At 39.5% G+C, this 50,520-nt stretch overlaps 1 protein-coding gene across 3 annotated transcripts; it reads right to left on the bottom strand.

The window, feature by feature from the left end:
• Positions 1-233: 233 nt before the first annotated feature.
• Positions 234-48,337, bottom strand: WNK4 (WNK lysine deficient protein kinase 4). 3 transcript variants are annotated; one of them, XM_058183172.1, is made up of 21 exons: positions 47,728-48,337; positions 29,512-29,684; positions 28,084-28,304; positions 26,900-27,057; positions 26,093-26,181; positions 24,508-24,727; positions 23,554-23,887; positions 23,106-23,215; positions 22,920-22,978; positions 21,468-21,597; positions 20,288-20,326; positions 15,961-16,077; positions 15,679-15,855; positions 15,214-15,271; positions 14,311-14,460; positions 12,923-13,425; positions 12,319-12,415; positions 10,839-11,157; positions 10,549-10,751; positions 3,662-3,759; positions 235-1,088 (listed from the first exon to the last, which is right to left on the bottom strand). In XM_058183172.1, the coding sequence occupies exons 1-21, from the start codon at positions 48,262-48,264 to the stop codon at positions 1,086-1,088; spliced, it is 3,795 nt and encodes a 1,264-aa protein (XP_058039155.1). In that variant the 5' UTR covers positions 48,265-48,337; the 3' UTR covers positions 235-1,085. The 3 variants fall into 3 exon arrangements, with proteins under 3 accessions (XP_058039157.1, XP_058039155.1, XP_058039156.1); XM_058183174.1 differs by lacking the exon at positions 14,311-14,460 and having other exon boundaries at positions 234-1,088; XM_058183173.1 differs by lacking the exon at positions 20,288-20,326 and having other exon boundaries at positions 236-1,088.
• Positions 48,338-50,520: the final 2,183 nt, after the last annotated feature.

Here is a 50,520-nt window from a genome sequence, read left to right as displayed (position 1 = left end):
CATAAATACTTGGGGGGGGGGAGGTAGGAGTCAATGCCATTATTTCCTACTTGCAATACTTGCTTTTCACTACCCGCTTATTTTTTTAATCTAAAAAGATTATGGAAGAAAAAAAATAGCTTTCCCAAAAGTTCTTGGTCTGAACACAACCTCAATGGGGAGCTCAGATTATAGTAGCAAGTATTGTACAGGGAAGACAGGGAAAAAAGGGTAAAAGAATCTAGACTGTTTTTGCTGAATTATGTTTATTTATTTTCATTGTTCACATTTTTTTATTTCTGCCAGGTTGGTGCTGCCTTATGCAATATCAACTTTCCTTTCAAAGCCCGTCTTTATATATTATGGTAGTTGTACAAAACCTCATGTACAAGGCTTTCACTCCAAAGTGCAGATATCCTTGTAAAAAAACTGGAACCTTAATCAAGGCAAAAATTTCCAAAAGTGCAGAAGAGATCAAGTAGACTGCCACTGCTTTTAGGGCTAAACTTGCAGCGGAATTAATGAGGAGAGGACCTAATTCCTTTAATACTAAGGCATACTCCTCTCCCATAAGACAGCTGCTTAAATATTTAGAGAAGCCTCAGGTGGCTTTGGTAATTAAGGAGAGCAAGTAAGATCTACTCTAGGTCTTGATCTCCCTCTTATCAAGGCACATAGATCAATAAATCTTGAAACATAAGGATTCCACTCTAGAGCATGAAAGATCTCATACAGCATACTTTGCTTCTATTTTAGCTGCATTCTTTTATAAGAGAAGCAGCAGAAAAGCATGCACGTCCTGGCATTTTTATGAGAAATCCTCCCAAATTGCAGGGGCTTAGCATCCCTTTGCATATCCAAAGCTTATACAGAAAAACTCAGTAGCACTGAAGTATTGTCATCGTTATTTGTTTGGTTCAGATAGAATTCTCAGGAGCATCAATTCTTCCCCTTTTATCAAAATATCTTTGCCATACTGAATAATAGTGACAGCCCTTATAAACAGAGCAAAAGGCATATGTTGCAGAAGGCCCTTTCATTCAATCCTTTTGAGGGTGGGCACCAGGTTGAGGTAGAATCCACAAAAGTATCCGCCAATGGTCTGGTTACTGAAGAAACAAAAATAATTGGTGAGAACAATGAATTTTAAATAGAAGGCACTTGATGTCTACTCTGATTGATGAAATGGACTTATTTAATGTGCTAAGCCATAAAAATGCATCATTTTGCAGGGGTTGATAATTTTTATTATTCAGATGTTACTATACTTCAACTCATAACATCCCTTGCTATTGGTATTGCTGGCTAGGGCTGAGCTAATTGAAGTTTTAATTCTGGAGCGTCACAAGTGGTGCACTCCTGGATTCACATGATATTTGAATCTTATTATTATGGTTTCCTATATTTGATTTATGGTTAGCACAGCATATGTGTGGTTTCTTTAATTTCTTTATCAAATTTATACACTTGCCCATCTCACTGATGTGACTCTGGGCTCTGTCTAGTAAAACTAACAAAACAATTTTTAAATAATTAAAAACAACTAACCTAATAACAACTTTTAAATAATTATTAAAACAATGAACTTAAAATGCATCAAATCCCACATACATTACTTCATAGGCTCCCTGTTATTGTAGGATCCCCAAGCCTGCTGGAAAAACCATTTTTAAAGAGATTTCTGGAATCCAATAGGGTTGAGGCTATATTCCAAAGAGTGGATGATATGGCAGAAAAGGCTTGTCTTCTGGGTGCCATCTTTAGCAGATGGGACCCGTAACATGCTTTTCCTGTCAGACCTAGACGGATGGCTAGCTGTAACCCAGAAGAGGTGTTACATATTATTAACATGTATCTAAGAAACCATGCTTAGTATATTCAGCCCAGACAGTCTAAGGAACATTTATATAATGACACAATTTCTTTAGCCAGAATTTGATATCTGAGAATTTCAGCTTCTATTCAGCTCCTATTCTATGCTATGCATAACTAGAAATTTGGAGAAAAGATTTCAAGTGTTATTAATGGACATAATTAGTCTAATCTCTCTTTTGAAATATTAAACATGGACTTGGTTGTCATATTTTGACAATTATAGCACGTTAATAAAGATGTATATTTACACCTGTGTTTTTATTTCTGAAACCTTTGAAAACTAGTGTGCTGTATTCAAGTTCTATTATTTGACTCTTATAGGATTCTTATCTATATTACATATTATGGTTCTGCATAGTAAGTTAGTTGTTTTAGACTGGATTTGGCATTTTTGTCCATCTATCAAGTCCTTCCCAAGGATCTACAATAGGCAGATATTGATTGATGGTATGAAAAGCATCATTGTAAAATACAATCTGTTTCAGGTAAAACTGACTTTTGCTATTGACTGATCACAAAATAGAAAAAATAATAAAAAATAAAGCAGTACTCTGGGATTATAGAATTCAAATAGACAAAACAGGCTTAACAATTATTGATAAGAGAAACAAGGAAGTCTGAATAGTGGATATGGCAGTACTTGGAGACAGCAGACTAGAAAAGAAAGAACTGGAGAAAAACAGAAACTAGAAAAATTATGGCAAAAGAAAGCAAAGATGTACCAATAGTAATAGGCTTGGGTGCAAAACTACTGCAGCACCACTTGAATATGGTTGACAAAATCATCACCAGTCAATAGCAAAAGGCAGCTTATTATTATATTTTTTATCTCACCTTTTATATATCTTAAGGCAGCAAACATACTTGTTCATGAGTAAGATCAGGTTTTGCCATGGCAGGCTTTTGATATGAACATTGCTGTCCAGAAGTTTGTTGTTTTCTGCTCTCTTTAAACAATCTAAAGATTTTTAAAACTTATTTTCCTAATTGCAATTTTTCCAAGTATTTTTATTGGCATTTTATGCACCCTCCTGTATCATTCCTCCTGCTCTCCTCGGAAGCCTGACAATGTTTATAATTGAGTTATAAAGTATTCTACAGTGGCTGCTGGCAAGTCTATACAGTATGAGCCATAATATATTATTGAAAGGATAATTTTACAAACCAGTAAATGTATTCTTAGATGTGGTTTAGATTTACTAGAGAGGTACAACAGATTATTCCCTTCTAATGACCAGCTTGTCCAGGCATTATTTGCCAAATGCTAATCAAATATTCTACCTCGTCCTTTTTGGTACCATATTTAACATTTTCTCTCTCTTTCAATTTTGTATCAAATTAGTCAGCTTAGCAAAAAAATTCTGGTTTGGCTAATTCATTCCTGGAATAATCGCATTTAGGAAGAATGATAGTGGATTTTGCAGTGGGAGAGAGGGGTCAAATTGCTCAGCCTGAAGAAAACAAGGTTCTGCTGTGTTGTAGTACAAGTCTGCATATATGCACTATCTGCATATATGATATTATCAGCATGTCCCAAAGGATCAGAGCTTGTGGCCCAAGGCTGTGGTGCAACTTTTATCATGTAGATGAAAATATCTGGATACCATGCATGGAGAAAGATTGATCTAATTTCTTCAAACAAGAAAAAGGCAAGCTGAGTTGCACAAGACCTGCCTGCCCAACAGAGGCTACTTAATCTCTGGCCCAGAGCAAACATTCTAGTGTTTCTCAAACTTAGCAATTTTAAGATGTGAGGATTTTAACTCCCAGAACTCCCAGTCAGCTGCTTGCCTAGTCCATTCCTTACCAGACATCCAATATCACTAGCAAACTTCACCCCTTTACTTTGTCGCTGTTCCTGGGAGGCAAGGTTGCTGCCACCCACAGAATTTCTCCTCATGATCCCTGGAGAGGTAATAATCACATTAATGCAAAGACAACTGTTAACAAAAATCAATATATAAGTGTAATATGGGAAGCTAACATCATTATACAATAGCACACACAATTACAATATGTATGTTATTTGCATTGGGATGGGGGGAGGTGTTAAAAAAAATCTCTCCCACCCATCCATCCTACCAAAATTTTAATCAAGATCGTTAGTTTCTTCTAATATTAGAAACAAGGAAACAGTTATTTTAACTACTGCTATGGGATGAGTGGGGGTGGTTAAAATCTCCTCACCTTTCAGGGATTTTATGTACCGTATCTGGAAACAGGTAAGTAAATGAATAGCTATACAATTCGTACATGAATGAGGCTAAAAGGATTTATCCCTAAAAAGTTGTCTTTGGTCACTATTAAAGTGTTTTCATAGAGATGAGGCCTATAGCCTTCTTATTTCATTGAAACAATTTTCCATAGATAGGTAGGCATTTATTTAAAATATGAAAGGTTCTCGGTTTACAGATATCCAGGAAATGCCTAGAGATTGTTAACAAAACAGCAGTGCTGAATTGTTTCCCACAAAACATTGAGCTGGTATACACAGAACCAGGGTGGGGCATACTGTGTAAGTTCTGTATCTCAGCCAACAAATCCTCTGTCTTGCACATTTGCAAAAAAAATCAAAACATAAAATACAAATTAGATGGACACGACCTTGTAAATGACCCTCACTCTGTCAAGGACTCATTGGAGTACTCATTTCTAAAGATCTAAGTGCCAGAGCCCACTGTAACAACATTGCCAGAAAGGCAATAAGAGCTTTTTTTTTATTTTGTCACAACAGTATACATAAGCATCAACATAAAAAAACAACACATCATATAAGCATATATGTAAACAAAAGTATGCAATAACTATATTAATTTGATATAATGAAAGGAAACAATAGGACAGGAACGGTAGGCACTTTTGTGCTCTTATGCACGCCCCTTATAGTCCTCTTAGGAATGGGGTGAGATTTTATTTTTTATTTATTTATTGATCACATTTGTATACCGCCCTATCTCCCGAGGGACTCAGGGCGGTTAACAGGCATATAAAAAGGACATATAAATACAGATTAAAACACAAATAAAAAACTTATTCTAACCAGCCTGATTACCAAAACCAATTAAAATCAATATAAAATTTAAAATTTCAAAAATTTAAAAATCTAAAAAAACCTAGTCCAGTCCTGCGCACCTAAATAAGTGTGTTTTAAGCTCACGACGGAAGGTTCTAAGGTCCGAGAGTTGGCGAAGTCCTGGGGGGAGCTCGTTCCAGAGGGCGGGAGCCCCCACAGAGAAGGCCCTTCCCCTGGGCGTCGCCAGGCAACACTGCCTAGCTGACGGCACCCTGAGGAGTCCCTCTCTGTGAGGCGCGCAGGTCGGTGAGAGGTATTCGGTAGCAGAAGGCGGTCCCGTAAATAGCCCGGCCCTATGCCATGGAGCGCTTTAAAGGTGGTCACCAACACCTTGAAGCGCACCCGGAAGGCCACAGGTAGCCAGTGCAGTCTGCGCAGGATAGGTGTCACCGGGGAGCCACGAGGGCTCCTTCTATCACCAGCGCAGCCGCATTCTGGACTAACTGCAGTCTCCGGATGCCCTTCAAGGGAGCCCCATGTAGAGAGCATTGCAGTAATCCAGGCGAGGCGTCACGAGGCGTGGTGACCGTGCATAGGGCATCCCGGTCCAGAAAGGCGCAACTGGCGTACCAGGCGAACCTGGTAAAAGCTCTCCTGGAGACGGCCGCCAAATGATCTTCAAAGGACAGCCGTTCATCCAGGAGGCGCCGTTACGCACCCTCTCCGTCGGGGCCAATGACTGCGCCCCAACAGTCAGCTGCGGTTGCAGCTGACTGTACCGGATACCGGCATCCACAGCCACTCTGTCTTGGAGGATTGAGCTTGAGCCTGTTTCTCCCCATCCAGACCCGTCGGCTTCCAGACACCGGGACAGCACTTCAATAGCTTCATTGGGGTGGCCGGTGTGGAAAAGTACAGCTGGGTGTCATCAGCGTACAGCTGGTACCTCACACGAAGCCACTGATGATCTCACCCAGTGGCTTCATATAGATGTTGAACAAAGGCGAGAGAATCGACCCTGCGGCACCACAAGTGAGGCGCCTCGGAGCCGACCTCTGCCCCCCCGTCAACACCGTCTGCGACCAATCGGAGAGATAGGAGGAGAACCACCGATAAACGGTGCCTCCCACTCCCAATCCCTCCAACCGGCGCAGCAGGATACCATGGTCGATGGTATCAAAAGCCGCTGAGAGGTCTAATAGGACCAGGGCAGAGGAACACCCCCTATCCCTGGCCCTCCAGAGATCATCCACCAACGCGACCAAAGCCGTCTCCGTGCTGTAACCGGGCCGGAAACCGGACTGGAACGGGTCTAGATAGACAGTTTCATCCAGGTGTAAGGGAAACTGATATGCCACCATACTCTCTACAACCTTCGCCGCAAAGCGAAGGTTGGAGACCGGACGATAATTACCGTCAATAGTAGACAGTTTTTGGTTGAAGTTTTTCGGATTTTGAGAAGAGACCACAGAGTCAGTCTGTTCCAAGCATTAACAACTGTTACAAAAGTCATATTTTCTGCAATCAAGATTGACTGATTGATGTTAACCTCATCTTGCGTAGCTTCTTCTCTGGTAATATTGTACTACTAACTAGAGCATACAAAACATTTGCTAGACCAATTCACAAATGCAGCTCATCTGTCTGGAACCTGCACTGCATATGATGCACATGATACCTAAGATGGCGCCGACGAAGGCTGCCTCGGTGAAATGCTCTCTAATTGTTTCTTTATTTCTAATTGTTCTCTGTGACTCACTACGGATTTCCTACTCACGAGACCATCTGCTAAAAATTAAGGAACATTTCTTTAAGGAGCAGCTTTCTTTAATCTCACCCCCACCTGTCTTTACAAACGCGGAGGAGATTCTAACACAGGAGGAGGCAATTCCCACGGAGCCATGGATTACTAAAAAAACCAAACGACAGAAACGAAGGAAACGAGGTAAACGATCTGGGATCTTAATCAAGCTAAGAACTCGCACTAAAACTCCTCTGCCTTCAATTTTCCTAACAAATATACGCTCACTTGCAAATAAGATGGATGAAATACTCCTCTTAAACAAATACTATTCTGATTTTCGCAATTCAGCAGTCCTATGCTTCTCTGAAACCTGGTTAAATGAATCAATTGAAAATAGCAGCCTGAACATTCCAGGATTTCAAATTGAACGATCAGACAGGATTCCAGAAACATCTGGTAAAAGAAAGGAGGAGGCTTATGCCTATATATTAATTCAACCTGGTGTCAAGATTTTAACATAATTTACAAATTCTGTGACAACAATTTAGAGACTCTAATTATCAACTGCAAACCTTACTATTCGCCTCGTGAATTTTCCTCATTTCTTCTAATTGCTGTTTATGTCCCACCACAAGCCTGTGTAAACGAGGCATTACGAACTCTAGCTGACCAAATCATGGAGGCTGAAGCCAAACACCCTGATTCACTGGCCATTGTTTTGGGAGATCTAAACAAGGCAAACTTAAGGAAAGAACTACCAAAATACTTTCAGCATGTCAATTGTCCCACCAGAGGCAAGAATACTCTAGACCACTGCTACACAACACTAAAAGATGCCTATCGGTCTTTACCACGTGCAGCTGTAGGACACTCTGATCATTGCATGATTCACCTTGTACCTGCTTACAGGCAAAGACTTAAAGCCATAAAACCAATAATTAAATCAGTGAAAACCTGGACGGAGGAATCAGAATTAAAGCTACAGGCATGTTTTGACTGCACTGATTGGAATATTTTTAAAGATACCTCTGCAGACCTGGATGAACTCACAGATACTGTAACATCATATGTCAGCTTCTGTGAAGACCTATGTGTACCTACAAGGAACTTGCGAATACACAGTAATAACAAACCTTGGTTTACACCTAAACTTAAGCAGCTACGACATTCCAAAGAGGAAGCCTACAGAAAAGGTGATAAAATGCTGTACAATCAGGCCAGAAATGCACTAACAAGGGAGATAAGAGCAGCAAAAAGAAGCTACTCTGAAAAGCTAAAGAATCAATTTTCAGCAAATGAACCAGCAAACATGTGGAAAACAAAAATATCACCGGCTATGGCAAACCTCCTTCCCAGGCTGAAGGTAATCAACAACTGGCAGATGACCTGAATGAGTTTTACTGCAGGTTTGAAAGGAAACTACAGCCACCTATCTCCACAACCCCCATCTCAGACACACCAACAACAGCCAAGCCTCCTACAACTGACCCCATTTCATTGGGTTCACAACCCCTAGTGATCACAGAAAAGGAAGTGCAGGACCTATTTCACAGACAAAAGCCAGGAAAAGCTCCAGGCCCAGACAAGATAACTCCTTCTTGCTTAAAAGTCTGTGCTGACCAATTGGCCCCCATCTACACCCATATTTTCAATAAATCACTAGAGATGTGCTATGTTCCTTCTTGCTTCAAACGCTCTACCATCATCCCAGTGCCGAAGAAGCCCACCATCAAGGAACTGAATGACTACAGACCAGTTGCTCTAACATCTGTAGTCATGAAAACCTTTGAAAGGCTAGTGCTTTCCTACCTGAAAACCATCACGAATCCGCTCTTCGACCCTTGCAATTTGCATACCGAGCAAATAGATCAACAGATGATGCTGTTAATATGGCTCTGCACTACATCCTACAACATCTTGAGTCTCCAAAGACCTATGCAAGGGTCCTTTTGTAGACTTTAGTTCAGCATTCAATACCATCATTCCAGACATTCTTCTAACTAAGCTAAACCAGCTACAGGTACCGGAACAGACTTGTAAGTGGATCACAAGCTTCCTAACAAACAGGAAGCAGCAGGTGAAGCTAAGCAAGATCACATCAAATACCTGTACAATTAGCACAGGGGGCCCCCAAGGCTGTGTGCTCTTCCCACTTCTCTTCTCTCTGTATACCAATGACTGCATCTCCAATGATCCATTTGTTAAGCTACTGAAGTTCGCAGATGACACAACAGTGATTGGTCTCATTCGAGACAATGACGAATCCGCATATAGACGAGAGGTCGAACGACTAGCCTTGTGGTGCAACCAAAACAATCTGGAACTGAACACACTCAAAACCGTAGAAATGGTGGTAGACTTTAGGAAAAACCCTTCCATACTTCCACCTCTCACAATACTTGACAACACAGTATCAACAGTAGAAACCTTCAAATTTCTGGGTTCTATCATATCGCAAGATCTCAAATGGACAGCTAACATCAAAAACATCATTAAAAAAGGACAACAAAGAATGTTCTTTCTGCGCCAACTCAGTAAGCTCAAACTGCCCAAGGAGCTGCTGATCCAATTCTACAGAGGAATTATTGAGTCTGTCATTTGCACCTCTATAACTGTCTGGTTCGGTTCTGCAACCCAACAAGAAAAACACAGACTTCAGAGGATAATTAGAACTGCAGAAAAAATAATTGCTACCAACTTGCCTTCCATTGAGGACCTGTATACTGCACGAATCAAGAAGAGGGCCGTGAAAATATTTGCAGATCCCTCGCATCCTGGACATAAACTGTTTCAACTCCTACCCTCAAAACGACGCTATAGAGCACTGCACACCAGAACAACTAGACACAAGAACAGTTTTTTCCCGAAGGCCATCACTCTGCTAAACAAATAATTCCCTCAACACTGTCAGACTATTTACTGAATCTGCACTACTATTAATCGTTTCATAGTTCCCATCACCAATCTCTTTCCACTTATGACTGTATGACTATAACTTGTTGCTGGCAATCCTTATGATTTATATTGATATATTGATCATCAATTGTGTTGTAAATGTTGTACCTTGATGAACGTATCTTTTCTTTTATGTACACTGAGAGCATATGCACCAAGACAAATTCCTTGTGTGTCCAATCACACTTGGCCAATAAAATTCTATTCTATTCTATTCTATTCTATTCTATTCTATTCTATTCTATTCTATTCTATTCTATTCTATTCTATATTGGACATTAATACAATTGAGAGAGTCCAGAGATATTTCACGAGAAGAGTCCTCTATTCCTCTAGCCACAATAAAATACCTTATGTCACCAGACTTGAAATTTTGGGCTTAGACAATTTAGAACTACGCTGACTTCGGTCAGACCTAAGCGTAGTACATAAAATTATCTGTCACAATGTCCTACGTGTCAATGACTTCTTCAGCTTCATCCGCAACAATACATGAGGACACAAAAGATATAAACTTAAGGTAAATCACTCCAAACTCGATTGCAGAAAATATGACTTCAGTAACAGAGTGGTTGATGCCTGGAATGCACTACCTGACTCCGTGGTTTCTTTTCCAAACCCCCAAAACTTAGACTGTCTACTATTGACCTCACCCTATTCCTAAGAGGTCTGTAAAGGGTGTGCATAAGTGCACCAGCGTGCCTACTGTCCCTGTCCTAATGTTCCTTTTTACTCTTACTCTTTTCATGTATTCAGATTACGTTTATACTTTTACTTCTTATCTTATAAATGCTTGACAAATAAAATAAATAATAAAAATAAATGTATTCCTTTATCCACCAAGAACATTTTCCAAAGTGCCACAAGACACTTCCTCATTTAAATAGGCTTATTGAAATTTGCCTTACAACTACTGTAGATTAGTCAATTAAGTCTGTAGCATGCTTGCATGCACATAGCATGGAGGCAAGAAAGCATTTACCTTGAGGCTGTGTTGTGTCTGAGCGCTGTAGGCTGCTGCGCCTCAGGGGATTGGAGCTGCCCTTAGAGAGGCGGCGTTGGCGACTAGACAGAACGGTTGCAGGTGATACAATTCCAGCAGGGGGCACTTTGCCAAGGCGGGTATAAAGGTCCACAATTTCCTGTTTTTGCTGGGCCTGCAGCTGTTCTACTTCAGAAAGATGCCTGAGAGAAGAACAGAAAAAAAGGGATTATTACTGAATGGAGTAGGGGGGAAATTATTTACTGCCACGTAGTACCAAGACTACTCACTTCTGACGCAAGGCTTGTACTTCGACACAGACATCATCATCTTCTGTGCTGTCTGAATCATCACTGCTGGGGTAGGAAGGGCTGTGCATATAATTCATCCAAACAGTGCTGCTATGAGGGGATTCTCCTTCGCCCTCTCCTTCTGCTACAGGAGTGGTGCCCTCCTCGCCTTCCTGCACAGGCGTTTCACCAGGAGATCCAGTATCAGATTCGGAGGTACTTGAGGTGTCAGGTCCATTGCCTTTGGGGGAGGATTCTGATGGGATATTCCGTGTGGGTGTCACCTGGAAACGGCCCAGGATTTGTGGCTTGGGCTCTCCTGGTGAAGAAAAACAAAATATGAGGAGGGCAAATCTTCCTGTAGAGCAATATTTTTCAAACTTGGCAACTTTAAGATGTGTGGACACATACCCCTAGAATTCCGCTCTAAATGTTACAGTTACCAGCCACTGCTTACTGGATATCATGAAGCCCAAGCAATGCTACTTAAAGTCACTGGACAACCTATGTATGCTTTTCTCCCATGTGGGATGCGGAGAGGCTCACGCTATGTCTCCTTGTATGAAGTATCAAAAGGAACAAGTTAACCATGGTAAGACTTTGTTATGGTCATAGAACTATAGTTCCATGAAATCTATGGCCCCAAACAAATAACAGAGAGCCAAGCAAAGGAAATACAACTGGTACTTTTGCCTCCCATTTCATTTGGTTGATGCCCTGGCTGTGGCTCATTTTGAAAGCTGGTGAAAGGCTACGGCTTATACGGTGCTTATATACATGCTTCCATAAGCGCGGTAAGCCAAAGTTTCAAGGAGATGGATACATTTGGATCTCAGTTTGTCAGTGTCAAAGAAAATCAAAATAAAAGCAAAAGGGCTAGCTCAGATCCCCCTCTCCCTCCTTTACCGTGCCTGGGAGAGTAATAAAGCAGGAAGGTATGGTTTTAGAACTTTTCCACCATTCCACAAGTCTACTGAGTACAGCAGCAGCCTTGTGCCACCTGCAGCAACAAAAAAACTAACTACTGAGTCAACTGATACTGGAAGAGAAAGGCATCAGAGAAGACTTCTCAGGGACTGGAAGGGACATTCTTGCAGCCTGCCATAGCCAATATTACCAGTCAGACTACCCATTAAGGTTACTTAACCACATCAACAAAATGGATGCAGTCAAGCATGTGGAGTGAATTTGCACACTTTGCAACTGTTGGATGGTACTCTCTTAGGAAGGGAACACAGTTTTATATCAGTATAGCTAAGAACAATTTAAGCCTAATGCATATTATTTGTAGAAGGGAGCGCAATGTAGCATTGTGATGCAAAACTTGCCCCTTTTGAACAATGTATGTATCACCACATCTGGCATTGTGCTGATTTTAAGCTATCCACGATGGATGCTGCTCTGAGTCATGAATTTGCACCATAGCTACTTGTAGAGGGCTTCAAATTTCCTGCTCCAATTCTACTGAAACACATCTTACCTTCACTGAGGGTTGTATGTTCAGCAGAGGAACCATTGGAGGTAGACTGATCTGATACAGTTAATTGTGTTCCAGACGAGGAAGAAGCAGGAGCTACCTGTGGAGAAAAAGAAATAAATCAATAGAGAATTTCCTACTTTTGGTTCATTCACCATACAGTGGAATTCCAGTTTATTTCTTCAAGAGATGTCTGTGTTATCCATTGATAATTCATTAAATCAGAAGATTAACCTGCAATTCAGGCAGTGCTAAAATAATGTACATCTCACCCTAATATGGAGAAACTGCTACAATCAGGAATTCTCAGTCAATATTTAACTGAGGTTCCTATGGAGCTGAGGTAAAGCTTCCAAGAAATGTTCCTCTGGTATAATAAAAAGAATCCCTATGCCCATTGTTAAAATTGCTAGCTTTTGATGACTAAATATAATACAAGCATTCACTATTCCCTAAAATGAACAAACTTCCATTTAGCAATGTCCCCATTTGTGTTCATAATTAATACATTTCAACAATATCTTAGAAATGAGGCATAAGGATACAAGAGAGCCTCTTGTTTTCCCCCATTGATAGTTACACAAGATATTTGATTCAAAAGACTTACTGGATGGTTGTCAGAATTCCCAGCAACTGAGGTGACTGGAATTGCCTTAGAGCCTGGAGACACCACTGGGCCCAACATCCCATTGGCTAAGTGGACTGGTTTCGGGGAACACACCAGCTCAGGATAGATAAAGCGTACGGTACTTGGGCTTGGTGGACACAGAACTGATGGCTGTGGGACTGGCGAGGTATAGAGAGGCCCTGTCTGGGCAGTCCCTCCAGATACAACTGGGAGAAGTGAATGGGCCATACTCATCATAGCCAGAGAGAAGACATTGGCAAAGGAGAACAAAGGGGAAGTAGAAGTAGACCACATGGGGATAGCTGGTGCATGCACAGCAGGGCCAATGGATGCGGCAGTGGAAGAGGTAAGGGGTAATGTGGGGAGAACAGAACTTGGCGTAGAAATTGGTTGCGGAATGGGGACAAGGTAAGATGGTGTGGTAGGAGTCCCTGGATACATATGGTAGGTTGGCCAGGTCTGTCCAGGTGTACTGGTGACGCCTGTAAGGAAAAAGGCAAGTTGGCAGGTCAGTTGGTCCTAGAAGCAAAGGAAGGGAAATCAGCTGTATCTCACTCCTTATGTAATAGCATTGCAGAAATCTTTCCCCATATTTGCAGAGCAGATGGACCCAGTTCATTTTGTTCTCTCCAATCACCAATCAGCTTTATTTTTTAATTAATATTAAGTAAATTGTTTGCCCTGCTTTTTCCCTCAATGTCCATATTTTGCATCTTGGGAAACTAAAATATGTGATGAATTTGGCATGGCTGCTTATATATTGATTGATTCTGGATAACACCTTTTATTTCAAAAGGTTTAAAATATTTTAAAAAGAAATAGGGGAATGGGAGACTAGTATAAGATAGAGTGGGAGACATAATGTATTGTGTTATATAATTCACTTATTTTCCCCACATTATTGGGATTACAAAAAATCTTGCCCCTGCCCAGATCATAAATAAGTAAACCATTTACAAGTTTTTCCAAATTCAGTTTCTCTCTTTCTGTTTTCTTTAAAGCATGCTTCATGCAGATATTAGACTCCTCCAGATTATCCCTTTATTGTTGAATTATCTTATATCATTATCACCAGCACTACTATGATCCAGTAACTTTTTCTCAGCCCAATCCACCCACAGGGTTGTTGATGGGAAAGTAGGAAGTGGTGATATTATATATACCACCTTGTGTGGTACAACATAAAGGCAGGAAATAATAGTTGTCATCATCACTATCATCTTAGATATCTAGCCAGTGTCCAGCATTTTATATTGCTGAATAAAGATCCTTCACAATAGCAAGCCTGGTTAGCTTCCCTGAATGCTGTCTACTCAAATAGTATTTTACAACTACCGGTAGAAGTAACCACAACCAATCAGTTTTACCTGCAGATGTAGTTGAGAACACTGGTTGCCCAAAGTTTTGGGATGTTGGGGGGACGGTGAGGCTAAAAGGATCATTCTCAGAATTTGCTTCCACCATTGAAGTATGGCTAGGTGATGACACAGGCTGTCCTGAGCTAAGGCAACCAAAATCTGTAAAAAGTTGAATTCTTAGGATACATATTTAGATCTTTTACTACAGATTAGCATTCCTTAATGAATATCCTATAAGGGTGAGTCTTCCATCTTTTCTAATTTTCAGGTTTGCTAACATTACTCATATTATTTTTGACAAAGTATAGTATTCAATCATGATACCTTCTTTTCTCGTCTTTTGACACCCATTTGTAAACAGCAGAAAGCAGATAAACTCTGTTTTAATTTTTATTAAAACCTTGAGAATTGGCAATTGCAGCCTAACGTAAAAGTTTACACTTAGTATTAAATAATTCTGAATTTACAAATATATTTTGGGTACCCAAAATGAATGGCATTTATAGTGCTTCTGCATAAAAAAATACTATTACCGTACTTATTCCAAGTATTCTTTGTTTCAGCAATATAATCAAGAAAAATTGACAGCATATGAAAACATATCATTCTTTTGTTAATTCCCTAAGAATCTACACTTTTTTGAAAATAATAGAATCCTAGGGAGAACCATAATTCTCTGAATATATCAATAGCTGACTATTAAATTTTGGAAAGACTTATCCTTTCATTCTTATAAATAATGAAGACTAGTAGGAATATTATTATTTTGGCTTAAGTTCTCACAGGACTTCAGTCCTATTTCCTTTCTGATTGCCTGTTTCAGTATCTCAGAGATCAGACCCAGTAAATGAAATAACTTTTCAAGTAGGAAGTGAAAAGTAATATGAGTTAAGCAAAGGTTGGATTACATACCACTAAGTGATGAGGATGAGGAGATGGAACAAGAGAGGTCTTGCAGTGGCAGCTCAGCCTAAAAGAAAACATGAAAAAGGTAAAAGAAATGAATAATCATATAATAGATAATGAAGAGAGATCTTTCTGACCATGTAAAGAATGCTCTATCCTTTTTACCCATTATGTATTTGGGATTAATGGAAGAAAATCTTATTCGGGGTCCAGCTGACAAATCTGAATTCTTCTCATAACAAAGTACCTTAGTGAAAGTGGCCTCAGCATTTTAAGATATTGTAGGATGCATGAAGGAAAAGCCAAAGGAAAGATGGCTTATCTCTGAAGATCTGTAAGTGTGCTCAGCTGACCAAATAGAGGAGGAGATGCACCCACTACTCATTTGAAAGGTAACAAAAATGAGCATTTCTGGATGCTAAATAAATATTTTCTATCCTAATTCTCAACCAGCAAAGATCTGAAACTCACTGAGGGAGCGTTAGTAGTTGAAATAGGAGATACACATTGCACATCAGGCTTGCCCAGAGCCCCCTGTTCTTTGTTCAACTTATCCTTCTGGAGTAGTGCTTCTACACGCAGGATAATATCATGAATTCCCTGGATGAAATGTTCTTGTTCAGATTTCAGGATAAATTCCTTGGCAACCTAGAAAGCCAGAGGCACAGTCAAAACCAAAATTAGGGAGGTCACATCCTGCCCACAGTTCCTACTGGTATAGATAATGTGAATACAAAAAATCAACATCCATACCATGACAGCTGCGATTTCCTCGGGATTGTCGCCATCCAGGTCAAATTTGAAGGTGACCATCTTGTTATTATATGTCTGTAGTTGACACTCAACTACTTGATCATTCTGATTTGGCATCTACAGAAATTGGGGGATTAATGTTAGGGTTTCTGCTAGCATGTGCAAGCAACACACATAGACACAGACACAGGCACACACACCCAGTAGGGAATCCAGCCTTCTTGATGGGCTTCAAACTTTGCAAAATAGAAAGAGGTTTACACCTTTTCCTTATCTATCCCTTCCACTACTTGTTAAAACATGGATGATTTGGAGCGGAATTATTCCTGCCAGCATGTTAATCATATAAAAGGGTTTTTTTTCTGCATACATTTATATGTATTTCTGCTGAGATATTTTAGAATTTTACAACAAAGTAGATTGGCAGAAGTCTAATGCATACCATCCAATTTACATAATTTTGTTTCTTATAAACAAAAATAGACTATGAAAAGATACTACAGTAAAACTCTGAATAATTAAGTTATATTTGTATGACTGGTAAGTTTAAACATACATATAAAAGATTTCTAAATTATCGAAATGCCATTGCATATAAAAATACTAAATTCCTCTGAATAGATTGTGTCTTTATGCTACTTACAAAAAGTAACTTTCCCCCAAGATTAATATAAAGCACTTTCTGAAAATCTGAAGGTCAGATAAAAATGGGTAGTTTTAAACAGAGGTGGGTTTCAGCAGGTTCTGACCAGTTCTGGAGAACTGGTAGTGGAAATTTTGAGTAGTTTGGAGAATCTGTAGTAAAAATTCTGACTGGCCCGGCCCACATCTATTCTCTGCCTCCCAAGTCCCAGCTGATCGGAGATTTTGCAGTAACTTTCCTCTGGATTGGGGAGGGAATGGAGATGTTACAGTACCCTTCACCTGGAATGGGGTGGGAATGGAGATTTAATAGTATCCTTCCCCTGCCATGCCCACCAAGCCATGCCACACCCATCAAGCCATGCCACCCCCTCCAAGCCATGCCCACAGAACCGGTAGTAAAAAAATTTGAAACCCACCACTGGTTTTAAAGTAGTTTGTACTGATCCCTCAGGCTAATTTGCTGAATTAATAAATGGGGAAATCCAACGCTATTTACCTAACTAAAGTTATAACGAGAATATCTGGAGGGCATTCAAATAGATAAGTAGGAGTTAGTAGGTGTAATGGATAGTAACTATGTTGTAGTCCCATTTTAGGACTAGGTCAGCGGTCACCAACTGGTGGTCCACAGACCACTGGTGGTCCACGAGAAAATTTTAGTGGTCCACAGAAACATTATTTTTATTTTTTATATTGCACTAAATCAGGGGTCCTCAAACTACGGCCCTTGGGACAGATACGTGCAATGAACATTTGTGTTGCTGCAGAGAGTCTCCCCCTTTGGGATCTTTTTGTGAGAGGCAGAGGGGGGCAGAAATTCCGACGGGGTCTACTTTGGCTTCCTGGTGCAGGGCTTTGGGTGAAGACTGAAGGGAAGTACCACTGGTGGCGAAGAGCCGGAGGGCCTTGTTCTAGTGGGACTGCCTCATGGCCTGGAACTGATGGAACATCTCAGCCTGCTGAGCCTCCAGGTGCCAGTACCTGGCCTTGCACTCCCGCAGGTCTTCCCTCTGCTTGGAAATCCTATGCTCATAGTCCTCAGTGAGGTGCTTCTGCTGAGCCTCCTTCTCGGTCAGATCCAATTTGAACTGAGCTATTTTGCCATGTCTTTCTCATGGTGTCTGCTTAGCTTTTTTGTTTGTTTGTTTACATTTATACCCCGCCCTTCTCCGAAGACTCAGGGCGGCTTACAGTGTATAAGGCAATAGTCTCATTCTATTTGTATATTTTTACAAAGTCAACTTATTGCCCCCCCAACAATCTGGGTCCTCATTTTACCTACCTTATAAAGGATGGAAGGCTGAGTCAACCTTGGGCCGAGCTTGAACCTGCAGTAATTGCAGGCTACTGTGTTCTTAATAACAGGCTGTACCAGCCTGAGCTATCCGGCCCAAGCTTCAGCAACTGCTTCTTGTTGGGGCCCTAAGGAGCCTGATGGGGAAGCAAGGAGTGGCTGGGAGGGGAAAGTAGAGGCCGGCGAGGCACCCCTCGATGTGAGTGATCGAGTTGACTAAGTCCACCCAGTCACATGACCACTTAGCCATGCCCATCCAGCAAGTCATTAGGCAGATCATATTAGTGGTCTGTGGGATTTAAAATTATGAATTTAATGGTCCCTGAGGTCTGAAAGGTTGGTGACCCCTGGGCTAGGTGAGGTTCAGCCAGTCACTCTTTCTCAGTTCAACCCACCTCATAAAGTTATTGTTGTAGGGAAACTAGAGGAAGGAATATTAGGTATGTTCACCACCTTGAGTTACTTATAAAGTAATAAAGGCAGGATAAAAATCTAATAAATAAATAAAAAATTTACTAGGTGATCAAATCTTATAATAGCAATTCTAAAAGGAGATACTTAGATGTTCATTTCAAATAAAATAATTGTTTTTTCTGTTATTTACTCATTTCAGTTCCTTGTATTGCAAAATAGTTCTTATATGTATATATTGGAAGAGAGAGGGAGATTCTAACCAGGACAGCAGGGAAAATAAGTACATAATGGATTAAGTATTTCCTCTATCAATAGTAGGCACTGCACTTCAATTCAACTCATTTCTCCAAATTACTGTCTTTTTTTTTTTTAAATCAGTCTATAGGGCTAAGGTAGTTTGACCCTAAATGCAGACTTTGGGGTATTTATTAAACAAATAATTATCTATTATATGAAAAAGAAGTTGAGAAGTAAAAGGGAATAATAAGAAAAAATATATGTAAGTTACTAAAAATATTAGATGGCGATTGCTCTTAATATTTTATACATTCCCATATTTGATGGAAAAATAAATATTAAGTATAGCTTTATATCTGACCTTAATCGGTATTTAATTTTCTTGCTGCCCAATTATAAATATCATTTGATCAAATTATGTTTTTCTCTCACACTTGAAAGAGATATAGTCACGTAACCAAGAAATCCAGGCAAATGTCTACCAAAGTCTATATGTGTAAACATACAATACCAGGAATATAATACATCTGCTTATCTATTCATTTCTGAAATCTAATTTTTATTACACTGTACTTGATGAGGGTACAGGCAAAAGGAAGATAAGGCTGTTATGATGCTTTACCACTCATTGCCTTGGAGGGAATGGCAAGAATCAGCAAGAAGACACAAATGTCACATTGGTTAATTATCTGGCTCTAGAATTGCTGGGGAGCAAGTCTAAATAGTAGTGGGGAAAGGTCACAAACAATTTATGCAACTTAATAGTGGGTCCTCATCATGATTTATTTAAGAAAATGTACCCTGGTTCTAGATCTGATAGACATAAATTAAATTTTATGCCAAACTGCATGGTTCCAATTTCTCATAAAGAGCCAGCTTGGAGTAATGGTTTAGGGACTAAGGTAGAAACCAGGAAATGGTGAGTTGTATCCCTGCCTTAGGCCCAAAGCCAACTGGGTGACCTTGGGATAGTCACTCTCTCTCTCTCAGTCCTAGGAAGCAGGCAGTGTCAAACAGCTGCTGAAATCTTGCCAAGGAAAATGTCAGGGACTAGTGCAGGCAGTCACCAGGAGCAGGGGTGAAATCCAAAATTTTTCCCTACCGGTTCTGTGGGCGTGACTTGGTGGGGGTGGCAGGGGAAGGATATTACAAAATCTCCATTCCCACCCCACTCCAGGGGAAGGATACTGCCAAATCTCCATTCCCTCCCCTCCTGGGGGAAGGATTTTGCAAAATTTCCATTCCCACCACACTCTGGGGCCAGTCAGACATAGTATTTGCCGGTTCTCTGAACTACTCAAAATTTCTGCTACTGGTTCTCCAGAGCCTGTTAGAGCCGGCTGGATTTCACCCCTGGTCAGGAGTCAATATGACAGATACCATACTTTTTGGAGTATAAGATGCATTCCCCCCCACCCCCCAAGAAAAAGAGGGTGGAAATGTTTGTGCATCTTATACACAGAATACAGCCATTTTTGGCCTCCCAAAGTCCTGCCCCATGAATCCCATTTTTGCAAAGAACAGACCTGTTTTTCACAAAAACAGGGCGCGCATAGGCTTTGGGAGGCCTGTAGTGTGCACCTGTAGGCTGAGGAGGGCAAAAATGCCCCCATTTTTGCAAAAAACGAGTGAAAAACGGGCTCGCTTTTTGCAAAAACTGGGCGCACTGAGGATTTGGGAGGCCTGCAGAGTGTTCCTGAGGGCTGAGGAGGGCCTAAACTTTTTTTTCTTGCTTACCTCGTCAAAATCTTGGTGCGTCTTATACACTGGTCCATCCTATAGTCCAAAAAATATGGTAGGCACTAAATAGATTTCTCATGAACAAATAATGAGAAAGCTTTTGTTCTAGCATGCAAGACTGTCACAGCTATGTAGGTAGTCCTCAACTTATTTCCACAAATGAGCCCAAAATTTCTGTTGCTAAGTGAGTAATTTGTTAAATGAGTTTTGCTCCACTTTACAACTTTTCTTGCCACATTTGCTAAGTGAATCACTGCAATTGTTAAGTTAGTAACATGGTTGTTAAATGAATCTGACGTCCCCATTGATTTTGCTTGTCAGAAGGTTGCAAAAGGGGATCATACAACCATGCGACACTGCAACCATCATAAATATGAATACCTAGCATCCAAATGTAAATCACATGACCATGGGAATGCTGCAAAGGCCATAAGTGTGAAAAATTGTCTTAAGTCACTTTTTTTAGAGCTGTTGTAACTTTTGAGTGGTCACTAAATGAATTGTTGCAAGTCAAGGGCTATCTGTACTTGGGCTTGATTATGAACCTCACTGTACTTGTCTCACTTCAAGACATTGTAATTACAATTACATTTAAGAAGCTGGGGAAGGCTCCTGCCTCTGACCATTGTCCAGATGAATCGATTACCTATGAATGTTTTTCTGTGTCTTTAAACAGCTTAATATGTGTATGTGTGATGTATGTGTGACATACATGTAAGTAACATTACAATATTTCTTAATCCTGGCAAATATGTTCTAGTTATAGATCTATTTTCTTTATTAAGTTGATTTTCACAGCTATAGATTGTCCCATAAATTATTGAATATTGGACTTTTTGCGCATGAGGGATAGCCAAGAGGGTTCTCCAACACAGAAAGAATGAATCAGCTGATTTGTAGAACTATGTATTGTTTATCAAAGTTTGAATTAGTCATTTTTTTTCTTGTTGTTCTGACAAATGCGTAAAAAAGGCAACTTCTGATCAACCTTTCTGGAGTTGCTTTGCTTATGATTATAATTTTCCAGGCCTATTTTTTACTTTTTCCACTTTTAATATTATCTCACAATCTTAGTAAAGCTGTATCTACGTAAATCCTTTTTTCTATTATTATCTGTTAATTACAACAATAACAACAGCAATAATAAAACCTAAGTGTTGCAACTGATAGCACTCACATTAGTAATGCGCAGCCGAGATCGAGCACGACGGCGAACCAGCTTTCCAGAGGCTCGGTTTGACTTGTCCTCACTTGCAGAGAGACCCTCGTAGCCATCACTCAAGCCAGATGCCACATCGGATGCGTAACTATTCCCAGATGATGATGAGGAAACAAATTAGAAATGTGATCAGTTTGGATGCATCATAAAAATCATCTCACCTCCTGCCCTTTCTAAATTTCTTGTTTTAGGCAAAGTTGAGCCTTTCAAGAAATGGCCTTAATTCTTGCTCAGAGAGAATATGAACCTTCTTGTCCATTCCATCCTTTCCAAGCTGACTGTATGCAGAGAGAGGAAAAAGAAGTCTGGGATATTACCACAAGATTCAAATGCAATCCTACCAATGGTAATTTCACCACATCTCTTCTGCTATACATATTCAATCTACACTTGCAATTCTTTGCTACCCTTAACAAATTGTCTTTACCAAGCTTTTTTTTTTTTTTGGCCAAAATGAAATTCCAATGAAGTTGTTTTATGATGTGAGCATTTTCTTCCTCTTAGGAGAAACTGCCTGTCATGTTCCTTGGTCCTCTCTCTCTTTCACTCAAATAACAGTTTGTGGAAAGCCCTTGAGAATAGCTTTCCTGTTTGTTGTGTATTTTGAATTTAGACTGATGTCCTTGCCAAAAAAAGCACTATGGTAAACTGAATGCCTTTTTGCTTTTCTTTTTGTTTCAGACAGCACTGATCGCTTGGATTGGAGAAATAAAATCAGTAACTGATAAACTTCAAATAGAGAAAGAAAGCTTAGATAAGCTAGATCAGAGTTCTATTGTTGGTTAGTTGGGCTCAGTAATTGTTATCAGAAGGTGGTCCCTACAGCCCCATACATCTTCGGCATCCCCAGATACCAAAGATAAAGTTGTTGAATCATGGTGCCTTGAAAGTTATTTAATCTATTTATTTAAGAACATTTATATGCCTGCCCAATTCACTCTCAGTTACTCTGGGCGGTTTACAAAGATAAAAAACAACAACATAAAAACAATAAAAAAGCAATAATCTCCCTACTCCCGGCAACAACAACCAATCAATCAATAAGCCACTTGTTGGGCTCCATTCCACTCTGGGTGCCCCGCCCCATGTTCACCGGTTCTTCAGGGCCTTGCAAAAGGCTGTCAAAGTGGGGCCAATGTTATCTCTGCGGGGATGATGATCTAAGTTATTTAGAAATTAACAGATGGTAGCATGAAGTAGGGCTCTTCTGAAGGCAAGCACTACACAAGTTTTAAAAGGACATCTTCCTGAGTAATCCCTGTAGGGATTATCTTTATTCTAGGGAATTCAGCTTTATTTATCTCTGTACGGTATATTTTAGGGTTTAGAAGGAACAGCAAGCAGCAAGATATTGCTCACTCTACATCCTGAGTCATAGCCCATAGCAGCTAACCTCTGAAAGTCTCCTACCTGTCAAAAGGAGAAGAGATGTCACTGGTGGAGACTGGTTCCAGGCTCACAGCAATGGTCTGTGGGTATAAAAAGGGAAAGGAGAGTTGCAATGCCAAGCCAATTCACCTTCTCTCCATGTCTAAGCCATATGCATCAACCTCACCCAATGCAGCTGCGCATGCCAGGGACAGAATTTCCACTCACCGAAGCAAAACAATGACCCGAAACTTTTACTGGGCTAGAATGACTCTGCAGTTTTTCGGGCGACTCCACAAATCCAGAAGAACTTAAATACCCATCAGTTTCACAATCAGCTGTGGAGGGACAAGGGGAGATGTAAAGTAAGATTTGACTGCATCTAATCTGGTGGCCTCTTAAACTTCCCAGATGACTGCTAATTTTGCCCAGCTTCAGTGTAAATGTCAGATTCCTCCAGTACAAAAGGAGAACGAAGAATCTCAGCAAAACCTGACAGAAATATTTAAAAGATGGAAGCCGGAGGTTTTTAGGATGCTTGCGTGGCTGAGTTAAATTTCAAATGCCTCTCTGTCTGAGAATTATAGAAACTGTGGTACATTATGCTGGAGGTCATATGCAGTGATATAGTCAGTCATTGGTTGAAGATCGAGACAAAGCTAATGGGTGTGCTTACATGTGGTAGAGGAATAGTTCGGATGAAACTGGAATGGCTGATGTTGGTCAACTTCCGGCTCTTCTGGCTCTGGGGGAAACGTTGATCCAAGGGCAGAGTCGGCAGACCCCGGTGTGGTGGGGATTGAGGTCTGGACAGGACTGAGAGGCGAGGGGGAGTCCAGGTCCAGCAAATGTAGGATATCGGAAGCCATTGCTAGAGATTGCTCCTGATGCTTCTGCTGTTCCTGAGCTTGTTTGGTCTTCTCACGCTGACGTTTGATAGCAAGAACTCGCTCTCGCACTGCTTTTGCCACTGGCTTGTAGTCTGCTTCACATACAAAGCCTAGAACCACCTGGATGATGGGTCAGTGAGATGGAGTAGGAAGGAGAGCAGAGCAGGAAGATAGAAAACAGAAGGACAGTCAGACAAGGCCATATATCTTATCTGCTGTCTGCAGTACTCTCCTCAGAGCAGGCTCTATTGAAGATATGTAATTAAATTGTGAGTTTTGGATGCGAGTATGAGGTAGGTTTGTGATTAGATTTATTTGCACACACAAATCTTTGGTGGTGTGAGCAATTCCTGAGCTACCAACAGACAGGATTTGCAGAAAAAAATTGCATCCAACGTGACATTGTAAGGGAACAGATAAAGAGTAAATCTCAACTATGATAATTCTCATGACACAGAATGCAATGTGACAGAAAAAATAGTGTGAAACAACTGTGATTTTAAAATACAGATTTGAATAAATAATGATTATTCCTATGTTAGGATACGATACTAACATTGTAAGAATTAATGTAGCAACTTCCCTCAGAAGACGTGCCATTCTTAGGACAGACTGGTACAAAATGCAGTTAGAAAAATAAAAGAAAGAGGTGGCTCTACCCTAAATCCCTTATTTATAAAACATTCTAATCTGGAAAGATTTGAAGAAATAATAGAGAAATGAATGATAGTAAGGTGTACCATTTCTTGGGCAACTTCCTCAGCCACATCCTTATACAGCTCAAAGTAAAACTCCAAGGCATTGTTGTCCTTGTACTTCCCATGCAGTTTTTTAGTGTCATCCATCCGTAGCCAAAGCTTTAAAGTGGTCTTAATGCCATCATCCTCTTCGGCTAATTCAACATGGACCCCTGTATCCTCATGGAAGAAAGAGTGATCCAGAAGATCCTGGATGGTATATCTGCAGGGAAGATAGGGAACAAATTGAATTTAAACTATTCTGCAAAATGAAGGTAACAGACTAAGTTTGAATTCACAGATTGTTATTTCAATATGACTTAAAGAGGTACCTAGGCCAGGATCTTCATAAGTATATGAACGCCAATCTATTCCATGCCCTTAACTATACAAACTTACTTCTTTAAATACTCCAGATATAAGCAGTGTAGAAAAACAGCAAGATGTAAAGTTCAGAGGATAAAGTTCAGTATCAGATTTAACTTGAGGGATGGAAAAGAGTGGCAGCTTTGACCCATACAACCCCGCCCCCCCCTTTTTTTTTGGTTAGATAGCCTCCTCAATATTCAGCCAGTTGTGAGTGTCTGAAACTGTTGCTTGGGGCCCAAGAAAGCAGAATTTGGGTTTTGCTGTCAAACCAACCCATCCTACCATCTAATAGTTTCCACGAGACAGCTGTCTCCTTCAGTTAATAGTGACAGTCTCAGAATTAGCATTAAGAATCTGAGGGTCTTGAATTCCAAGGGAATTTGAGATTTAGGCTGACAGTATCTTAACTGGTGATTCAGTGTTTTATGTCCACCCTGACAATAGGCATATCTCAAATTACAATGCATTTGAAGTACATGCTATTTTGAAACTTTGCATTGAGTTGTCTACCTTGGAGAATTTTTTTTTTAAAAAATCTCAATTTGGCTGTCAGGTTCTATTTAAGATTCTAAGTGATTTCTAAAACAAGAATACATATAGTTCTTGACTTACAATCACAACTGAGCCCAAAGCAAGACAAGTGTTAAATGAATTTTGCCCCATTTTACAACCTTTCTTGCCACAGATATTAAGTGAATCACTGCCATTGTTAAATTAATAACATGATTGTTAAGTAAACCTGGCTTCCCCATTGACTTTGTTTGTCAGAAGGTTGCAAAAGGGATCATGTGACCCTGGGACAATGTAACATCATAATTATATGCCAGTTGCCAAGTGTTCAAATTTTGATCACGTGACCATGGGGATGCTGCAACAATTCTAAATGTGAAAATTGGTCATGTCACTTTTTTCAGTGCTGTTGTAACTTTGAATGGTCACTAAATGAATGGTTGTAAGTTGAGGACTACTGTATTTTAAAGGGGTGCAAATGAATTCTTTGAGTCAATTCTTTATACCCATTCCTTACCTAGGTCTATCCATAATTTCTACCCATTCCTACTCATATTACTTTTTGTGTTTACCAAATATTATAGAATTTTTAAAAGGGGTGCTACATGCACTTTTATACCCACAGGCAGATATGCATGCAGAAACCACAAAATATCACTGATATTTATTGATTTAGCATAATCACGTAAGCAGCTATGCTGTTCTCTACCTTTCATTTTTGTTCATTCGGATACAACCCTCAATTATCTCCTTTAGTTCAGGCACTTTCACCTTGTAGAAGCTGTTTGGTTTCATACCCTGTTTTAAGAAATAAGAGAGAGAGAACCAAAAGGGGTCGGGGTAGAAAGGAGAACGATATAAATATTCAATCTCTTTTTCTCTTATGACAATGAATCTTGCTTGCCTTTCCTGCTATAGAGAAAAAAGGCAGTTGCTTAGCCCTTTTCTGTAAAACCTAATTACCTGGGCTAACACACTAAGCAGATCTGGATGCCTGGAACCTATTTCAGTTTTCATCAATTTTTCATTACAGTAAAAATAATTCCAAAATGGGATACAATAAAATAGATTAAATGAACTCTGACCAATGGAACAAGACTTCTACCTAAAATAAAAGTGTTTCCAAATAGGCTGGATTCAGATTTATCACTCCCTTTTTACAATTTAAATCCCCCTCCCCATCTCATAGTGGAAGCTTCCCAAATGCATTTTGAGCATGAAAATGATTGGTCTGTGGCAGGTTAGATACACTGTTTAAATTTTTATGTTGCAAGAAAAGCATTTGGCCAGAATTAGGAGTAGAAGGTTGCACTCTTATGAAGTTCAACCCAATTGTATTGCCATAGCTGCTTTTCACTGGTTGTAATTAACAAAATTTTGTTCTAAATCCAAAATTGCACTAAAAACTCAAAAATTAGAAAGTAATCATGGAAAGTTCCTTTCGCCCCACTTTCCACTGCAACAGAGAGAGCCAGGAATGTACAGAAATGAGAAAAGGTAGAGGTTGTACTCTTACTGATGTAACCTTGCGATAAATTTGAGCTGCATTCTGACATTCTGAATAGGGGTATTCTGAGGTTGCCATTTCTAACATACACATTCCAAAGGCATAAACATCAACTGCTTCATCATATTTTTCTTCGTACATTTCTGGTGCCATGAATTCAGGAGTTCCTGGAAAAAGAAGGAGAGGGTTTACTTGAGACTCAGACCATTAAGTGACGCCATGGCAGTGTCCAGGACTTCTGAAACTTCAAAAATCTTCAAACCTTGTTTCCACACTTCTACTTAACATCTCAGACAATAGTGCCTGCGATCTACAAAGTTTTAAACAGGCCCTGGGTAAAACTCATTCACATTTAACCGTGAGATATACGGCTAGTTCTTGACTTATGACCACAATTGAACCCAACATTTCTGTTGCTAAGTGAGACATTTGTTAAGTAAGTTTTGTCCCATTTTACAAGCTTTCTTGTGACATTTGTTAAGTGACTCACTGCAGTTGTTAAGTTAATAACATAGTTCCCCACTGATTTTGCGCATCAGGTCACAAAAGATGATCACATGATCCCAGGACACTGCAACTGAGTCTGAATTGTGATCATGTGACCATGGGGATGCTGCAATGGCAATAAATATGGAAAATTGTCATAAGTCTCTTTTTTCAGTGCTGTTGTAACTTCAAATGGTCACTAAATGAACCATTGTAAGTCAAGGACTATCTGTATAAAGGCTATAAAAGACCCGCTTAGCTCAATGGGAACAGTAATACATTATCGAAACAGCCTTATGAGAATCAAGAAATATTTAAAGTAACAATTCTGTCCCAAGATTTTGCTTAAAAAGTTGCCTTTTCCATAGGAAGAGAAGAGAAGAGTAGTAGAGAGTAGAGTAGAGTAGAGAAGAGAAGAGAAGAGAAGAAAATAGAATAGAATGGAATGGAATGGAATGGAATAAAATGGAATGGAATGCATAAGTACATAAGAGCGTGCATAAGCTCCCAATCCCAGCAAAGTTCTGCCTTTTAATACTACCATCTGTGCAGCTCATGTTTATTTCCAAATTTTGGAAGCAAATAGAACCAAATATCTTAGCGAGGTAATCCTAATAATTACTGTTGCTGAATATAGTTTTAAGGATGAACGGATACATAATGTCAAATCAATATATTCTGCTACATATTCTTTACCCATCAAGTACCTATGACACTCTTGGCAAATGAAGCACACTTGAGTGTGGCCAAACCAAGATCTCCAATTTTGACTGAGCCAGTAGGGCCTGTGATAAAGACATTATCACATTTCAGGTCCCGATGGATGATAGGAGGGGATCGTGTATGTAGAAAATGGAGTCCGCGAAGAATCTGTCTGCTCCATCTCTGAAGAACTTTCATCTTCATCTCCTTGAATCGTTTTAAATATCTACAAAGAGAAAGAGAGAGAGAGAGAAAGAGAGAGAGATCTAGTTCAGAGCCATCTCATCATCATCATCGGCTGTGGGCCATGATAGACATAACCTAAATGCTTTCAAAATGCCAAAGGTATTGTTGAGTCAAGAGCCCCAAAAGCAATGTTTGCAAACAACCTGATGATGACTAGCCTACTCAGTGCTAGCCTAATCATATGCTGACAGTTAGATGTTTAATAGAAAATTAATAGAAAGGGGAATAAAGTGAAGTTTCCTTATGATTCTATTTTCTGAGGGTCTATGAAAGAATAAAAAATAAAGCAAGATAAAATTTCCAATTTCATTGTTTTAGAAATATTTCTCTTTTATGATTTTAATGCTTTTAAGCAAATACATTTAAAAAAATAAATTAATTTAAATAAATAAACATATACCACATAGTTCATGAAAATACCTTTAAAAAACCCACAATCCAATGAGAATGAATGTGAGGGCACTCTGGCCACAACATCTATCATCCCACTGATTACCAGAGTTGATTCAACTGATCTAACTGGCTACATGGCTATCTCCTTCCTTCCTTACTGCTCCACGTTGATCCCTCCCAAAGTTGCACTATTGGTGAAAGATGATTATCATCTGAAATACAATGCACCAATCTTTGGTTCAGATATACCTCCAGAATTGAATATTAGAAACTATATTAATTACAGATTCAAACCCATTTGTAGTCTGAAGGCCTACTTTAAAGGAATTCAGACCAATTATCTTATAAATGTGACCAATTATCTTTGAAAGAAAAACTTCCTTTCATTGTCCTACAATGTAGCAGAGTGGTCCTCATTTGAATCCCATTCCCACACTGATTTATTGCAAGTAATCTGTCTTTGCAAGTAATCAGCATTTGGAGAAAAGGTTTGTTGGTTAGCAGTTATTGGAAAACATGCAGAAAGCCTGAAGATCTCAGTTTAGATACTTCTTTTTCTTTAGAGTAAAGAGGAAGGTATCAGGCAATCTTTGAAATGTTTTCTAGAGAAGTAGCAATGTTATTAGTATTTTGCTGCACAATGACCCTCTGTGTGGCTTGTAGACCTGTCCTTTAAGACAGGAAGGAGATGGGCTAAAAAAATGCCCCTCCCTGAAAAAACACCTCTGCATAGCCCTTCCAAGGCTGCTTTTCGTCCCAGCCACCCATTCCCATCCAATCTGTTCCATGCTCACGTTTTAAGAGTTCCCGAGGTCATGAGTTCAGTCACCAGCACAATGCAGACTTGTCCTTTGATGGAAGATTTCCATGAGTCATAGAAACGGACAATGTTAGGATGTTGGAGTCCCTTCAGCATCTCTACCTCCTCACTGAAGCGCTGCCTTTCCATTTTGGACAACTTCCGTGTCTAACAAACATGAAGAAAAGAGAAAGAAACTCAAGAGCCCATTTCTGAGGCAGATGAACTCATACCAATGTACTGTAGTCAAATTAAAATTCTAGATTTTGAAATCAAATTATCACATTTTAAAATGCTCACATTTCATTTCAAACTGGAATTTTGAGAGAAATTTTTATTCATAATATTCACTCCAAGGAATGAATCCATTGAAGGGAATAATTTTCCTCTGCCTTACTTTTCCAAGGAGTCTCATGAGTGGACTATTAGGCATCCATCAATGCTATCTATCCCTCTTAGCTCTCCCAGATCAGTTACCTTTATCTCAATGGAATAACTATTGATCTCTGAGCATCAGGAACTTATTACATGAAACACAAACAAAACTGTTGCCAGCAGACAACTATAAGTGATTATCTGTGTAATATCCTCTACGATCTTCACATAGCTACCGAGCCTTCCAGACTTCACAATTAGTTTTCATTTATCCATCTTGGCTTTCTCCCTGTCACTTGGTGTTTTCCAGGATCTCAGACACTGGTGATTTCTACAATTATGTTCATATTCTTCACAAGCTTATTTTATATACTTTTAATTGGCTTTATCCCATTTTCTGCTTTTGCAGAATAGTATCTTCTTTACTATTTATCCTAACATTTTTATATCTAGAACTGAGATGCTTACTCCTCTCACTCCTTAAAGACCTTACCTGCAAGCTTGCCATATTGTTTTATTCATGGCTGTCTCTTAGTTAACTTCTATGGCATGTTCCAGTCAGTGGAGATTATACAAACAAGGGACTGAGGTCCACTAGATATTGGTACGGAAAATAAAACAGAGTCAAGTAATCCCTTTAGGAAAATTGAATTTTGAGAATATTTTTATTTTTTTTAAATCAGAAGAGTGGTCAGTAAATGGTGATTAAGGAGAATACGTAGACAATGTATACTTCTTTGGGAAAGCACATTTTGACATTTTGATACAGCTGCATCAGTATTCTTTCCTAAACTTCAAGTTTTTAACTAAGCACTGAAGTCAACTGTGAATAACATAGGTACTGGGAAAATATAGAGAATATGCAGTATATTTGAATCAAGTAGTTAGAACAAGGACCCAAAGTCTGTCTGAATTTACCTCAATTTTAATCCTATCATACCTCATCACCTCCTAGAAAATAAAAGCCAGACCAAACTTTACTCAATTCACAGGCCATATTGAGCATAAATTAAGTAGAAAATGGGAGGTCAAAGTGAAGAATTAGACCTGATCTATCTATGCAAAATGTGAGTTAGAATTCGAACTGATGATAATAAATTAAGAGGTTGAATTTATAAATGTTCCTTTATATCAAGGTTGTGCAACTCAAGAGTCAGATGAGGCATTCTGTGGTCTGCTGACAAATATACAATGAAAAAGTGAGACCAGAATCTAAAATGGGATAAATTTAGGAAATTTAGGTGCTTTGAAGAAGGGTTTAAAGGGTGGAACGTATGTCATAAACTTTGTGCAATCAGCAGAGTGCTTCTTTGGTAACGTTTTTCCTGTAACAATCTAGGCCTATGTACAATATTCGATATTCATTTCAAAAGACCATGTTAGGTAGGAAAGAAATCCAGCCAGCTGAAATCTGGTATTATCCAGTCTGTACCAGCATCAAATTACAAACTGGTGGTCCCTGAGGGAATACTTATTTCAAACATAAAACCAGAAACAACTACAATGTCCAGCAGAGCCAATAACCATTTGATATTTTATTGCCTTTTCAGTCTTCACCACAGCACTGTATAGTAATTAATCCAGTCTCTCTCTTGTAGAAGAGAGCACTGGAGGAAGACTTTACAAATTTCCTTGCTCAAAGTTTGTCTATAGAAATGTCAATGGCCAACATGCTGGACATATTTGCTTTTTCAACTAGGAAGCAAAGTGGAATCATCAGAAAGTCCTGTGGGAATTCTTTGACTACCATTACCAAAACGCATAGCAGAAGTACCAAGCTCCCCAAATTAATGCTCGTTTCTCTGACACCCAGCAAAGAACCAAAACTCAGAAGAAGGTTCTGACAGATAGGGAAGATAACATAAAAAGCCAGGAATCCTGGACTCATTTTGCCGTTCTTGGGAAGAGAAAGAAGTCTAGAGCGAAGTTTATTAACTCTCCTTTCCCAGGTTCATTTTCCAGCTACAGAAAAGGAGCACTCTCATATGAAGATATGGATTAGATATTTAGAAGATCACAGTCATCCTCACTCAAGCAACCTGTTCTTCTAATAGCTACTGTAATTTCCTAAGTGCAACAGTTAGATTGCCTTCGAAAAAGCTGCAGGAGAGGGGGAACTAGAGAGGTAGATAATGGCAGTAATCCAACTATTTTTCTTGCAAACCAGAATTGGATTCAATGGGCTAACTGCCAAAACTGCTGCCACCACCAAATTCTCTGTTCAGTCCACTCAGTGCTGGAACAGGGATACTTTTTGGGTTGCAGAAACTGACTGTGTTAAGACATTCTCTGTGTGCATGTGTGTATTTGGAAGAGGGAGAAAGAGAGAAGAAACAAAGGCCCAGGGGAAAAAAATACTACACAACGATCCATGCCTGCCCTCTTCCATATTCCAGTAAGCATATTTGGAAAAGAAACAACAGGGAAACAGATGAAATGTGTTAAAAAGAGGCAGTTTTGCCAGAGGGATAGTGTCTGTGATGGCCCTGTGCCCACCTGTTAGACCACACTTCCTCCCTGTGCCGGCAGGAACCGCCTCACCTCCCCATTGGCCAGAACCTCTGGTGGAGCTGGAGGTGGATCATATTTTTATACTTTGAGGTGTTTATGAAGTTTTGCTACAAATGCAGCTGTGTGCCATCAGCCACTGTGAAAGCTTCATTGTATGCAGTTCAGGAGGGGCCAGAAGAAGAAATCCAGAGCTGGAACAACTTTATAAATAAGGAACATCTATAGCAAGCAGCGTACTTGTAATTTTTATGGAGGTGGAACTGTTACACAGGAGGTTCATTCCCTCATGAGAGATGTTCTGAATTAGTTTCTATGATAACACTTTTATGGTACTGTGACAAACATGATTCTGCATCCATGCAGAATATATTAACTGTATTTATATATCCCACAAAATCAAAATATATTTAACTATGGTTTGTTAAATAAGCCACAACTAGCTAGGTTTACACTACATCTGGATTTACAAATGTGGCTGGGTTCTTATAACAAGTCCAAATCACATTATGGCCTAATGCAACGTGGGAACCCGCATCTACATCACAGGACTATGTTTCTAAATAAGCTCTAAAAAGTCAGCTTGGAAACAATTAGAAATGGGAAAATTAATTTGCATGCTATTCTATTAAATTTCCTGAACAAATAGATACAAAACTCATTTACAAAAGTGAGCGTATTAGGACTATCATTGGAAAATATGTGAAATGCTATGAAAACATTAAAGCTGCACTTGAGAAAAGTTCTTAGAAAAAAATCAAGTATTTGAAGAAGTCAATTTAAAAATGCACTTCTTAAGCAGTACAGAAACGTATGCATATCTGTACTGCTTTCAAAGTTGCTGGTACACATATAGGGTAAAAACAAAGCCAATTTAGTTTTATAGATTTATCTTTTACTAGAGTCTATCTAATTTGGAAGATTTGCCTCTTGAAATTAGAAGCATAAGGAGTGAATTCTTTAAAAGAAAACAAATTAATATTGAATGCCTGTAGGCCTGTAATGCCTGATGCTATTATATGAGATTTTGATTTATCTTAAAAAAAGGAAACCAGTTTTCTGAAATATTCAAATTTTTGAGATTTCTACTCCCTAAGTCTAGGCAGACCCATTTCAGCTTAGCTAGTCCTTTAGAAGGGAGGTACATAAGCAATTCTACCTCCCTAGAAATACCTTCTCTATGATTCATTCCTATTCTGAAGGAAGAAGAGGTGTGTCAACACAAAAATGTCTGGCCATGGACATCACCTGGATTCTTTTAAAATGCCCAGTGACTCTCTAAACTTAGGGCACCAGTTGTAGAAGATGATCAGGCTAAGCCCGAAGGAGGGGTCAAACATGTCATCAGTCATGAGTCCCTGCACACCCATAAAAGATCTAAGCCCACCTTGAATTCCTTCTATTCTTTTCTCCAACTAATTTCCCTTGGCCATTAGTATTTCAGTTTCTTGCAGAGAGTTCAAGCTTACAATAAATCATTATACCCATTTGAACTATCTGATCTCCTGATTTTATTGGTGCCGATACAAAGAGATTGGGTTACTACTGAGCAAAATTAAAACTTACTAGATTGCCAGCTACCAAGATGTCTTAATTTAAAATAAATCGTAAAATCAAAATTCAAATCAAGTAAGTTAAAAACAGTTACCAACATCAGTTAAAATTAATCTCCATGGTTAATTTAATAAAAATTAAAATCCATGGTTAAAGGTTTTATCCAAAGCAAAGCTTCTTTTGATAGTGAGATGGGTGGCATATAATTTAATTAATCAATTGAAAGTATGATTCAAAGCCCCTTTAGAAGGCCAACAAAATGCTGAGGTATCTCAGTTCAAGAGGACCTAGTAGTGTGTACAGGGCAGTTGTAGAAAAGGCTGAACAGAGCTGCCATGAGGTCACCTTTTGGCAACTATAAACCAGCTCCTCAGGTTACCTCAATGAGATGTGGGACAAGGGAAGGGGTCACATGGAACAAGATGCCTTTCCAAAATCAGATTAATGGCAGATACAGTTTGCTACATGACCAATTGCTTAGACAATATAACGTATGTACTTCCATCAATTTGTTTTCATTAACAAGGCAAGATTCAATGAGATGAAATCATATGTCAGGCCCACAGTGCATCCCCATCTGGAGGGACTAGTCTCCTTTCTCATTGCTTGATAAACAATTAGTTTTTGCAGAAATACAGGTTCTCTAAACTGACCTCCCTCAAATTAAAAACTGGTAGAATGAAGGCCAATACATGTAATTTGACAAATGAGACCTACTGTAATTTCTTTGTTTCATTGTGAACAGCCCAGTCAATGAGAGTTAGGTGGTATACAAGTTTAATAAATTGGTCACACAGTTAGCCAGATGTTTAGACTGGATTTGGCATTTTTATCTATCAAGTTTTGGAATAGGAAAATGTTGCTGTTTGATGGTAGTAAAGATATTGTCGCAGGATGTTAGCTGTTCCAAATAAAGGATACCTTTTTCAATTGATTGAAGGTGACTTTGTCAATGCCGGTTATTGTTATCAACATCATCACCACCACCACCACCACCACGAGACAGTGGTCTACAGTAGATTTCTATCCACAGCATCAAAGACATGTTTAGAAGCTTTATTTCTTGCTTTTCCCTTCCTTGAAAATTTGCCACCTACTTCTCAGCACAGGAAGATAGCTAGCCCAGGAATTCCTTCTCAGAGGCAGGACCACAGATCAGCTCTTAAGACAAGAGGTAGGGCATTGGGTTCAAATAACAGCTGTCTGAAGAACTGACACCCAGCCAATACTATTCCAGGCCTTTGCTGCAGCCTCAGGTAATTGATATCGACCAAGTTTGAAGATGAATATCTCTTAATCTTGGACATGATCAAGAATGCCAGGCCCAGAAAGGGTACCTCCTTGTAATGATACCTTCAACATTTACACTTACATACTCTGCATATTGCAGCATTTCTCTCCAACTAGATTCTCTTAAAGCAAGTTACAGTTTTTGCAATAAAGACCAGTGAAGATTCAAAGGGGACAAATGAAATTAATTGGTTACATTCTAGTCTACACACACACATGGTCTCAGTACTGAAACTACTCTAAATGCTAGGTTTTGCTATAGTTGTAGAATCCATATCCAAAATAACTAAAGAAAATTGTCCCAGCATATACACCGACATTTTTTCCCATTCTGCAAAACCCTGGTTTTGTGAGGGCAGTTTTCCCAGTTACGGGATCCCCCTTCTCTCATTTTAGAATCAGTCACTGCCCATTCATACTATCTACTCACACTACATAGGAATCTCAGAGTTGAGAGAATGTCATTGCTAAAATTGTGGAAGAACCCTAAGCAGAGTAGCTGCAGTTAAAGAAAGGACATGTGACCAGAACATTTGGAATAATGGAGATAGGGAATAGGTAGCATACAAATTATATTGCAATAAATGAATTAATTAACACATCAGCATTTTACATAATGCACTGGTAATTGTACCCTCTTTTCCCATTTCATTAAAGAAGAGCAAAGCCATTTCTGGCATTTTCCTTATTTCTTAGAAATAGTGCTCTCTGAATATTTCACAGAAGTCCTGTTTTCCAGGCACCTACTTAATTGGAATTAAACAAATTATGTGAAAGAAATACATATGTCTATAATATTATTTATTGGTTTAGTATCATTGGTCTTAAATTTTTAAGGTACAAGCATATAAACTAAAATAACATAGGGACTAGTGTGCAAATTGCCCATCCTACCAAAGTATCCAGTATCTGAAAAAGTCTGGCAACTTAAGCATATAGGAATAATTACTACTCTGCTTTAAAGTCATGGCACCCAAAATAGCAATGTTTGCATTTATACATTCATAAATGCAAATATTGCTATTTATTGAATCCTGAATCCTGATTCTGATCCCACAATATCAATTTCAAGTTTGTTCCCTTTTCTCTTGGGACCACAAAAGCATCCAATTCTTCCCTTTAATATTTGCAAGAAGAAGGTCACTTCAATAAATATTTATCCTTTCCTGACATCCTCATTACTTTTCTTCCCTATACTTCCCCTACCCCACAAAAGAAGGCAGGCATAAAATTGTTGCCTGAACCTACTTCTAGAAACCAGAAATAGACCCAGACAGCCCATTTTGGATGAAGAGTCTGGGTACCAACCGCTTAGCTTTGTGGTTTGCTGACCACAGATATTTTAATAGGTAACATAATGAACAACTGCAGAAAAAAATAAGACAGAAGTTTATTTAGGAATAAGTGACAGAAAATCCTGTGTTTCTACAAAAGTCTCCATAGTACAAGAACTGCTTTTAAGTAAAAAAGAGAGGGAGGGAGGGAGGGAGAATGAGAGATAGTGAGAAGATATTGTAAATCTTGGTCAGTTTTTTTAATTTTTAGTTAGCATCTGCTAACTGTTGAACATCACTGCAACTACATAGCAAAAAAGGCTCTAAGAGTTGTAAACTTAATCTTGCGTAGCTTCTTTTCCAAAAACACTACACTACTAACCAGAGCATATAAAAACATTTGCTAGACCAATTCTAGAATACAACTCGCCTGTCTGGAACCCTCACCACATTTCTGACATCAATACAATTGAACGTGCCCAGAAATATCCAAGAAGAGTTCTCCATTCCTCTGAAAACAACAAAATACCTTATCCCACCAGGCTTGAAATCCTAGGCTTAGAAAACTTGGAACTCCATTGCCTTCAACAAGACCTAAGTTTAACTCATAGAATCATCTATTGTAATGTCCTTCCTATTAAAGACTACTTCAGCTTTAATTGCAATAATACAAGAGCAACCAATAGATTTAAATTTAATGTTAACCATTTTAATCTAGATTGCAGAAAATATGACTTCTGTAACAGAATCATCAGTGCTTGGAACACTTTACCTGACTCTGTGGTCTCTTCCCATAATTCCAAAAGCTTTAACCAAAAACTTTCTATTATTGACCTCACCCCATTCCTAAGAGGACCATAAGGGGCATGCATAAGAGCACAAACGTGCCTACCGTTCCTGTCCTATTGTTTTTCTTTTTCTTCTTCTTATATATATATATATATATGCTTATACCTCCTAATATTTACTCATATATATGTTTATATACTATATAATCTTTTTGTATGATACTTATATATATTGTTGTGATAAAATAAATAAATAAATAAATAAATTACTCATCACCTGTGATTCCTATTCAACTCTGCAGCATCCTATTTATTTATTTATTTATTTATTTATTTATTTATTTATTTTTTCACATTTTTATACCGCCCTTCTCCGGAGACTCAGGGCGGTGTACAGCAGATAAAACAACAATAATCCAAATTTTTTAAAAATACAATACCAAGTTTAAAAATCTAATTTAAATGCTGTATGATTAAAAATATTAAATAAGAAAAATTACAAAAAGATAAAAACCGCTGTTAAAAGCCCATTAAAAACCCACAATATTAAAATCAATCAGGCCAGCCCCGCTTGGTGAAAAAAGAAGGTCTTGAGCTCCCGCTTAAAGGTCCGAAGATCAGGGAGAAGACGGAGTTCCACCGGCAACTCATTCCACAGGGCCGGCCCCCCCACAGAGAACGCTCTTCCCCTGGGGGCCGCCAGCCAACATTGGTTGGCCGATGGCACCCTAAGGAGGCCCTCCCTGTGAGAGCGCACTGGACGCACTGGACGATGGGAGGTAACTGGCGGCAGCAGGCAGTCCTGTAAATATCCCGGTCCCATGCCATGGAGCGCTTTAAAGGTGATGACCAACACCTTGAAGTGCACCCGGAAAATCACCGGCAACCAGTGCAGCCTGCGCAGGACAGGTGTTACATGGGAGCTACAAGGTGCTCCCTCAATCCCCCGCGTGGCCGCATTCTGTACCAGTTGGAGCCTCCAGGTGTTCTTCAAGGGGAGCCCCATGTAGAGAGCATTGCAGTAATCCAGACGGGAAGTGATGAGGGCATGAGTGACTGTGCATAACGAGTCCCGATCCAGGAAAGGGCGCAATTGGCGAATCAGGCGGACCTAATAAAAAGCTCCCCTGGCAACGGCCGTCAAATGGTCTTCTAAAGACAGCCGTGCGCCTAAATTGCGCACCGATTCCCTGGGGGCTAACGATTCGCCCCCCCACAGTCAGCAATGGGGTAAGCTGACTGTGTCGGGATGCTGGTATCCACAGCCACTCCATCTTGGATGGGTTGAGTCGGAGTCTGTTCGTCCCCATCCAGACCCGAACGGCCTCAAGACACATCGAGTCATCACATCGACGGCTTCGTTGGGGTGGTTCGGGGTGGAAATGTACAGCTGAGTATCGTCAGCGTATAGCTGACAACTCACCCCAAAACCACGAATGATCTCCCCCAGCGGCTTCATATAGATGTTGAACAGGAGAGGCGAGAGAATCGACCCCTGCTGCACCCCACAAGTGAGTTGCCTAGCGGTTGATCTCTGCCCCCCTGTCAACACTGTCTGCGAACGGTTGGAGAGGTAGGAGGAGAACCACCGCAAAACGGTGCCTCCCACCCCCAACCCCCCCAACCGTCGCAGCAAGATACCATGGTCGATGGTATCAAACGCCGCTGACAGATCTAACAGGACAAGATCAGAGGAACAGCCTCTGTCCCGTGCCCTCCAGAGATCATCAACCAACGCGACCAAAGCCATCTCTGTACTGTACTCAGGCCTGAAGCTGGACTGGCATGGGTCTAGATAAACAGTTTCCTCCAGGTACCTTTCCCAGGTGCCAACGAGTTCTTCGGCTGAGCCGTGGGCCAGATCCTCAGGTATCGGCCCAAGCTCCATCAGGAACCTACTCAGGTCCATCAGGCGCCTGGGACGGAACCACCGAACGGGCTCCGTCTCCCTGAGGTAAGGGTTTGCAGTTTGAAAGTCCAGGTGAAGGAGAGAATGATCTGTCCATGGCAGGGGAGTGATGACTAAATCCCCCACATCCAGGTCATTCAGCCACTGTCTTGAGACGAAAATCAAGTCCAGCGTGTGTCCCCCAGTGTGTGTGGGCCCATTCATTAACTGGGTCAGGTCCAAGGCTGCCATGGAGGCCATGAACTCCCGAGCTGTCGATGATGTCTCGCCTACCGACGGCAGATTGAAATCCCCCATGACCATAAGTCTGGGGGTATCACCTGCCAACTCGGCTATCACATCGAGCAGCTCAGGCAGGGCTGCTGTCACGTGGCAGGGAGCCAGGTACGTGATCAGTAAGCCCACCTGTACCCCTTGGCCCCACCGCAGAAAGAGAGACTCACAGCCGGCTGTCTGCGGGACAGAGACCTCCCTCGGCTCCAAACTCTCATTAATAATCACCGCAACCCCCCCAACCCTGCCTTGAACCCTCGGCTGATGAAATGCATGGAAACCCGGTGGACACATTTCAACGAGGAGCACCCCCACCCTTCTGTGCCCAACCATTCTACACTTATGTCAATGAAATCGGGGCCAGCTTTAGGCTAAGATAAAGAAGTCTATCAATATATCCATCCAGTCAATCATTTACCAATTAAATAGAACTTTTCCCCAAAATATCTCTGAGCAGCTTTGCTTGATTACAAGAAGTTTAAATCTATTCCAGAATAGCCTTAAAGAGCTAATTCTGTATTTGGAAGAAGCCCAGAGATCACGTTTGTACTAAAATCTTGCACCATATCAGGCCAACAGGTTTAGTCCTCTGTCAAAACCTGCCCAGTAGAGGCAACCAATTTTATGCCCCCCCCCACCAGTTTTCTAATTTAGCATTTAAATTCAGTTATGAGAAAGCAACCATTGTTACTTTTGAGTATATGTAGAGTGTTTTTTCTTAGCATCTGGTTTCTAGTAAATTATCATCAACTTCGCAACCTTGATGTGAAAAAAAAAAGTTCAAGGTTACACTAAGTCACTTTGAGGCAAGACCCAACCAATATCCTAATTCCCACCTAAGAAAACCTCTTTCTTACCACTGAAAAGCATTCCCTTTATTTTGAGGCCAAACTGTAAATGTACTAAATAGGATGGCAAAGAATACAAAAGGATGCAGATTCCCAGAAATAATTTTAATACTTATAATCCCACTTCTTCATACTGTAGTTGATGAAGATTTATATGCCCCCCCCCCAGTACAATCATCAAAGCCCTTGCCATGGATGTAAGAACAGAATGTGGGAGAATAATCAAGATCTACCTAGTTTCAGGGCATAAGCATAAATAAAAGCTAACTGTTGGGGTTCTTGTCCTGCACCCAGCTAGAGCAGGGGTCTCCAACCTTGGCAACTTTAAAACTTGTGGGCTTCAACTCCCAGAATTCCTCAGCCAAAAGCTGGGAGTTGAAGTCCACAAGTTGCCAAGGTTGGAGACCTCTGAGCTAGAGCACTATCTGCATACTTCAAGGATATTTAGCTTGGAACACTATCATTATATTTCAAGGATATTTACCTTATTTGCAAATAATTATTTGCAGCTGTCACTGTGACTCTGTGTAGCAGGAAAATGAGATAGACCTAGACAGCAATGAGTTCCAAGGTGTGAAACAAAGCTCATAAAATGCTAATTCTAAATAAGGTGATACAAACCTGCCTGAGTTTTAAAAAATCCAAATTGGACATATAGAAGGCAAACAACTATACTATTCACTTTTCTGGATGTAACAAGAATTGGGAATTCATGGTCTAAATTCATTTTTTTTACATGACAGAAAGGAAGAATAGCCAAAAGCAGAGAATTATTAAGGAGAAACAATAAGTGGATTCCAGAATTTCAAATATTTAAGGTATCTTCACTCTTTGGACATCAGTCACATCATCACAAGCTCTTTTATTTGCTTACTGTCTAATGAATTAACATCACCGCTTAGCTTTTTGCTAACTACTGAAGAAAAATAAATCAATATCTATGCCAAAAGACCTGCACATTTTCCCAAAAGATGATAATCCAGAATGTAAAATAAACTACAAGAAAAGGGAAGAGCAGACACAGAAGAGAAAAATCATTGGCTTCCATTACCAGATTCTCAACCAATCCATGACAACTTCTCCATTTCAAAGATTTATTATTCCCCCCCCAAAATATTTTTTTCTTTCAGATAAAAACACTAATCTGACGTAAGTATTCGAAAAAATTAGCAGGATTCGGAACCTGGGGCCTGGAAGATTTAATTTTGATGAATTAAAATGATAATTCTTCAATTAAAAAATATCAGATGGAATGGAATTGCTTAACTTATAGTAAATTTACTTACGTATATGCTTTAAGGACTCAATCAAGTACATGGGTGTTAATGTACCACAATAAATGAGTTAGATTTCTAGATGTTACAAATTTCTATATGAACAGATTCAGTTTGCATGAAACAGATTCATATCTTTCAATGGCTATTATACCCTCTCTTAATGTTAATGACATTGTGTCACTTGCTGTTAATTGTATCATTTAAAAATCATACGATACAATCATTTTCTATACATTTTTACTGCTAAACTGTGACTTAGATTTTAAAAAGCTGCTAAGGCTCACTGAACCACGTAGTTATTTTTATTTATCAGATTTGTATGCTGCCAATTTCATTATGACATAGCAGGTTGTCTTTAAAGACAATAGTTGTCTTTACAGTACATAGCCATATTTGCTTGTTTGTTTCAATTTGTATGATCATTTATGTATCATGACTTTGGATAGCTAATAACAGTTTAAATACAGCACACAATATAGTAAATACAAATTAACATCCACATGAAATGTATATATTACAACATCCAAGGAGGAAGAGAGGAGAAATATGACAATACCCAAACCTTATCATACTAGGGTTTTTTTGTGCCTTTGAACCACTGTTGACTCCTAGTGACTCTCTGGACTAGTCTCTGCTGTTTCGTTGGCAAGATTTTCAGAAATGGTGCCACTGTCTGCTTCCTTCTGCTGAGCGAGAGGAAATGGCCCTGGCCCAAAATCACCTAGCTGGCTTTGTGCCTAAGGCAGGATTAGAACTCAGAGTCTCCTAGTTTCCAGCCTGGTGCCTTAAATGTTACATTAAACAGACTTTCCATAATAAATTAATATATCAGAATGCAATATTCTTACAGCAATGCATACTCCATCATTTACTAATATAATAGTAAATGAAATTCAAATCTGAAACTCCCTCCAGAATAATTCATTATTTTCTAGAAGGCCATGAATATGGCAACTAATCTGTCAACCACTCAGAGTCACTTGGATAGTGAGATGGGCCTAAATTTGACAAGCAAACAAACAAACAATTTATAGGAAAATGTTTCCATGCAATTGAAATGTATAATCTCCTTGCTGTGATGTTCTTGTTTTCCTTAAAGGTGAGATTACCAGGAGCTTTTCCTGTGTTACACGTGCTGGATGAATTGGTTCGGTTTGGAGGAAGTAGTCTATAAGGTATTTTTGCCATCAAGTCTTATAAGCTTTATAGATCAAAATCAGCATTTAGAACCACACAGATAAATTTATAGGCAACCAAAGATCGTGGGTATAATATGTTCTTGGTAGTTAATAAATACCTATTAGCAATTCAGACTGCTGCATTCAATACCAACAGTAACTTCTGGTTGATTTTCAGAAGCAGCCTCATATAAACAGATTGTAATAAATAATAATCAACCTTAGTCATGCTGAACCAGAAAAACTTGATTTTAAAAAGATACTAAAAAGAATTTAAAAAACGATTATAGAGGAAGGTAACAGTGGGTTAAATCTTGCCTTTATAGAAAGACAGAGATAATAATAATAATAGGAGGTGTGTATAGCATGGTTGAACTGCCATGTTATATGGAGACAAATACTCTAGTGAATCCTCAAATAATGTTTTAATAAGCATATTGTAGTGGCTGCCTTCAGATTCAAGAAACTTCTAACATTTCCATAGAAATGACAACCAAGAAATAGCTTCAACAATAGCTGCAAGCACATTTGCTAGAATATAACATGTCTAAAATCCATCATTGCTGTAACAAATTGGAAATTTCTGATCTATTTGATAAGAGATTTGATAAAATTTGCACAAAGGCTGAATTATCTAAAAGAGTTGTACTGAAATAATGCAGAGGTCTGGTTTTAGAAGGAGCTATGATTAACCAATCATGCATAAAAGGAAACATAATTCCAAAAAGAGAAGCAATTATTGCCATGTACTTGGTGAATAAAAGAATACATGTGTGTGTTTACATGACACTGTCTTATGGAGTTGTGGAAATAAGCATTCTTCATTCATGTACTCTAAGCAGTCTTCTTTGTAGATTTAGGAGATTGTGAACAAAAATTCCATTTAGGGGAAATTACTACATGAGCAAAATTAAAATGTTGATATTGTGAATTACAGCAATCTTCATTCAGCAGCAACAGTAAAGAACCAAAAGAAGAAATGACCGAGACTAGAACTCAACTGAGATAGATTTATCTCCTTCTGAAAATATACATTTTCTTCTTCAGAGCAAGTAAAATGGGGATAACTGGAAAATGCCTTTGAAGGGGAGATAGTCATGGTCTATATTTGATAGTTATATCTGCAATCTTTAAAACTCATTTGTCCATGATGACCCTTGCCTAGTCCTAGGTAAAGTGAGCAAATATTGTTTCAACATGGGTTAGTATCAAATATGGATCTCCATTGAGTTCAAAGAAATGCAAGTTAATATTCAAAGGCAAGTCCTCCGTATATAACCCAGTCTTCTTAGATAAATCCAGTGATCTAAGCTCAGCAACCCATGCCTTCTTAGAATAATAGGTTTAGCTATAGCCTAGTGACATAAACCTACATGTGACTAGTCATATTAATGTTTTGCATAACTACGTTTCATTCTGACATAGCTTACCAATTTCCTCTTGTCCTCAGGCAAATAATTTAGGAACACTGAGGTTTTCATCAAAAAAAAAAGGATTAATATCTCACCATGCTAGCTATGCATTAGGACAGATTCACTCATTAAACTTTGGCCCATTAGTTGTAATTTCCTACTTTCTCTACCTAAGCATACAGCAGAAATCTTTCTCTCTGATATTCCATATCTGATTCCATAATAGTGGAATCCAAGATTGAATGCTGAAATAAAATTCCTGGATACAATATAATTTTTCATAAACTTCAAAGTGGAGAATGCTGATAAAGGGTCCTTATGCCAAGAGCTATTTATAGGGATTCTGGTTCACATCATCAAAACATAGATTAGAATAGAATTGTTTATTGGCCAAGTGTGATTGGACACACAAGGAATTGGTGCATACACTCTCGGTGTACATAAAAGAAAAGATACATTTGTTAAAAATCATAAGGTACAAATTTTATGATAACCATAGGGAAACAGTCAATATAAATCTTAAGGATACCAGTAACAAAGTTAGTCATACAGTCATATATTGGGAGGAGATGGGTGATAGGGACATTAATGCCCTTTATTGGCCATTGGCTGAACTTTTGGAGAATAAAAAGCAAGAATGAATTTTAGAGAATAAAAAGAAAATGCAAAAGGTGCCCAAACTGCTTGAGTTAAGCAGCAGGAACTTAAGTAATCATAACATATAGCAGAGAGGAAAAAAAGAAAGAAAAACTGAGATGACGCCTAAAACTGAGGAGATACTGTAAGGCTTCTCAGTGAGTTACATTTGCTTGCCAAGAATTGGGCAAGCAAGAATTTTGGGACTGGAAGAACATTTTCTAAGAAGTCAGAAAGTGGCAGAAAAGAAAAAGAGAGAAGTCCCATTTGTCCTTTTTTTTTTAGTTGCAGTTATCCAATTAGCTACATCAATCTTTCTTATCTTGGTTGCTGTCTAGACTTGATTGACTACAGCTGCTGCCATTTAGCATAACTACCACCAGCTGTAGTTGATGGAAGTTGTACTAACTTAATTGGGATTTGCTACTGGAGTTTACTACTCAAATTAGTGGCTATAGCTGTTTTAAACAATTATCTGACTTTAGAAAACACTATTTAGCTAAAATCCTATAAATGGACCTAGACATTGTATTTTTTAAAACTCTGTTTATATTACTTACAGTACTGAATTACAGAAGCTTTCCACAAACACTTAATCAAGCAAAATGTTCTTTTAAACTAAGGTAACAAAGATTAGACAAATTCCTTTAGAAAACTGGTTTAGTGCTTGGAAAAGTAAGAACTTTGGCCTTCTCTATTCCTAAGACTTTCTACTACTACCTACTCTCAGAAAAAATATCACATTTCTCTTAACTATTTTTCTACAACCTGAAGGATTCCTTTTACTATTCTTAGAAACCCAAACTACTAGTATTCTCATATATGTCCCAGTCATAAACATTTAGTTACAGATACTAAGGGAATATACTTCCATACCTTTATGGCACATGACTTGCCAAGCAAGTCACATTGAACTCTGATGAATTAATCCCTCTGGCAACAAAGGAAAGAAAATAGCTGCCAGCCTAGCACTTTCCCTGACCCTATCGTGCTATGTCCTGGAAACTAGAAACTAATCTTGATGGGATGAAAAAGCAGGGGCAATTGCACCTTTCAATCCATGGGAAAAGGCAATTTTGCCAATATATACTTTTACTTCAATTCATTCTGCAGGAGTTACTGGAAGTAATACTCAAAGGAAGGTCAGTTTGTGTCAGGCCTCAGTCTAGGAACCTGGGTGGATAACATGGCTAAGTTCTAAAAAAATGTGACTGCGTAAGTCCAGACAGAAGATCATTCCCTCATTTTTGAGAAATAAATCTTGAACTTGAGATTGAAGACAAAAGTCTTCAAGTTAAACTTCCAAGTACACATTTCTCCAACTGGACACAAGTTATGGGTCCTATTAATTCTGACTATGCCATTGCTCTGCCCGTTTCTCATATCTGGAGGAAAACTATGGCAAAAATAGCTCATAATAGGTAATTTATCTCTAAAAGAAAAAAAACCATAATACTTTCCAGGTTGTTTGTATTACAACTCCCATCAAATCCAGCATCAGGAGTGTATAGGAATTCTGGGAGTTGTTATTTAATCATCCTTTGAAGTAATTATGTCCAAAGGTCAGCTAATTACAATCAGTATAATTAAAACATCACCTATAATAATTATATCTCTATATAATTATGCTTCAGCATTTTCAGGATAACAGTTTTTCCAGTAAGTTTTTGTAAAAAGGGAGAAAAAAAGAAATTTTATTTTGTATATCTTAGCTAACATTTAGGATTGGCAATTCTACTGTGGTTTTTTTTAAAATTGCACTACTGGGTTGCTTTGGGAGGAACAACTTTATAAAAATGAATGGTTGAACAAATAAAGTAATAATGATATATGTAAAATAAGACTTCCAGAATAGTCTTAGATTATTTTGAAACATCTACAAACCCACAATAGTGGCTGAGGCAATCACAAAAAAAATGCAGTAGTAATTACACCACAGTAGCGCAGGAGAATGCTCCCTGATATTTTTCAAGGATAGATAAGGAAGTTCAACTAATAACTTTAAGATGTGAAGTAGGGTCTTCCTTCCTTACTGAAATCTAAGCAAAAAGAGGCCTACTTATTAATTGCTTCAATTACAGGCACTCCATCACTGCCTCTTCTTGGCTCAATTGTAACTAGCTCTCATTTATCCCATTTTGGTTTCAGAATGTTTTCTCTGCTTCCCACATGGATCATCTACTCATCTTCTCTAATTCTCCAAACACTCTTCTAGAAGATAATTTGTCAGAGGCAGCATTGCTAACTTTCTAATAAAAGTATTACATTTTGACACAGGCTTGATTTAAAGTTTTCTAGACTGGTCTAAATATTCATTTTACACTACTTCTAAGCACAATTATATTTTCAATGCCCTTTTCCCTTGAAAATGGGAGAAATATTGAATCAATTGCCTCCAAACTGGTGAAAAACCTAGTAACAATATAAATCGAAGAACCAGAAACACAAGATTTTAGAAGTGACAGGAAAATGTATATGTTAGGTGTAATACTCAAATACACCATGTGCAAATACTTTATGGAAAAAACAAGGATGTAAATGCTTCAAACTTTGACCAAACTACAATCCAGTAAAATGACTTGTCATTTGAATTATTGTTTGCACAATGGAGCTACAGTATATCTATCTTAACATTTGGCATAACCCTCCTCCCATTTCAAACTCTCCCCAAAGTCAAAAGGCACTCCCTTCCTCTCTCTTCACTATCCTCCTAACCATAAATATTTCCCACGTGTCTAAACTATCATCTTCCCAAACCAAACTGCTCTGTCGCAGACAAATATATTTCCAGGGGATTCAGCCTGCTGCACTTTGAACTCTTTCTTTTATCTATTCAGGGTCCTCAGGAGCCCTTCTTGCTAGGAAACGTAGGACGCCCACTTTACTAACCTGCAGCTCGCACCAAGCGACTTCGACAGTGGTCTCTGTGTCTAGCCCTTTGTAAACAGTCTTGAAGGAGCCGCGGCCAATTTCGATGTCAAACTTGAGAAAGCGACCGTCCGGGGACGTGGCGACGGCCCGGGTCTCAGCCTCTTCGTTCTCTTGTTCTTGGCGGATCTCCGCGGAGAGCAGACGGAGTAACGAGATGGTTTCGGGAGAACTCTCGCTGCTTGCGGATCCCTCGAGGAGACCTCGAGACCTAGAACTTTCTAAAGCTGTAGCGAGCGGCTCCATCCCCTCCAAATCCATGGGGTCGGGACCTGCGGCTACAGCGGGGGCTTCGCTGCCGTAGCTCCTTAATCCAAGCTCGGACGAACTTCGACGGCTGATTTTGTAGGCTGATGCGCGGCGACCAGAGACTCCGAGGGTCCGAGGACCCTCAGCCTGGCCAGCATCTTCATCTTTGTCGCAGCTAGTCTGGTCCATCCTATCGGGCTGGGGCGTGAGCGGGTCGCCACCGGGGCCCGAGTGCGAAGCCTGCAGCATCGGACGGCCGTACAAGAAAACGCGCTGTATCGGAGCGCAACCGCTTGCTACTAAGCCGGCGGCCAAGCAGCCGCTAAATGCGCTCGGCGGTTGCACCGCCCCCTCCAGGCCTGATCGGGAGACCGCGCTGCTTTCTCCTCCCCTATTTTAACTAACCTGTTATGTTCTGCTCGCCGCCTACCTCTTTTTTCCCCAAGGAAGCCACAGTGCACTGCACCGACACGACACGCCCACCCCAGAGGGCTGGAATCGCGTACCCTTCCAAGGGCTTCTTTAAACTCAGTAACTCGTGTGTTCGAGGGTAGCAAGAGGTTAGCAACGGGATATCGTGCTGCCGCCGCCGCCACTCCTGCTGTTTTTTAATGGGTAATAGAAATGCAAAATGTGTTACTTTTGCTTTGGGAAAACGCCTTTAAATGAAAAAGCCTCTTAAAATCCCAAGTGCGTCAATGGAGGCCAACTGTATTGTGATCGTCATTGCCTTCATATTTTCCTACTTTTATGGCAGTTGACAAGGTAAAAGTTTGTGGGCCGAGCAAATTTCTGTATTCTCTGCCATGCCTTGACTTTTTGATGAGACGACATAAACTTGAATGACTCAAAATGTTTGCTTTTTAAAACAGGATTTGAGTTTACCAATCTATTTTCATTGCAGCTGATTCTAACCCTAAAAATATATGCAAATACACAGTGGTGAAATCTAAATTTTTTTACTACTGGTTCTGTGGGCGTGGCTTGGTGGGCGTGGCAGGGAAAGGATACTGCAAAATCCCCATTTCCTCCACACTGGGGGGGGGGAGATTGCAAAATCTCCATTCCCACCCCACTCTGAGGCCAGCCAGAGAGGTGGCATTTGCTGGTTCTCCGAACTGGTCAAAATTTCCACTACCGGTTCTCCGAACTGGTCAAAATTTCCACTACTGGTTCTCCGAACTGGTCAAAATTTCCACTACCGGTTCTCCAGAACCTGTCAGAACCTGCTGGATTTCACCCCTGCAAATGCACCTGCAACCCCTGTTGTCTCATATAGTGATGGGACAGAACTTCCCAACCCTCCTCCCTTCAAGCCAAAGCCGCTTTTTAGGAATGACTACCAACAACAGGCTTCACCCTTTTGCAGTTTTGGCACTGTTGTTTTTCATCTATGAATGTGAGTCAGATACTATTCCTCAACAAATTAAAGATGAAACTGATTTGTAACAATTTGTTCAAGATTGTGCCAAAAGTTTTTTATTTTAATGAAATTTTGGCATCATGTCTTTAGATAGAAATCTTATCTATACTAGAACTGGGATAGTAGATTCCTTAACTCCAAATTGAAACTTGTAGGCATCTTGACTGTTAATGAGTTTATTATATGTAATTCTTTGTGGCTTACTTTTTCTGCACCAAAAGCCATCCCAGAAGCTTTATCCTGACATGAATGGGGATGCAGGATGCAAAAAGTGTATAAAGAGAAATTGTTGTATTTCTTGCTGGCCTACAATGTCATGGAAATCCTTAGTTAAGGTAGTCCCCGTTGAACCTCTTAATGATGAAAAGTCTACTCTAGCAATATATCCCACTTAGCTGAACTAATTCCATAAATTGCCTATATGTGGCATCAGACCAATTGGATTATAAATGACTTTTTTCTCAATTTCCACAGTGATTTCTTTTTAATCAATCTTAGTGGTACCTGGTTCAGCTTTCTCAAGGCCTTTGTGCTGCTGTTATTGTTGTTAGTTGCAAAGTCGTGTCTGACCCATTGTGACTACATGGACAACATTCTCCAAGCCTTCCTGTCCTTTACCATCCCCCAGAGTCCATTTAAGCTCATGCCGACTGCTTCAGTGACTCCATCTAGCCATCTCATTCTCTACTGTCTCCTCCTTCTTTTGCCCTCAATCATTCCCAGCATTAGGCTCTTCTCTAGTGAGTCCTTCCTTCTCATTAGGTGGCCAAAGTATTTGAGTTTCATCTTCAGGATCTTGCCTTCTAAAGAGCAGTCAGGGTAGGTCTCCTCTAGGACTTACTGGTTTGATCAACTTGCAGTCCAAGTGACTCGCAGGAGTCTTCTCCAGCACCATAGTTCAAATAACTCAATTCTTTGGTGCTCAGCCTTCCTTATGGTCCAATTTTCACAGCCATACATTGCAACTGGGAAAATCATAACCTTGACTATACGCATTTGTGCTGTAGCTGAATGCAAAAACAAGAGAGAACTGAAGGCAGAAGACCAAATAATGCATAAACTGTCCTTTCTCCCTGAGATTG

Source organism: Ahaetulla prasina, chromosome 4 (genome assembly GCF_028640845.1).
Source record: "Ahaetulla prasina isolate Xishuangbanna chromosome 4, ASM2864084v1, whole genome shotgun sequence".
Lineage (NCBI taxonomy): Eukaryota > Metazoa > Chordata > Lepidosauria > Squamata > Colubridae > Ahaetulla > Ahaetulla prasina.
This window is presented reverse-complemented; position numbering and strand designations above follow the sequence as displayed.

Coding starts and splice junctions, on each gene's coding strand:
- WNK4 (XM_058183172.1), bottom strand. CDS start 48,264: ATGCTGCAGGCTTCGCACTCGGGCCCCGGTGGCGACCCGCTCACGCCC. Junction 24,728..26,092: donor CGAATGAACAAAAATGAAAG/GTAGAGAACAGC, acceptor TCTTCCCTGCAG/ATATACCATCCAGGATCTTC. Junction 13,426..14,310: donor GTTCTCAACTACATCTGCAG/GTAAAACTGATT, acceptor TTTTCCTTACAG/GCGTCACCAGTACACCTGGA.